At 42.9% G+C, this 53,169-nt stretch overlaps 13 protein-coding genes across 13 annotated transcripts; 6 read left to right on the forward strand and 7 right to left on the reverse strand.

Annotated features, from left to right (window-relative positions):
- Positions 1-7,692: 7,692 nt before the first annotated feature.
- Positions 7,693-9,847, forward strand: K444DRAFT_610369 (glycoside hydrolase family 125 protein). Its single transcript, XM_024879731.1, has 3 exons — positions 7,693-8,034; positions 8,083-9,290; positions 9,347-9,847. The coding sequence occupies exons 1-3, from the start codon at positions 7,892-7,894 to the stop codon at positions 9,625-9,627; spliced, it is 1,632 nt and encodes a 543-aa protein (XP_024739172.1). The 5' UTR covers positions 7,693-7,891; the 3' UTR covers positions 9,628-9,847.
- Positions 9,848-10,343: 496 nt separating this feature from the next.
- K444DRAFT_338492 (uncharacterized protein) lies at positions 10,344-12,097 on the reverse strand. The gene is made up of 5 exons (XM_024872002.1): positions 11,993-12,097; positions 11,886-11,941; positions 11,593-11,837; positions 11,478-11,545; positions 10,344-11,433 (listed from the first exon to the last, which is right to left on the reverse strand). The coding sequence occupies exons 1-5, from the start codon at positions 12,044-12,046 to the stop codon at positions 10,630-10,632; spliced, it is 1,227 nt and encodes a 408-aa protein (XP_024739173.1). The 5' UTR covers positions 12,047-12,097; the 3' UTR covers positions 10,344-10,629.
- A 123-nt stretch (positions 12,098-12,220) lies between these two features.
- Positions 12,221-13,571, forward strand: K444DRAFT_524512 (DNA repair protein rad18; the record flags this gene model as incomplete). The annotated part of the gene is made up of 2 exons (XM_024874357.1): positions 12,221-12,710; positions 12,757-13,571. The coding sequence occupies 2 exons, from the start codon at positions 12,221-12,223 to the stop codon at positions 13,569-13,571; spliced, it is 1,305 nt and encodes a 434-aa protein (XP_024739174.1).
- Positions 13,572-13,669: 98 nt separating this feature from the next.
- Positions 13,670-17,928, reverse strand: K444DRAFT_627230 (uncharacterized protein; the record flags this gene model as incomplete). Its single annotated transcript, XM_024882772.1, has 3 exons — positions 13,670-15,047; positions 15,168-15,344; positions 15,593-17,928. The coding sequence occupies 3 exons, from the start codon at positions 17,926-17,928 to the stop codon at positions 13,670-13,672; spliced, it is 3,891 nt and encodes a 1,296-aa protein (XP_024739175.1).
- Positions 17,929-18,571: 643 nt separating this feature from the next.
- On the forward strand, positions 18,572-20,189 carry K444DRAFT_524788 (uncharacterized protein; the record flags this gene model as incomplete). The annotated part of the gene is made up of 2 exons (XM_024874380.1): positions 18,572-19,319; positions 19,366-20,189. 2 exons carry the CDS (start codon positions 18,572-18,574, stop codon positions 20,187-20,189), a joined length of 1,572 nt encoding a protein of 523 aa, XP_024739176.1.
- A 935-nt stretch (positions 20,190-21,124) lies between these two features.
- K444DRAFT_524265 (uncharacterized protein) lies at positions 21,125-22,624 on the forward strand (the record flags this gene model as incomplete). The annotated part of the gene is made up of 4 exons (XM_024874347.1): positions 21,125-21,451; positions 21,524-21,847; positions 21,899-22,121; positions 22,242-22,624. Coding segments are annotated over 4 exons (1,257 nt in total), but the record flags the coding sequence as incomplete, so codon positions are not given.
- Positions 22,625-22,699: 75 nt separating this feature from the next.
- On the reverse strand, positions 22,700-25,660 carry K444DRAFT_523899 (uncharacterized protein; the record flags this gene model as incomplete). The annotated part of the gene is made up of 2 exons (XM_024874324.1): positions 22,700-22,857; positions 22,924-25,660. 2 exons carry the CDS (start codon positions 25,658-25,660, stop codon positions 22,700-22,702), a joined length of 2,895 nt encoding a protein of 964 aa, XP_024739178.1.
- Positions 25,661-26,079: 419 nt separating this feature from the next.
- On the forward strand, positions 26,080-27,542 carry K444DRAFT_610375 (putative DnaJ like protein subfamily B member 11). Its single transcript, XM_024879732.1, has 4 exons — positions 26,080-26,243; positions 26,301-26,320; positions 26,374-26,492; positions 26,546-27,542. Exons 1-4 carry the CDS (start codon positions 26,180-26,182, stop codon positions 27,210-27,212), a joined length of 870 nt encoding a protein of 289 aa, XP_024739179.1. The 5' UTR covers positions 26,080-26,179; the 3' UTR covers positions 27,213-27,542.
- On the reverse strand, positions 27,462-30,540 carry K444DRAFT_627235 (uncharacterized protein; the record flags this gene model as incomplete). The annotated part of the gene is made up of 9 exons (XM_024882773.1): positions 27,462-27,537; positions 27,669-27,683; positions 27,735-28,571; positions 28,638-29,038; positions 29,163-29,323; positions 29,381-29,711; positions 29,765-29,905; positions 29,961-30,392; positions 30,457-30,540. The coding sequence occupies 9 exons, from the start codon at positions 30,538-30,540 to the stop codon at positions 27,462-27,464; spliced, it is 2,478 nt and encodes an 825-aa protein (XP_024739180.1).
- Positions 30,541-31,025: 485 nt separating this feature from the next.
- Positions 31,026-33,578, forward strand: K444DRAFT_716792 (uncharacterized protein; the record flags this gene model as incomplete). The annotated part of the gene is made up of 4 exons (XM_024888392.1): positions 31,026-31,236; positions 31,295-32,118; positions 32,166-32,621; positions 32,680-33,578. 4 exons carry the CDS (start codon positions 31,026-31,028, stop codon positions 33,502-33,504), a joined length of 2,316 nt encoding a protein of 771 aa, XP_024739181.1. The 3' UTR covers positions 33,505-33,578.
- Positions 33,579-33,815: 237 nt separating this feature from the next.
- K444DRAFT_627237 (uncharacterized protein) lies at positions 33,816-35,465 on the reverse strand (the record flags this gene model as incomplete). Its single annotated transcript, XM_024882774.1, has 1 exon — positions 33,816-35,465. The coding sequence occupies one exon, from the start codon at positions 35,463-35,465 to the stop codon at positions 33,816-33,818; it is 1,650 nt and encodes a 549-aa protein (XP_024739182.1).
- A 2,350-nt stretch (positions 35,466-37,815) lies between these two features.
- K444DRAFT_478303 (uncharacterized protein) lies at positions 37,816-38,735 on the reverse strand (the record flags this gene model as incomplete). The annotated part of the gene is made up of 4 exons (XM_024872959.1): positions 37,816-37,906; positions 37,980-38,388; positions 38,457-38,479; positions 38,530-38,735. Coding segments are annotated over 4 exons (729 nt in total), but the record flags the coding sequence as incomplete, so codon positions are not given.
- A 9,513-nt stretch (positions 38,736-48,248) lies between these two features.
- On the reverse strand, positions 48,249-51,552 carry K444DRAFT_585382 (DUF221-domain-containing protein; the record flags this gene model as incomplete). Its single annotated transcript, XM_024877914.1, has 2 exons — positions 48,249-49,487; positions 49,539-51,552. The coding sequence occupies 2 exons, from the start codon at positions 51,550-51,552 to the stop codon at positions 48,436-48,438; spliced, it is 3,066 nt and encodes a 1,021-aa protein (XP_024739184.1). The 3' UTR covers positions 48,249-48,435.
- Positions 51,553-53,169: the final 1,617 nt, after the last annotated feature.

A 53,169-nucleotide genomic window follows, 5' to 3' on the forward strand; every position in this document is an offset into this window, starting at 1 on the left:
AGTATTATTTCTAGTATTTTATAAGATATTTAGAGGCTTTTATATTAATATTATAGCTTGTTTATTCTAATATATTCCGGAGTTTTTTAATAAATAAATAACTAAATTAATAATATAGATATTATAATTTGATTTTTATAAAAAAGCAGGAATTATAAATAAAGAATTTAGAAATAAAGTCTTATAATATAATATTTTAAAACAGAAAAGAATATTTGAAATATTATATTATAGATATATAATTTCTAATAAAAATAATAAAATAATTAATAAGATTATTAAAGTAAATTTCTAGCTTGTTTATATTAATTAAGCTAAATAAAAATAGAATTTTTAAAAATATAATATAGAATTATATTTATCTAATTAATATATTTACTATTATAAATTTAATAGAAAATATAAATCTAATACTAAATTAGATTTTAATTTAATTTTTAATAGTTTTATTAAGTTTAATACTATTATTAGTCTATTATAGAGCTTGAAATTAATTAGAACTAATAGTTAAATATCTAGAGATTTTAGTATTAATTATAATTTTATAAAAATAATAAATATTATTAATTATAAAAGTTTAGATATTTTCTATTAAAGATTTAATAGGCTTTAAAATATAGTTTTTACCTATTATTTAATATAAAAAAAAGAGAAATAAGATTATTTATAAAAATATTAGCTATAGTTATTAATAAAATAAAAGTAGTAAAAATAGCTAAAAAGTTTTTAATTAAAATAAAATAAAAATTTGAGTAATATTTTTTTCTTTATTTTTTTCTATTAATAAAGCCTTAAAAGTATTATTTATTATTTTATTTTTATTACTTTTATTATTTTCTTTATTTTTAGCTTTAATAATATATTATATATAAATATTACTAAAATATTTATTAAAGTTATAAGTATTTCGAAATCTAAATTAATAAATATTTCTATTTTTAAATTAAATCTTTTTAATCTTTATTTTTTAATATATGTTTTTATAAATAGTATTCGGGTTTCTTATATATAAAACACTACTTCGAAATATAATTATTATAATTACCGGATTTAGAATAATTATTACGGGTTCCGAAATTATAATTGAATTTATATTAATAATTTCTAAAAAAAACAAAAAATTTAGAAGATTCTAGAAATAGTATTATTAATTAATAAAAAATATTTTAGAATTAGCTTACTATTTATTCTTATATATAGTAATAAATAACTAAAGCTTATTAATAAACTAGTCGAGATTTATAAGAAAATCTGAAATTATATATTTATATATCTAGAAACTTTAATAAGAAATAATAATTTTATTATAAAGAAATTTAATATTTTATAAATTAGATATAAAACTATATTATAGTTAATATAGTTTATTAATTAGTAATTAAATAGTTTCAAATATTATTTTCCCCGGGAATTTAGCTTTTATAAAAACTAATATAATAGTATTTTATTTATCTAAATTTTAATATTTGAATTTAAAGCCTTTAAAAAAGCTATAAATATTAATATAAGCCCTTTTATATATATATATTAAAAGAACTAGTTATTATAAAAGTAGTTTTAAAATAGATTTTTTAGTATAATAGAAAAAGCTTATATTAGTATCTTTTATAAAAGCTTTATATATTAGTAAATATTAATAAAAAATAAGTTTATAATTAAAATTATTATTAGATTTATTAGATTTTTACTTTTTAATATAGATTTTAGTAATTTCTTTAATAAGTTTTATAATTAAAAATAAAGAAAATAATTGGAAAATATTCGAATATAGTTATAATAATAATAATAAAACTAATAAAAATATATTATTTATTTCTAGAGCTTTTATATTAATATATAAATCTAATAAAAATATAGAATATAATAATAAAAAAGGAAATAATAATAGTAATATAGGAATATTAAAGATAATAGATTCTAAATACTTGTTTTTTTATAAGAATAATAAAGCCTAATAAAATTAATCTTTTTATAAAATTTAATTTAATTTTTAATAAATTCTTATTTATTTAGATATATTATATATTTTTTTAATAATAGAAAATAGAATAGTTATAATAATAAAAATACTAGTATTTTATTATATATATTACTATATTAAAAGATATTATATAAATATAATATTTCCGAGAATTTAAGTTTATTAAAGTTCTTAAAATTATATCTAAATAATTTCTAAATATTATTATTAATTATTTTGTAAAAAATATATTAAAATAATTTAATATTTAAAATAATTTCATATTTAAAATAATTTCATATTTCTATTTTATTACTATTTTCTTGAAATCTTTTTTTATAAATATAAAATAATTAAATTAGATAAATTTAATAAAGAAATTATTTATTATAATAGGTTCTATTATTATATATTTTATAAGTTTATATTTAGTTCGAGATATAATAATTTATAAAAAAAAGTAAATTCATAAAAAGAAAAATAATTTATAAAATAAATAGTTTATAAAAGTTATTATATTTAAGATAAAAATCTCGTTTATAATAAGAAATTTAAGAAATAAAATATCGAGATTCCGGGAAAATTTAATAGTTCTAAAGCTTAAAAGTCTTAGATATTTAAATAATTTTTTATAAAAAAAGTAATTTTATAAAATAACTAAATAATTAAATAGCTAGCTATTTAATAGTTAGTAAAAAATATTATCTTTTTTTTTTATAGAACTAAATTATAAATAAAAGCAACTATTATTTCTCTCTTTTAATATAGTTTAATTAGGCCTTAATAAAATTAATTTTTTCTTTCTTTTTATAGAATTAAATTATAAATAAAAGTAATTAATAATTATTTTCTTTTTAATATAAAATAATAACTTTATTTTTAAAAAACCGAATCTTAAATAAATATAGCTTAATTTTTCTTTTTATCTAATTTATATATATATAATATTATTATAGAAATATAGAAATACTAATTATATTAAATTAGTAAAATAGTTAATATTTGAAAATAAGAATTATAATATTATAATATTAATATATAATTCCTAAATCTATTAAACCTAATAGAAACTAGCTACTAGTCGAGTTATTTATAAAATATAAGATTATATAATTATATCTCGTATTTTATATTTTATTATTTATATTCTATAACAGTTCTCGTCACGTGCTCTGCACCTAATTGGGACTAGCCCAGCTCGCTAAGCTATACGCATGCACTTTGTACTTAAGCTCGGTTCTCTCCTTGAGAAACCTTCTTCTTTCCTTATCTTAGAATTCTCAATAAACGATTTCCCTTACAAGTACTCTATTCGTAAGCTTCCTTTACAGGTTCGTAATATATTCCGTTTTTCGAATTTTATAATTATATATATAACTCTCAAAAAAATAATTATATTAATAAAAAAAAAGTATTTAAGAAATATAATATATTTAGAATTCTTTAAATATTTAAATCTTAAATTAAATATATTATAACCTTATTTAATAAGAATTTATTTTATATTTTTAAGTTTTTTTTATTTATTTAAATTAAATTATTAAAAAACTTAAATAATATTTTATAATTCCGGAATTATATATTTTAATAAAAAGTATATATTTCTTTTATAAGCCTTAATATTATTCTTTTCAATTTCCTTTAATATTTTATTATTAGTATAGCTATTTCTTTAGAAGTTATATATATAGTTACAGGATATGGGATATAGGATATAAGTAATAAAATATAGGTAATAAAATATAGAATACAGGATATAGTTATATAACCTCGTATCCTATTAGTAACTTAACTAGTAAACTAGATTCCTTTAGGCTTAATAGATTTAGGAATTATATATTAATACTATAATATTATAATTCTTATTTCTAAATAATAATGACTTTACTAACTTATATAAATAGTATTCTATAACTATATAATAATACTATATATTCCTAGTAAACTAATATTTATTTATATTAAAAACATTTAATATATTTTTATTATATAAAACATATATAGAAAACTAATTAAATATTAGAATAATTATATAATTTAAATACTTTTATATAAATATATTATATATTCTAGTAATTTATACTAATAATTGTTTTATATTTTATTAAGAGTTCTTATTTAAACCTAAATATATTATTTAATAAATATTTAAATTAAAATTATTCGAAATAAAAATACTTTTATTATTTAATATTTTAATATACTTTTTAGAGCCTATATATTCAGAATTATAAATTAGCTTCTTTTTATTTTTTCCAGGCATTTTTTACTAATTATCTACTAGTTAAAGACTCTTTTTATAATTAAATTTATAAAAATATATTATATATATTTGAATTTTAATTAGAAATAAAAATTAAATTATATATTATATATTAGTTTTATTTTTCTTATATTAAACTATATATAATAAAAGCTTTTTTATTAATAATAAAAATATTTATTAATAATATTAACTTATATTAGATTATTTATATTTATTTATATAAAGCCCTTTTTTAGTTTTATAATAATAAAAGTCGAATCTAAAAAGATATAAATAAATTATATTATAAGTAATTAGCTTTTTTATTATTATTAATAATAATTGAAATAAAATCTCTTAATTAATAATATTATTTTAAGCTTTTAATTAATTAATTGAGTTTAATAGACTAAAAAACATTTTTATTATTTAAATAAAAGATATTATTTCTTTTTATTACTTTTAGTCTTTTATGAAATATTATATTACTATTAATAATAATTAAATAATTCTCTAATTTATTAAGCTAGTATTTTTCTATTATAAAAATAATAATTATTAGAAATTATTAAAAGTAATATATTAATTCTTTTTAGCTAATATTATTTTAATTTTAAAAGTTATTAAATATATTACTAAAATAAATATAAATTAATAATTATATAAAAAGTATATAAATCTTTTATTTATTCTAGCTTCATATTTATATTATTAAGAATTTCCTAATAAGTTATTTATATATTTAAAGCTTTATTATTTTTATTTTTAAGCTTTTACTTTTTCTTAATTATAAATTTCTAGAAACATTAATTAGTTCTTTAATAAAATTGAATTTTAGTCTTTTTTATTTAAAAAATAATATAATTATAAATATTTAAAGTTATATAAATATTTAAAGTTATATAAATATTTAAAGTTATATAAATATTTAAAGTTATATAAATATTTAAAGTTATACAAATATTTAAAGTTATACAAATATTTAAAATTATATAAATATTTAAAGTTATATAAATATTTAAAGTTATATAAATATTTAAAGTTATATAAATATTTAAAGTTATATAAATATTTAAAGTTATATAAATATTTAAAAACTAGAAATAGTTTTAATATACTTATATTATAATATGAAAATAAGATAAGAAACTTACTAGTTTATTTTATAAGTTTTTAATCTCATTATATAATTATAGGCTTTTTTAAAATAATAATTTTATTATTACTAATAAAAAGCTTTTATTAAATTTAAAAGAATATTAAATCTTTAAGCTTTACTTTATTACTTGATTTAATACTTGAATTATTAGAATTATTCTTTATATTAAAGAATTCTTTATACCGTTTATTAATAATTACTTGAATTATAACTTCTTTAGTTATAGTAAAAATTATAATTAAATTAAGAATTAAATTAGCTTACTTATATTTCTAAAAGCTTATAAAAGTAATTATTAAAAGTTTTTAAAAAGGGCACTTAATTGGGTTTATAAGTATTGAGATATTAATATAATTATAGAAGAGTAATTAATTTAGAGAAGTAGTTATATAATAACTAAAATAAAAAAATAATTATATAAAATATAAATATATTTACTTACTTAATTACGTGTATTATAACTTCCTTAATAATAAAGGTATTATAATTTTGAGAACATAGAATTAATTTCTAGAGTATATAGTATAGTTTTAATTAATACAATTTATATTAATTAGTATTATAGTAGGGGTTTTTTTTGTTGCTTTTGAATCGGACCGACTCTACCGTTAATTGAGGCACTGCCATAAACCTGCTTGCCGCGGTATTGGTACAAAATTTAGCCGCTCGCCAACCCCGTCTGGCCTCCTTCTGATTGCCAGGGCCCAGATAACATCTTCTAATAAACTATGGGGTTCAGGCTCTTTATCCAAGATGGATCGAGAAATATATCTTAGAAGTATTCACGGGCTAACCGCTCATATCCCCCCAACCACCCACCCCAGAAAATTCGATTTTTAATTATACCTTTATTATGATTACAAATCCTATTACGTATTAATACTTTATAATATTCTCGATATCTTGACAACTATAGATTCATTTTAACCTTATAGTGCGGCTAGAATTGCCTGTAAGGTAAAAAAATTCTAACTGGTTACTCCTTTTTACTACAATAACGGCATAAATAAGAAATTTTGAGTAGATGTTTGTAACCAGCGACCTTGGTATAGTAATTCAGGAAGTTTTTAGTACTTTCCTAGTACTTTAAAAAAATCACAAAATTTTGGTGTTTTACCTCTAGCGACGCTCTAGCGAGGGATTTAATAACAGGGCAAAAATAATAAAATTACTACCTTATGAGTGATTCTAGCTGTATTACTAGTTTGAAATAAATATATAGCTGTCAGGATATCGAAAATACTATAAGGTATTAATATATAATAGGATTTGTAATTATAATAAAGGTATAATTAAAAAATCGAATTTTTTGGGGTGGGCGGTTGGCCCGTGGATACTTCTAAGCGGATTCTGGCGGGTTTGGAGATCAGTGTTGAAGTGAAATAAACTCAAGCTCTGCATCGTCCTTAATCAATCCAGCTGAGGAAGTAGAGTGCAAGTGAAGTGAAATATTTACCGCAATTATAATAATAATAATCATCATCATAAAAATGAGTTACTTTAGAAATTTCTTGGCCACTTTGATTAAGAAGCAGCCACCTGTGTCCTTTCAGGTTTCGGACCACGAGGTTGCATGATCCGAGAAATCCGGAATCTGGCTACTGTGGTGGTAAGTCCCAGAATTGCGTTGTTCGTACCAGGCGCTATACAATCGAAAACGACGAGCGCAGAAGACCAAAGCATCGCCGCGTCGTCAAGCACCTTGTCGTGGGAATTCCTGTTGATCAGAGAAAAATGCATTCTTGCTCTGCAAGTGGATGCCGAGGTTCTTGTAGCCAATCCCGATATTCTATGGGTCCTCCCCGTTGGCGCACCTCTATATCTCCCCAGTAGCTGCTGGCGTGATGAGACCACAGAAGCGCATTGCATATATTATGGACCGGCAATGTGGCGACAAAGCTCGTACTCAAATTCTGAGCCGCCCTTCGAATAACTCCTGATATTTCGGAGTACGCATCAGAAGGAAAAGTCAACGACCTGTGGGAATAAGATAATGCCATGCGCGTATAGTTCTCGAAACTCCAGTATTGCATATCTATATCAACCCCAGGTCCCCAACGCTAGATAGTGCATTTTGCCAGTATCAAAGCAGCTCTCCGTGCTGTTGTCGGATTCGTCAAGCTCAAGGATATCATGGAAGATCTCTTCCTTGCAAACGAGAAAGATCCCCTCCTCCGAGAAGCATAAGATGGAATTATTTGAGCGAAGTGTGGAGAAAGGAAGTAACGTTGTGAGTGGGTACTGAAGAAGTGGGGAGGATTCTTTGTCATCAGGAAGCCACCATTTAGTGGTTTGGCAGCCTCACCACAAGGCTTTGAAACAAAACAACAAACTTGGCCCGGCTATCGAACCTCACCATCCCCACTCTGGATCAGGGCTACTATATATCAAGCTTAGCTACGAATCTTGTGGACCTGTTGGAGCTCGAGATACAGCGTCAATTGATGACGGCAACCTCTCCATGACTTGAACAGCGCGACCCCATCTTTATCTGGCCCAGAGTGACCACTACGCGTCTCTTGAAGCCATGCATCACTCCAGTCTGCGATCATGGCCTCTCTGGCTGGGCACCATAGCTGGCATGTTCTCACCGGCGGAAGGGCAGCAAGCCCTTGAAGAGAAGTACAAGGCAGCGTGCCCAGACTACAAAAGATACTCCATGTTTATGCAGCACGTGTCCCATTCCCACTGCCAGCGCCATATCTAATCTTTTCCCAGTCGACCGTTCTCGGAAGGGGAAATGCAGCTGCCATTCCAGCGGCCCGAGATCCGCTGTCGAACGTTCACATCGCCGCTCGTGGAGGAGGTTATCGACGATATCACAAGCAAGATGGTAGACAAGGACCTGGCACGCCTCTTCGAGAACGCCTTCCCAAACACGCTCGATACAACCGTCCGATGGCACATCGACGGGAAGGAAAAGTCAAAGCACACAGAGCTGAAGCGTGGCACACGGGATGAAGGGAAATGGGAGGGTCCCCAATCGTTCGTGGTAACCGGGGACATCAACGCCGAATGGCTCCGCGACTCCACAAACCAGCTGCTTCAATACCAACCACTAGCAAAGAAGGACGAGGCGATCTTCAACCTGATTCTCGGGGCGATCAACACACAAGCAGAATACGTGATCGAGTCACCGTACTGCAATGCCTTCCAGCCCCCTCGAGCGTCAAAGCTGCCAGCTACCCAGAATGGACAAGAGGACTCTGTCCATCCAGCCTACGAACCATCCTTCGTCTTCGAATGTAAGTATGAGCTCGACTCCCTAGCACACTTCCTCGCACTGGCAAATACGTTTTACAACCACACCGGTTCGTTCGACTTCCTTACCCCGCGGTGGTACAAAGCGCTCGACACAGTCCTCGGAGTCTTGGATCAACAGTCACAATCCACATTTGATCCCGAGACCGGGAGATTTGAACGAAATGCATACACCTTTTCTCGACAGACGACACAGGGAACGGAAACGCTGCCTTTAGGCGGGGTAGGGAATCCATTGAATTGGGGCACAGGCTTGATAAGATCTGCGTTCCGTCCCAGCGACGACGCAACGATACTAGGATTTTACATCCCAGCAAACGCGCAAATGGCCGTCGAGCTGAAGAAAACGGCCGACATGTTAGCAGCAGCGAAAGAAGTGTCACGAGCGCAGCTTCTCGATAAACGGGCACAGACGATCACGGATGGGATCTGGGAGCATGGCGTGGTGTTGCATAAGAAATATGGGAGGGTATTTGCGTACGAGGTTGACGGGTATGGAGGGCAGATATTAATGGATGATGCGAATGTGCCTAGTTTACTAGCCCTCCCGATTATGGGCTTTGTGGAGAGGGATAATGTGGTGTATCAGAATACTAGGAAGATGTTGTTGAGTAAGGAGGGCAATCCGTATTTTCTTGAGGGGTCGGCGTTTACTGGGATTGGTGGTATGATTTCCCCTTCCATTTTACTTTGAGAGAGAGAGAGGAGTTAATGGAGATAGGTCCTCACATCGGCTTCGAATACGCCTGGCCAATGTCTCTCCTCCTACAAGCCATGACCTCAGACAATGATACGGAAATCAGCCACTGCATTAAATTGGTGCTCTCCGCTTCGCCGTTAGGACTTGTCCATGAATCGATCAATGTGAATCGAATTCATGATTATACTCGCAGCTGGTTTGCATGGGCAAACTCCGTCTTCGCGCAGACGATCCTTGATATAGCGAAGAGGAAACCCCATTTGATTTTTGGTGAGGGGGCGGATGCTTATGTTGTTGAATAGGTAGATAAGATGAGGAATGAATAGATGAATGAAGACAATGAACAAGGCCATTGTTCTAGACAATATTGGAACAAAAATGGGGTTTAGTGCCGAAATTCACCTGAAGACTAGACACTGACTGGAATCTCAATGTACCGGATCAACCTTGTACATAGAGTTGATGTGCAACAAAGTATCTCACGCTCCATATTCACTGTCACCCCATATTATCGGATAAAACCCCCTACTTACAATTTAATTTCCTCTCATATCTTCAGATGAAACCAACTTTCGTCTGAATTTCTAGGAAAAGCTCGCGATATGTAGCATAAACTAGTTTTCTTCTCAACTCAACGGATGAAAGGTCGCCTTTTTGTTTGTTTTGTGAGGTGAAATATGTGCAACGAGCTCGAGCAAGTTTAAAATTCACTTGAATGTTGGGACTCCACATTCCCACTGTATCAGGAACTTTCGAAACATTGACGATTTAAGTTGATTTCAACATTCATAAACAACCTCAATGTACCAGGAAGTCTTGGAAGATTGATGAGATCTGCAACAAAAGAACCAACACAAGCTGAGATTCACTCGAGGTTCCAGCCCTCGAACATTCCTCCTAATGTACTAGAACTCTTGGAACATTGACACGACGTGCAACGAAAGACATGGGATAGGATCCACTCTTTTCCTCTAGACTAAAAACCATTCTTCACTTCGCTATCCGTGCTAGTCTTGTGCTCATTATCGCTCATAATCATACATCACACCCATGCATCATTCCTCGTACACGGCCCCTCCCTTAAATTTCACGTTTCATCGCTCTCCGCTCCAGTTCAGCGCAAGTGGAGAAGAAAAGCATCACTTCTTCCCAAAGAAAGACATGATGTTCCCTTGTCCCGCTTTGGCAGTTGATTTCTTCGCTTTAGAAGTTGAAGAGGCTGAGACTTTGGGTTTGGGTGGTGGAGGAGCTTCGTCTTCGGAGAAGGATTCCCAGACTGGCTCTTCTTTCGTCACTGTTGGTTGTCAGTACCCCAAACTTTTGTAAAATGAAAACGGAAACCTACCCAAATATCCCTCTGCATCTTTAACAGTCTTCTTTTTCATGATTCTCCTGCGTCCCCTCCTCCGCCCACCAGTAACAACACTCTTCTCCTCCTTCTCTAGCTCGACAGACTTCTCCTTCTCAACGTCTATCTCTTTTACCTTCGGCTCCTCCCTAACCTCCACCTCGTCATCGTCATCCTCCTCCATCATCCGTCTCAACTTCTCCTCTCTCTCTTTCCTTGCCTTCCGATCACTATCCACAATTTCCTTACTCGGCTGCGGCGGCGGGACGTAAGTCTCCTCTTCGTCTTCATCATCTACATCTCTCATGGGACTATCTTCGACTACAGAGCTGTCCGTCCCTTCTCTCTTCAACTTCGGTTTCGCCTTAGCGAATGATTTGAAGATGCTAGAGGATTCTTTCTTAAGTGTAGCGGGGCCCGGAGCAGGTGTTGACTCTTTGCTTGAGGGATTACCAGTCGCTGTGGTAGTGGTAGTGGTAGTGGTCTTGGTCTTCTCTTTTCCTTTGCCGAAGAATTCTTTTGCGGTTGAGGGTTGTGCTTTAGACTCGGGTTTGGGCTTTGCTGCTGGTGTGGGTACAGGAACTTTGGATGCTGATGCTGCGGGGACGGGAGCTGCGGCTGCAGTTGGTAGTTGACGGACAGCGCGGCGCTTGACGTTTTTGTTGCTTATGATGCCGTATTTTGAGGCTATTTCGAGGGGGTCTTCGTTTGCGATTAGGAGTTGGAGCTCGCGGGTTGCGTCTGAGAGGACTTGGAGGTCCTGGGACCGTTAGCTTAGCTGATGCACTATAATGGGAGATTTACCTTCAACGGATGTGGCTCGAGACTGTAGATATGTATCGAAGAGATGTGCTCATATTGAGCACGTACATCTGTAGAGCCCTTTAGTATAACGCTTAGTTGAGGAGAATGTTCTCACCTTCCAAATCCTCTTCTCTAACCAATGTGATGCTCAGCACCGAATTTTCTCCTGTACCTTCTAGCTGTGGCATCGAACTATTCATAAATGGACTGCTCTGCATATAATCGTCCTCGCCATCCTTCTTTGCATCGCCATTCAGAGGTATTGTGTCTTCTGGTCGCTTGGTTCCACTGAGAAGGTATGTCGCATGAATTGTTCCCGGTTTCTTCGCATTCTGTTTCTGATGGAAGTCGTAGAGCATCCTTGCCTGAATTAGCAGGAATCTACACAAAGGCAGAGCTGGAACTTACTCCTTTGCAGCATTGACATGCACCTTCAATGCGCGACTGAGAAGGCGATAGGTGATCTAGCAGCTCTGTTAGAACTTCAAAGAGTCCATTTCTAGGTAGAAACACACCACTTTATCCTCCGTTAGGATACATGACGCTAAATACGTCTTGTAGTCTGCCATTGTGCTGGCTTCACAAAAGTTGTCTTTCGGACGAACATTCGGGTGACGCGAGGCCGACTTTCTCGAACGCGAAATCCACTTTACGCGACTTTCCGCCTTTCCACCTTTCAATCATAACATCATCAACTCTATGCGACCGTGGCTCGCACCACCACCACGACAACTACACTCACGATGAACAAACCTACTAAAGATGAGGCATTTGACATCTCAGACTCCACAGACTGGCTAAAAACCCCACTTCCTCTCCTCTCCTCCGTCGACTCAGCCTTGCGATGTCAAGTCTGCAAGGATTTCTATACCACACCTATGATCACCTCTTGCGCGCACACCTTCTGTTCACTTTGCATACGACGGTGTCTTAACAACGATGGGCGGTGCCCGGCATGCAGGGCACAGGATCAAGAGCTAAAGTTGAGATTTAATGGCGCGATGGAAAATTTGGTGGAGGCGTTCAAGAGGGCAAGACCTGAGGTTTGGGAGTTTGCGAATAAACCTGTGGAGGTAGTGAGAGCACCATCGCCGAAGAGAAGCCGAGAGATGGAGGAAGGCGAGGATGAGAGTCCACGGAAGTTAAGAAGGACGAGATCGAGTGGGAGGAATAAGCCTAAAGAGAGAACAATGGTTGTAGACTCGGCAGAGGATGATGATGACTATGTGCCTGGTAAGAAATTCCAGTTTATGGAGTTCTCCGTCTGACTTGCTCGCAGAAGATGGCTTCGTTCAATGCCCTGTCTGCCAGAAGTTTGTGAAAGAGGACAAGATCAACACTCATCTGGACCGCAACTGTGAAGACGAATCTCCAACCAAACCTCGGAGTAAAGCGACAAGTTTTGATGCTCCAGACAAGCCAATTCCAAGACCCGAAAGACTACCTCAGTTACATTATTCGATGGTGAAAGACAACATTCTCCGAAAGAAGCTAGCAGATCTCGGCCTATCGACTGGAGGACCGAGACAGCAACTAGAGAAGAGATACACGGAGTGGGTGACGCTATGGAACGCCAACTGTGACGCCACAAAACCGAAGGGTAAGGGTGAGCTAAAGAGAGAATTGGATATATGGGAGCGTACTCAAGGGAGTAGAGTAGGAATTTCAAAACAAGATTCCGGAGCTCAAATACGAGAGAAGGACTTTGACGGGCAGGCTTGGTCTGCTATGCATGGAGATACGTTTCGACAGCTTATTGCAAATGCTCGCAAAAAGGCCGCCGTCAAGCCGACTACGCCTACAGAATCCGGGTCAGATATGGTGGATCTGACTGGTAGCCCGTGTCCTATGAAGCCGGCACCTACCGAAGCACTGGTCGAAGGTCCTGAAGAGCCATTCGAAACCCCTGGAGACACAGACATGACAATTGACGCAGATCCACCACCACAGCAAAGTAGGGTTGAAGAATCTCCCACTAAACAGAGCTTGCAGCGGAAATTCTTTGAGGAAAGCGCCGAGGATTGCTCAGAACTACCACCATCCTCACAATATTCGGGAATTGCTTCAGATATGACGACAATTAGACCCATATAACCATAGCCTACTAGAGGCAATGCGATAATTACCTGAACTCCGGAGCCATGCGTATATCCGTAGTCTCGGTGACTTCCAAAATGAACAAAAAGGAGAACCTATGCCATCTCAGCATCGGGAGGGTCCAACGACATCCGCTTCATCCCCATTGTGCTGTCCTCAATCTCCTTGTCCGTGCTCACCTCCGCCTGTTTCCTAGCATTCTCCTTTTCCCTCGCCTCACTCTCCACTGCCTCTAAAGCATCCAACCTCCTCCTCGTCTCCTCCGCTACCCTCTTCTCCATTGCCTCTCTCTCCTTCCTCTCCAATTCCTCCCTTCGTTCCCTCTCCTCCCTCTCCATAACTTCCAACTCATTATCTACCTCACCCTCATCCACCCCCTCCTTCCCAAATTCTCCAATAACCTGCCCCACCTCATCCGTCCTCTCCATCTCCTCCCTCAGTCTATCTACAACACCCTCCACCCTCTCCACGCCCCCAACCTCTTTATTTAGGCTCCCTAGTGCCCTCGAACTCGCCTCCATAACCCTTACAAGCTCAACCTGATCAGCCGCTTGCTCAATATTCATAAACACCTCCTCAAGCTGCGCTAAGGTTGCCTGTCTCTTCCCAAGAGTACTCTCTGCAAGTTTCTTACTCCTCAACGCACTCAGTGCCCCCAATCTATTCTTTCTCCCAACCGCCTCTTTCGCAGTGTCCCCCAGCTGCTCGACCTTCGCCTCCAATCCTTTCACTTGAGCCTCAAGATCCTGGATCAGAGATTTTAAGGAGGCGATCGTTTCATCCTCCTGACTGATCCCCTGTGTCTCATTCTGTACCAAGAACTTCACCGTACTCGAGTTGTAAACCAAAACGCCTTTATCCCTACCCAGAAACCTCAACAGAATTTCCACATCGCTGTTCGCCATTTCTCCCCCCCCTAATACCGTCCCAAATGCCGCTTTCCATGCAGATCGTGAGTATATCCGCTCAACTCTCCCTTTGGATCGCGCTTCGTATCCCTTCATAACCTCCTTCGCCGCCGTCTCTAAATTCTCTAACACAACGACACGACCGGACATCATCCCCCCTGAACCGAAGTTAAGACCCAGCTGCCGTAACCCCCACTGCAAGACCTCCCCTACACCCGGGATCCTGACCCAGCGCTTGTAATATATGCTCTCATTACTCTCCAGAAAGTCTTTACAGGGTATCCACTCCCTCTTCCCCAACGCATCGTTGACCACAGACCCCAAGCCAAGCGGTCTCCCCCATTCCTTGCTCTCTAACTCCTTTGCTAAGTTGGTGTCTATTGAGAAGGAGAGTCGACTCGGTATATGGGAGGAGTTTTGGGTGGAGGTGGAAGAGGAGGGAATAACGCCCGCAAGCGCAGCGTGGGATAAGGCGGTGCGCCAGGCGTGCAGGTTCGCGGTGTAGCCGTCGGGATTCGTGGATGAGAGGGCGGAGAAGTCAGAGTAGAGGGATGCTAGGCGGTTTCTATTTCCTTTCTATCAGTACTCTACTCAAAAATGCAGAAGTAAAGTAAGTGCCAGGAAGCAGGAGCGGGGCAGGAAAGTTCAAGGGAAGAGGGGAAAGAATGGAAGGAGGGGAACGAACTTCCGGAATTGAGGCTCATTGCTTTGTAGGTAAGTGAGAAGCTCGCTCATTTTGAGGGGAATATTCACGGCATAAGTTGAGTGGGATGGGAGAGGGTGGTTGTGATGTTGTTGTTTTGTTTTAGATTCAGGTGACGATGATGTTTTCTTATCGCGGTTATCAGGACGCGTTCTAAATCTTCACAACACAAAGTTATGCAAAAGAAATCAGGTGGTGAATTCAGGGGGGGTTATGAATTCTGATTTGCATTTCGCATCTCTATTGCATTCAGATGAAAGACCCTGGTCACAGGATGCACGCCTATGTATACATGGGTCCCAGCCATCTAAACACCCAACGCCACCCAATGCTTCCCTCCTGTAGCTGTCCGCTCAAACCCAAATTCAAAAAATGGTATTATATTCATAGAAGTCCACCTCACTCACTCAAACTGATCCATCCTCGGCGCCTCATCTTCGCCTTCCAATAACGTCCCATGGAGTGGTGCTGACTCGAGATTTGCAAGCGGTGCAACCTGACCCATTAGACTCCTTCGATGGGGGCGGGACACAAAGGCCTCGCTCTCTTCTCCTATCGACGTATCGATTAAATCTTCAACTTGTCCTGGCCCTTCGATGCCTGATTCTGGATACAGGGCAAGCTGGACTTCCCTTTGCAGTGCTTCAAGAAAGTCGTTCGCATGCGCAAAATGCGAGAGGCTGTCCTGATGCGTCAGTATCGAGTATTTCCCATTCGCTTCCTCAACACGCTGTTTCGATTGCTGGATCTTCCCGAGAGTCAGCCACGCATCAGCAGCTAGGATACTCCATAATGCGGATTTCCTTGTTCTTGACCCCCAGAGCTCGGTCCCTGCGCCTTTCTTGGAGGCATAGCACGCGGAGACTCGTTCTTTGAAGAGAGGGTCGCCGACTACGCCGACGACTTTGTATTCTAACAGCCTTGTCCCCCATCTTGCGGCGTCTTCTGTTGCTGATCCGCCGCGGAGTCTGAGGAGCTCCATTCCTAGTGCCAGAGAACGCAACGCTCCGTAGGTGGCCCCGCAGCGAGTGATATATGAGTACGAGGCAGTCTCTAACATCTGATCAATCGTCTCCGACCGTACTCTTGAACTGATTGCTTGTGGCATCATCAGCTGGCTCACTGCGGCCATCTCATTTGCGGCAGCATGATATTTCCAGGCCTTGTCGTTGTTGAAATCCGTTCGAAGGAGATCGTAAGTCGAATATGCCAGTTTCCAATCCCGTAGCATGAAAGCGTAGTCTGCTAACTTTCGCATCACCGCCTCAGGGGCATCCGGTCGATAGAATGCTTGTAATGCATCATAATTGCTGTTCGAAGACGTCGGCCCATTGGATGATGACCGCGAACTGGATCCGAACGCCCATTTCTTTGACATACTTATGAGTCGTCCACTTATGCCTCGCCGCCGCGATGCTACCTGGTCGTTCCAAGTTGCAACACATCTTTCCATCGAAGGGACGATGGACTGGGTAACCATTTCGCGGATGAAGGTTTTGATGGCCGTAGTATCGGATTCGTAGATGCAGGGATATGAATCCTCTATATCTTCCAGCAGTTCTCGGGTCTGGATCTCGGCGAGCTCTTCTGGAGCAGCCAGCCATTCACAACGTGGTAATCGAATGCTATCATCATCTGTTGCAACACACTCGCTGCTTCGTAGCCTTAGCAGATGGCAGTGAAGTCCAAAATGTCGCTTCATTTGCTCAAACAGAGTCATGGATTTGGTGATATCGTCTCGCTCTTCGTCGTGAACAAGAACATAGTACCGGAGATACTCATTGTTCACCCATAAAGGTAGCCGTTTTGCCCCATGGCTGGATTCGTCGTACAGGTTCCGTAACGTTTCGATTGGGTTGGCATTCCGCGAGCTGATGGCAATCACACATGCCACAGGGTGAGAAAAGGTTTCATGCGGAGCCAAAGGTAATCCAGACAGTAGCCTTCGCATGTATAGAGTGTAGAACGGGGAAGGTATATCAGGGCTCCTGAGCTGTGTGTCTTTGAAGTTCAAGAACTCCTCCGAGCTCATGCTTGGAAATTGCTCTGCGTGGCTTAAATGTCGATCCACGAGGGTCTCAATGGGGCCAATGTCTCCGCCAGTCCTCATCCGCTGTGCCAGGACAGAATCTGCTGGTGGTTTGGTGCCATTTGCTGCCAATATTCGTCCTTCCGCACTCTTCCGCGAGCTAGACACGGCTTCTGGGATCTCGAGACCGTCCCCAAGCTCCACAAATCGCACAGCGAAATCCTCCCATGTCTTTCCGGCACCTATACTATCCCGCACGGTAACTTTTCCTTGTATTCGTTCCCCAAACGGCCGCAGTAGCTCCCACAGTCCCCCATTAAACCCCTTATTCTTCACAAGCTCTTTCGTATCGGCCGAGGTATGGACAGCGATGTGTGGAACGAACGCCTGCATTATCAAGCTTCGGGGATCGTCCGGCTTGTCAGCTGGAGAAAGCTGATGCCTATCTCCAGAGAATCCCCCAAATACCGAGCCCGAGATCATTTTTGAAGGGGTGCCGGTTCCGCTTGGTGAAACGGACCTAGAGCCCGTGGGCGTAGAGGTCGATGCGAACAGGGACGAGACAGAGGCATTGGAATTTCGATACGGAAGCGTAGATATTGAGGATGCCATCGATTGTGTGTCGAGGGAACCTCGGAGCTTTGGCAGCCTCAATGAAGAGGAGCCCGGGGGGTCGGCAGGCTCGAAGGCGGACGCATGGCTGAGAGGTGTCATGAAGATCAACGATTGATCTTCCGCGGGGATAGAGAGGTGTTGTGTAGCTCAGTGGCCGGAAACCTGCGCGGCAACATGCGAGTTGTTGCAATCAGGTCTGCTTGGGAGAATGCAGGTCGGTGGGTGGAGTCAAGATCTGGCCTGGTAGAGCCCACTGGATCTGGGACACTGGACGCTTTTCGGATCGGCGATTCTCAGCATGTGCTTTAAGCCAACATGTGTTATTAAGCAATGTTTCTAGAGCCGTTCCCTTTAGTGTTCATGGCCGGGGGTGCGTGGCGCAAAGAATATATTTCGAGACAACCTGGGCGGGAGCTTGCTCGCCGATTATCACCACGTGACCCGAAATTTAAATGCCATCTTTTTGTTTACTCTCCTTTGTTCTTGACCTTCCACAACATTCAAGGCTTCTGGATCCACTACAAATGAAACTGGAATTTAGCCAGCCGTTGAATCGCGTGCTCCCCAGGATCCTCCTGAGCTCATGACGCTACTCGCCAACACAGCCTTCGCCCTGTCCCTATTCAGAATCCGTCGAGTCATTGCGGGAGTCACCACCCTTCGAGCATTTACTTCATGTCACCCCATGAAACGAATGCGCTCTGTATCTGAGGAGCCAGTGCAGTTGAAGAGATCAAGAAAGATGGCTACCACTCCCATCTGGCTCACGCCACGTGAGAGCCAGCTGCGGCGGCTGTTGCTGGACGTTGCACGCTACATAGACGAGTCAAAGGAGATCAAAGAGAAGCTCGAGCTACGATTCGCCGGAGGGTGGGTTCGAGACAAGCTCCTGAATATCGAGAGCCATGATATTGACACCGCAATCAACGCCATGACTGGCTACGCTTTCAGCACCAAGATGCAAGAATATCTCAAGGATGACGATAATCTGAAGAAGCATTCTTTGCAAGCTACCGATATCCACAATCTTCACAAGATTCTTGCAAATCCGGAAAAATCAAAGCATCTGGAGACAGCCACTACCAGGATCTTCGGCTTCGACGTTGACTTTGTCAACCTGAGGAAGGAGACGTATTCAGAGGATAGCCGGAACCCGCAAATGGAGTTTGGCACTGCGGAGGAAGATGCATTGAGGCGGGATGCTACTATCAATGCTCTATTCTACAATCTTCACCGTGACCAGGTTGAAGATTTCACTGGCGGTTTAAAAGATCTGAAGGCCAAGCATATCAAAACTCCTCTCGACCCAAAGACGACCTTCATGGACGACCCTTTGCGCGTGCTGAGGTTGATCAGGTTTGCGAGCCGGCTTAGCTTCACGATTGATACCAAGTCTGAAACTTGTATGAGTGACCCGGCAGTTATGAAAGCTCTTAAGTTGAAGATCAGCAGAGAAAGAGTGGGAGTTGAATTGGAAAAGATGTTGAAAGGTTGGTGAACCCCGAATTTAATGTGACCATAGGCTGATTGATTTAGGCAAAAATCCTCGAAGGTCTCTCCAGTTCATTGATAGACTTGGCCTCTACTCAACCATCTTCACGGATCCTACCATTCAAGAATGTCCTTCGCCCGAAACCGCAAATTGGAACCTTGCTTATGACTGCCTCGAAAACCTGAGGTCCAACGCAACGCCTGGATGTATTTATCAATCTTTGGTACGATCAGAAGACGCAAAGTATTTGGCATGGATACTAGTCGCTCTGGTCCCCTTTTCGTCCGTTCCCCAAACGCTTCCCATCAAGCAGAAGGGCAAACCGCACTTACCTCTCGGCGCTATGGTGGCTAGGGAAGGAATCAAGGCGGATAACAAGATCTGCAACGTTGTCAGCGGCGCTTTCAAACATTTTCAAGAGATCACTGATTTAAAATATGCCATTAAAGCAAATAAACCACACATCAGCGAACGAGATACGGTGGGTATGACAATCCGGAGATGGGACTCTCAGGGTGGACATTGGAGACTTCAAGTGCTGTTTGCTCTTCTCGTCGAAGCCATGAATTCAAAATGTCCCTCCAAGTTTCTTCGAGAATATTACAAGGAGCTCTTCAGCGAGTGGCAAGGCTTCATAGATCATTTGGAGGCCATGGATTTGATGGATGCGCCAGCTCTGAAACTCATCCTTTCTGGGACTGAGTTGTCACAAGCTCTTGGTGGAGTGAAGCCTGGTCCGTGGATGAAGCCTGCGTTAGATGTTTGCATGGAGTGGCAGCTTCGGAATCCTGGTGTGGAGGATGCAGCGGGTGCTATCGAGCAAGTGAAGAAACGAAGTGAAGAGTTGAAGATACCTAATAAGAATTAGCCATAGGCTTCATGGCACGAATGGAACGAATAGATGACATCCACCCTCAGCCTTTTTAATTTGTGTATGGCAATAAATCATGAAACTTCCATTACTATCCTGCCATGACATCTCTTCCCCAATTGGTGATCTCAAGTCGAAGCCAGAAATGGTGACCATCGGGCTGCGCGTGTTTGTGAATAGGGGGGCTGGGGGGGTGCAGCCCACAAACAAGGCGAATGTCGATAAATTTGCCGAGCCTCAAAAAATCATCTCTTTTTCATCCATCCATCCATCCATCCATCCATCCATCGGTGCATCGCAAGAATGTTTGCAGCAGCGCGAAAAGCGGCCAAGGATCTCATATCGAGTCTTCCTATCAATGCTGAAGACAACTTGAACCTCCCATCGCAATGTAAACTCATTCTCCGTCTGACAGGGAACTGCTCACGTGCCTAGGCTTGCCTGAAAAATATTCCCTCTTGCAGTTGTACGAAAGGTTAGCCTTTGACAATGAAAAGTGGAGTAAAGAGGCGAGCTCTAATTTTTTTTGAGAATATACTGTCAAACAAACAAATGCTGACATTCCGGTCTAGGACAAGCTGGCAAACGTCCTCATCCTCACATCCAGCCTAAGCTCGTTGAGCCGACTCACCAGGTCATCGTCAGACGCAGCATCCATTAGCAACCTCTCCTTTTGGATCTCAAAAGCCATCCTCCCAGATGGAACGTTTGTCCTCAATAAAGATGGAGACCTGAGTTCGCCCTTTCTCATGCGCCTTCTCACTCAAGCCAAGCAAAGCTAAGACAGCCCAGCCCTCTCCTCGGAGCAAAGAATACACTCCGGCTTCCTCGCCAAACAAATCGGCACTCTGGGCCTGCGCTCTCTCAACCTCTTGTACACAGTCAACCCCTCGCCCGACTCCCAAACCCCGTCCTCAACAATAGACAATGGCATCCTCCTCTCAGTCCTCGCCTTCACAAGCAGCTCAGACCCTTGGACCACCACCCTCGCACGAACTCAAGCACACAGCTTCCTCTCCCAGCACACCTCACAAACGCGCTCCGCCTCCTTCCTCGTCACCTACCTCCTGCAATCCGTCATCCGTCCCTTATTCTCGAAATCCCGTCCCAGCACCGTGACTTCAAGTGGCAGGAAAGCGATGCCCAGCTCCCTACCACCGAAACACCACGATTTCACCACTGAACAGACAAGCAAGCCATGGAAATATGAGGCTCCGTATTCTCTTGCTCTTCTCGAATTTTGCGTCGAGAATGCTTCCGTATGTCCCCCACCCTTCCCATCCTTCCTAGTGCCCTACCAAACGTCTTACTGAAGCTGCAATGAATGACAGGAGGAGATCATAAAACAACACTGGTCCCTCCTGGTACCACCCTTACTCACCCTCCTTGACGACAATTCGACCCACATCCGCTCTCGGGGCCTCGCCATTACCTCCTTATTCCTCCCCAAACTTCCTCACAAAATCCTCATCCAGTCTGGCCTGGACTCTGTATTTGAAGAAGCGATCATGCCGTCTTTAAGTTGGCTCCCAAGTCTCACGCCTCTGGGCGAGAGTCTCGAAATATTGCCTGCTGCTTATGGAGCTTTGTATGCTTTGTGTGATGCGCGGTATCCAGCCCCACAGACTCCCCCACACTCTCCTTCTCCGCTTCATGTCTCTTCGGCCTTCATTCCTATCTCAAACTCGAACGAGAAAGAGAAAGAGCAAGATGAGAAAGAGAGGACGAAGAAAGAGCGCCTGAAATTCTTTGACAAACTTATGAGACAGGGCATCTTCGCTGGCTGTTCCTATGCCTCATCATACCCTGATATCGTCTCCTACCTCATCGAAGAAATGGGTAATATAGTTGCCAGAATGGGTATTCGCTCCGTCAAGCATCTCAAAGACATCCTCCCCATCCTTTGCACCGCTCTCTGCGATCCATTCGGTGTGTCTCTTCCTCTTCACCCATGCCATCCTTTCCCCGAGAAGGATAAAATCCACCCTGAAGCCACTCTTCAGTTCCAACTTTACCCATCAAACATGGAACGCTGATTGAGATTTCTAGCCACCTCACACGAGCATCTCCTTTCACAAACTGTCAACACGCTCCAAGTTGTTATCTTGAACTGCTGGCCGAGGATGCAAGAAGAGGGCCATAGGAATGAGATCGTTCGATCTCTCGTCGTGTGCTGGAAGGGTGTTTCTCAGGCAATACAGGAAGAGGGCGATAAGGCGGAGGAAGGAAAGCAGTGTGAAGACTGTGGAGAGGTAGACGGGAATACTCTGGGCAATGTGAGGAAACAGATTGCGGTGGCAGGACGATTACTGGTAAAGGCTGTTGAAGGGGAGGTCGATATGCAGACCACACTTGCTCCTCTGCTTGCCGTTGATCAAGAGTTAGTGGAAGACGTTTTCGGCATCACTGGTGCCACGCGCAGTAAACAATAGATCTCATGTCGTAAACCTCTTTCATAATTCGTGGTATCATGCCATCTAAACTCCATCCAATGGAGAGAGAAGAGTTCAGTCAATAGGCTGCTGCTTAAACAGACTCTTGCCCAACAACCACTTCCTATACGCTTTATACCGCTTCTTCACACCATCCTCTTCCATAACCGTCAATGGATTCTCGGCCACGGTGAGGAAATCCCTGTACTCGGCTAGATCCTCTTCCTTGATTCCTATCCCCCCTCCTACCCCCACCCCACCCTTCGCATCCCCTCCCAAGCCTGCATCTAAATCCATACCAGTGACGATCCCAATATCTTTCCAACTCCCATTAACATACTCCAGATATTCGTTATTGATTTCCGTTGGTAGTTCAGTTGATACAACCAAAGGCAAAGTGAGTGGGTGGCTCACATAACGCGAATAATCATCCTGCTCCTGAACACTCACAGACGGATTCAAGCTTTCATTAACAACCTGCGTAAACGTCCACTGCGCAGCCTTACTCTTATCCAATGGCGTCAACTTCTCCTTCTGCTTCTTCTCCTCGCCTCCCACTCCACTTCCTTTCATAATGCCATGCACCTGCCCCTGCTCTGCTTTCTCCTTCTCCTGAATAGGCTGCAACCATCTTTGAATACTTATACGTTTCGTGGTGACCGCGGTACCAGACTTGATGGAAAGCGAGTCGTCTTCGCCTGCTTCGGCAAGTTGCTGTTCTTCAGAGGGATCCACAATCGTTACGCCTTTCTTGGCTTTCTTCTTATCGGGCACGTCCTGGTCGGCTTCGGTGCGGACTTTGAAGGGGGAGAGGTCGTAGCGGCCTTCTTGCGTGGAGCGGAAGGGGATGTATCTCAGCGTTGAGTTCATTTTGCCCATGTATGAGAAGATCTTGAGAAGGGAGGAGACAGCGAGAGGTTTGTAGTATTCAAGCCAGTAATCGTCGAAGTACCCGAGTGGTTTGTTGGCTGTTACGCCGAGGGGGTCGACGTATTTGGGCAGCACACGTTTCTCGAGGAAGGAAGGAGTGTACCAATTTATATAGCTGCGTCGGACTTTGTTGGACCAGGCGCGCGGGTCGGCGTGGTGGAGGTAGTAGTCTGTTGCCAGGTCCCAGAGCATGGGCTGGCCTTGCGTGAAGATGTAGTTTCCGAGGAAGAGATTGTAGGCTTCTTGGCGTTGGCCGTCGAGGAAGGAGTTGTTGTAGTAGCGCTTGAAGGACTCGACCATGTCGCGGGAGTGGGAGGTCCATTGGTTGATCTTGCGGTATGTTTCCATTGTGTTGACGAGTTGAGAACCGCCGTATTGGACGGCAATCGTGTCGCCGTGATCATGGTACATGTGTGTGAAGAGATTGACGGCGTCGGTATCGTAGGCGATTGAAGTGTCGCCAATTATTCCCAGTGCATGAAGTTGGTGGCCAAGTGCTCGTTTGCCGATAACAAATTGAGCGGCATTTGTTCTGTCGAGGCAATCGATACAATTTGTTCTTGCAATTCCATTTTGGACTCTCGGCATGGTCGTTCTTCCATCTCCGTTTTGAAAAAAGCCAGTGGTGGTGACAACCTCCTCAGCGATGTTTTCAAGAGTGCCAATGACATCCTGATCTCGACTTTTCGAAGCACGACTCATATCCCATGCTTTGTGGATGATTTTTTTCTCTTTTGGAAGAAATTGATTGAGATAGTTGATCGCATTTGTAAACTCATGTAACAGTTTTGATTCTCTTGGTGTTCGTTCTCGTGATTTCACCAAGTTGAGGACATACACTGGAGCTCCATACCTCTCAAATAAGTTATCGAAGTGCAGAGCAGCAGCTCCATAAAATGGGTCGACCAGATTCAACTCGATCGGTGGCTTAGGGGTAACGCCAGTGTTATCCTGGGTCCAATACAGAGGAATACTGCCTCGGTGCTGGACGTATGATGTATAATTCGGGTTTGCGAACAGTTTCGGGCCTGGGGCATGGAAAGAGGTTGTGAGTACTTCTGAGACAATCTGCTCAGTTTCGACATCATTTGCAACGTAACCTAGATCATTCGCACCACGCTTCAAGAAACGAGCACCTGCGAAGTATCTGGACCGTCTGGCAATGATCGTCAGGTATACGGTGCGTCCATAAATTGAGAGAGCCGCTTGATCAATATATCCGTGGATGACCGGCAAGCACCAGTCAAATGTATTCTTCAGGGCAGACTTAGCAGGTTGCAAAAGGTAGCTGTTCCATACGAACATCGAATTGTAATTCTGGTCATGTGGATATGGGCAACCTTGGGCGAGAGCAGCCCTCTCGGTCATGATATTATGTTGCAAAGTCCGTGTAATATCGTAAGAGTAGCTGAAGTAGAAAGACCGGGTCAAGTCCAGATTGTTGAGGATCCCTAGGAACCTAGCTTCCTCTGCATTTTTTGCATCTGATGTCTTGAACCGCGAGCTGGGTCCTGTGGTCAACGGAACGAGCTCTGTGCCATCCACCGAGTAAATAAAGTGTCCTCCAATCATAGCGACCTGACTCCTCTTCGTGATGACTAGCATATAATACGATCCAGTGAATCGAATAAAACCAAGCAGACCCCAAGTACTGCATCTCAACTTCATGCCACCCGTACTCTTGTTGCCATCGTCAATAGCATTCAGCAACTGGCTCATCTCCTTCTTGGTATAAACGATTTCGTCCTCCGAAATGGTCAAGTTCCCAGCATCTGCCTCTCGATCAATCTTCAGGATCCGAAATTTCTTGTCCATGACATCTGCTCCAACGATATAATATCTGACTGCCGTCTCGTACAATGAAAACTTGTGCATCTTGCACACGCCCTGATCACCAACTTTCTCATATTCCGCACCCTTGTTCCTCTTCATATCCGAATTAGGACTCCTCGTCCTTTGGAACGGCCGCGCCGTACACTCATCGTCGTCCATATCGTTTCCAGTGGAAGGAGGACGTCTCGATCCCTCTGAACTCGGAGGATTGTGGTGGAGAGGTGGGAATTTCGGCAGGCTTTGGTCTTCTGTTTCCACATTCTTGCAGTCCATACTCAAAGGCGAGGTCATGGCAGATGTCGTCGTCGAGTCGTTCCCAATGGATGACCTGCCAGTTATGCTTGGGCTCTCGAAATGGATGTGCTGGCCGCCGGACGTGTCAATCGGGGCCGGTGACCGCCCACGGCGCGGGCTGCCATCTTGTTGTTCTGCCATGATGGCAAAGCACTGGAGGTTATCGCACTTTCATGCTCGGTGTCGTGAGATAGCTCCGAAGTGGTGAGCTTGGTCTTCGATGTGTTGACTTTCTCGATATCAACAAGGATCTCTAAATGTGATGTCAGTTCGGATCAAGGTCTCCTAGGCTGACTAATAGCGTGGGGGACCCCTGTTTTCACGTGTCAAGGCCGCATTTCCTGGGAATTGGTCGCATGTGAAAACACCAGCGGCGCATTTTCGCCCCTTCACCTCCCACCGAGGGTCCTCCCACGCTCCTTATATTTGTATTATACCCTCACTATGTTCCTTTCTTCTCCTAGCACTTGCCCTTTCTAATGCCTCTATCGTATCGCCATGTCCGATGACGTGAATCAGACAGAGGGCTCCTTCATCGAACAGAAAGATGACATAATCCAAGGTGCGTGGGTTTCGTCTGACATGTGACATCAGATGAGAAGTACTGACAACACCACAGACGTTCTGGAAGAAGAAGATGTACGAACAATCCCAATCCTCCGTATGCGCAATCACAAGCTAATTTCGAATAGCTGTATAAAATTTTAGGCGCTGCGAGGAATGCTTCCGCAGCGGAATTGCGACGATGTTATCTCGAAAGATCAAAAATATGCCACCCAGATAAACCTCCTTTTCATCCATTGTCCACCAGGTCAGCCTCTATCGCCCACGCCTCCTCGATTCTCGCGACTAATTACCTCCCAGTGCCTTCCAGAGACTCGGCTTCGCGTTCGATATCCTCAAATCCCCCAGCACCCGACGAACCTATGACCGAGCTTCTAAACCCACCTCTTCCCAATTACCAGACAAAACCACCTTCCTCGGCGGCGAACATACCTTCCGCAGCGCCGTCGAAGCCATCCTCCACGAGTTCATGACCGGAGATTTCGTGATCGTGCGACGATGGCTAGAATCACTACACGCACAGTACCCCCACCTTGTCAGCGAAGAAGTAGTCATCAATGTCGAACGCTCGTTCATCCGAATACGCGAATTGGTACTAACGACGAGGACATATGCGCTTTTGGTATACATTGAATTGGGGCGGATACATCGGGTGCAGAAACGGTTGATGGGCTTAGGATATTTTGATGTTGTGGGGAGGGCGAGACTTACAATTCATCTTGTGAGGGTTACCTTGGCGGTGCCGATGAGGGTTGATCGTGCCCTCAAGCAGAGAGAGGAGAAAGCCTGGAGAGCAAAATGCGCCGGTTTACAAGCTAGAGGCATCACGCCAACTGAAACCATGGGAAGAGCAGGGATTCTTAATGAGCGGATGAGCAAGGTTTTGGAGTTTATTGTTGGGGCTGCTGGGAAGGATGAAGGCGCCGATGAGGCGTGGAGTACAAAAATGGGTTCTGGAGTTTCGTGATTTAATGTCTTGGATTTCTTGCGTCGATTTAGCGGCATTGCCCCCTGGCGTTTTGGTTCAATGACGATCTTTGGTCATGATATACCACGTCCTTTTTCCCCCGTTTATTGGAAAGTTTTGAAGAGATAAGTCAGAGCCAAGATCTTTTGCTGGCTTCTGTCAACAACTATTAGAGAACCCATCTGAATTTGAACTCGCACTAAAGTGCCAAGGAGTATATCTTCAGCGTTACAATTTTACTCCCTGCTTTCACAGCGAGCGGTATACTACGCGCCAAGCCCAAAGACCGTCCACCATGTCGTTAGACGACTTGCGCTTGCGCATTCTCACATCATGTCAGAGCAGCTATGCAGACCTGATACAATATCATGAGGCAGTAAGTAGGCTCGAGAACTTTCTACATTTGAACCTTGTTCAATCTTCATCATCTATCATGATTCGGCTTGCTTAACATACTTAGATGAGACCAAGCTGAAAGTCGAATAGTATTCATACATACAACTCGCTGTCCATCAACCGTACCTCGCAAGCCATTCCTTCGAGTTCTCTGTCCCTTCAGATCCATCATCAACACTCCTCTCCGATTTTGCCTCTCCCTCGTTTCTTTCCTTACCTGGCCCTGCAGCAGGAGGCGGTTCCAACCCAGTCTCATTAAACGCAAAATTAATCTGATCCCACCTCCAATGATTCGGCGGCGGCCTAACCACCATCTCCGCCAACCTCCTCCTCTCCCCCTCTGTCAAACTCTTCCCAAAAGCCGAGAAGTTCCCCCATCTTACCGTCTCCCTCTCCTCCACTTCCGTTCCCAACCTCTCAGCCTCTTTATCCAGCCGTTCATAGTGCGCATTTATGACATCCCAATTACCCAAATAATCAAGTTTATGACCGCATCGATGGCTCATCAGTTGATTCATATCAGCACCCGGCGCGCAGCACCCGCCAAAACAGTGGCCCAAATAGTTAATAATGCTGCTGAAGTCTTTTCTTCTTCTCGTCTGATCAATAATCCGCATAATCGACGGAATGACCAGTTCATGAAACGCATTTTGTGCGCCATAAAACGCAGCCAGATACACATAATCCGCAAAGTACTCTCTCGGGATATAATAAATATCGGACCAGCCAATACACCACTCATCTTTATTGAAGATGTAGCTCGTGTTTGCGGACGCGAGATCTACTTGTGCGGAAAGGAGGGGGTAGTGCCAGTTCCGGTCGGCATTGAGTCCGACCCAGCCGCCGAATTGGGCGCGTGAGGTGCCGCAGATGTATTGTGGTCCCCCGTAAGCTTGCGTGTATGCTATCCAGATTTTGGAGAAATCTTCGGTGGCGAAGGAGAGGGGATCGATCCAAGCATCGCTATTATTATCATTTGTCAGCATCCTCCTCCCATATCAAATCATTTTCAATATCGGCGGAACTTACAAATGGAGAAACAACAACCCGGTAATCTCATTAGCAGAAGAGTTTGCCGGCTGATCCAATATAAACTGCATGGTTCTGGCTATCTGCACATAGTTCACCAGCGGATTCTGCCACGCGTCATGGGTCAGATTGTGCAGTTCCGAGTCTTTCTCATCGGGGAGAGGCATGCTGTAGTGTATGGTGTGGAAGAAAGGTTCGTATTTCTGTATCAACGGGATGCGGTCGGGCAGGTGGTGGTTCCATTTCATGAAGCCCAGTGTAGTGTTGAAGGGGGAATGGATGATGGATGTGTTTGGCGAGGTAGGTTTGGAAATGTGGTCTGAAAAAGATACGGTCTCAAGGAGGGTGATGATTAGGATTGTGGTTATTGTTGCGAAGGGGAGGATAATGAATTTTATTAACTGGTACTGCGGTTAGCAAGTGCTGTGGTAGAAGAAGTTTGAGGCGACTTGCTGGTATGCACGGGAAGTATTTTGAGATTCCTGCTCCAAAAGTCGACTTTGGAACCTCCTCATCTGGGCTCACCACCGCAGGAGAAGTGACGTATAGCCACGATGAGATGAAAACTATCAACCCTCCTGGAACCGCGAGCGGAGTCATTGAAGTCCCAGAGATTGCGGGGGAAAGGAAGAGAAGTATTCCTGTTGCAACCGCTGTAGCCAGACATTTGATCACGGCATCCGCATCTAGTGCGGTCAGAAATCGAAACGGTGTACCAATAATGGCACAAAGAGAAAACTTACATTTATAAACAGCAGTAATTGCGAGTCCAATAAAGACGTTACTGAGTATGACAAGGTATGAAGGAAGGTTAGTATATCCAGCAAACAGACTTGGTTCTTCAGGCTTGACGATTCGGATGGTAGTATGGATCATGGCGTTGATGACAACGCCGAAAGCATACAGCATCGTATTTTGCGCATGCAATGATGCAGAGTCACCCTTTAACAGAGACTGGTTGTATACTCCAGCAACTGAGCTGACGAAAACTTGGGCCAGTAACACAATGTATGTGGAGTATGGGTATGAGCTACCCACTTCTGGACGGTATTGCGTGGTAATGAGGCCACACAGCTAAAACAGATTTATTAGCAAAGGTGTATCGAAAGATTTTTATCAACACCTACCTGTATCACGATTGCTACCCACTGGACTGTGGTGATTTTGCTTCGGAGTGCCGTAACCATGACGAATGCTGTGATGAAGATGACGCCAGATCTCGTCAGAGCAATGGTCCCAGGATCCGCAAGTTTGTACGAAACGAAGATCTATATAACCACATTAATTAGCTCGGCCTGTTGAAATGGAGGTTGGCATTCATACAGTGTTGTTGATCAGGCAATACAGCAACGCCAAGTTGGCAAATCCGTATCTCGTCTCTACAGACACTTCACCGAGAGCCGCCACCCACGATACGAAAAGGTTCGTTTTAAGAACTGGAATATCGTGGCCGAGTTCGACATCCTCTCGCAATGTTTCTTGCGAAGCTTTCTCCTCCTCTTCTTCGATGCTTTTCAATCCAATCAACTCATCGGGCGAACTTGACCTCGGTGACGGGGCGACAGGAATCAAAAGCGCGTATCCAGGACCTGACTCTTCTGCACGATTTCGAGACTGTTTCATACAATGTCGGAGTAGGAGTGATGCAGAGAGAATCATTTTCAGGAATTCGGATATGATGACCAAACCGGATGATGAGAATGTGTATTTCCCCCCTGTTTGAGAGGATTTCATGATAATCCCGATACCGACTTGCTACAATTCCTCTCAGTCAGCTCTGGTATTCAAAGTTCATTATAGCAAACCGTGATCAACTTACAATGGCGACTAAACATAGTGCCGACAAGTACGCTGCACTCTGCAAGCCAATCTGCCATGATTCTGGGAATTGTGGAACCTGCATCTTTGTTGGGGAACCACACGCTGGACTATGAACAATTGAAGGTGGGAATACGTTCTCAAGAATAGAATGAAGAAAAACTGAGTCTTCCAACATGAGTGGGCTCGGTGGCGCATTAATAGGAATGTGTTTGTCTCGAGAGGATCAGCATCTAGAATTTGATTGGAGCCCTGGCAACGGCATACTTGCCGAATGGCTTGCAAGTATCACGCCTCGTTAGTGTCGATACTGTAATTGGTTCAATGTTGTGATACTGAAGTAACCCCTTCTTCTACTTCCCCCTTTCGCCAGAGCTTAAGCGCCGCCAGGGACTGATTCCGCATACCCCTTACTTCTGCCATTTCCAGCACAAGAAAGGGCACTTGTAGACGATATCCCTCCCTTCCAGACAATTCTCTGTGCTTCAGCTCTACTAAGAAATACTTTATGATATCGCCTTCCAATCCAAATCTCTACTGTAATTACTCACGCATTTTCCACAATCTAACATGGAACCGCATACATCACCTCGTCGACGAAGGACAGTCTCGATCACCCGTCGAGCGCATCACCGAAGGGGTAGCGTAGCAAATGAGCAGACAAATGCTCATGTTCCTACTTTAAAAGGTCTTGGGAAATCAGACTGTGAAGTCAAGATAGTTAGTGTTTTGGAATGCGAAACTCTAGTCCCAGTCGATGCTTTGTTCGACCGTTCTTCCTGTATGCCAACTCTCCTGAACCCACTTGCAAAACTGGCTTTCCTACTCATACTTTGTAGCACTGGATGTCAATGATATGCAACAAGTACTCGATGATGCACGATCATCTTCACCGAATCCCATGAGTGATAGTTTGCACTCTTTGTCTGGATCGCGGACCGCTCAAGTCCAAAAAGCTCTCCGAAGACCTGTACTTGCATATAAGCCGATTACAGACCTTCGCCGCCCTTCACAACAATTCTTGCAGTCTAACTCACCTCGGGAATATGTCAATGATGCAACTCTCAGAAGATTGACCTCGAACAAATGGGCAGTCCGCAAGCAAGCATTCGCCGGCGGGAAGCAGGACGGATCGCGCCTTCTGAAGCAGATCAGAAAACAAATCATCTTTTCAGCGACATGTCGAAAGAATCTCATGAATACTACAATCAGTACACCAGAAATCTACGGCATCAAGACACCCAAAGCAGGAGGGGTCGTGGGCAATATTGTGGTGGATATGGAATATATACCTTTTCACGACGTCTGCCATATCGTGTTAGAGCACGACAAGTCAATTCATGAATGGTTGATAGAGAGTGCGATCTCGATTGTGGATTACGAGTTAACGCAGTGCACGACAACACCCTTGAAGGACGTCCTACCAGGCTTTTACTCCAAGGTAAAGAGCATCCAGGAGGCTCTTCCAAAGTCAGCACTTTTGAGTGAGGAAGAGATCAAGCTCATAATGGAGCAATTTAATCAGATTCTTGAGCATTTTGCTGCTCAGCCTGAAATTCCAGTGCCTGTTGGAACTTGTCACGGTGATCTGACTTTCCAAAACATGCTCGTGGATCCCGTCAATCGCGAACTATGTGTGTTTGATTTCTTGGATTTGTTCTTGGTAAGAACCAGCCGTTGTCTTGAAATCAATAGCTAACAAACTACCAGGAATCGCCCCTACAAGACATAGCGAAACTGCTCCAGGATTGCCGTCACCACTGGTTTTTGACTCAAATTCACGTCCCAGACAAGGGACTTGCTCGCTCTGTCACAACTCTCGGTGTCTTCTATGATCGAATATACAGCGCGTATTACAGATACGCATTCTGGGATGTTGTGCCTCTGTTTGAGTTCTTCTGTCTTGCCAGAATTCTGCCGTATATGACTACTTTGGTTGAGAAACAGTGTATCATGGCGGGGTTGCAGAGGATATCTGAGGATATAGCCTTGCTTTCTGAGAAGATCGAGGAAGACGAGCTGACCTTAATTGGAAGTTTATCCTCAAATGAAGGAGCAAACATCTTTGAGGAGAAAGACAGGAAGACCACGGTTATTATACCAGCTTTAGGCCCTGATATGGGAGAGCTCTATGCAGATGGACAAATTAAACTGCTCGCTCTCAATGTATGAGCATCATATTCCCCGCCAGTTTTCTCTCGACTTACCTGCTAACAACCCTCAGCCATCTGGTCGTCCCCTCATAGTTGACAGCATCTCCTCCCTCGACTTCCGAAACGTGAGTACAATCGTAATCGCAGTCCTCGAATCGCTAATACTTCAACACTGCGGCACCAAATCATATTTTGAATCCCTCTTCTCTTCCCTTCCCGTCTCAACACTCTCACTCATCCACTTCCACTACGCTAAGACTCCCACGGTCGACGCAGTCGACACTGTAACATCAACCATCATCAGCCTCTCCACCACGGGACCGATCTTCATCAAAGACGCCGACAACGATTTCACACACTGCATTGACATCGGTAACTACCTCACCTACCGCTCAATCGTCAAAGTCCCCTCTCATACTCTGTCACCGCTTGCTCAATGCGAAACGCCGAAATGGGACGGAAGACCCGACCTCATCGACGCAACGCGCAAATCCTACGTAAGTTTCAGTTACGACAACATAATCAGCAATATTGCCTACGGCTCCTTCGTGTCATCTCAATTCTGCTGCGGAGGATGGTCCTTCACTTCAGCGCAAGACTTCCTCGCTGCGGCGACGAAGTTGAAAGCTAGTGTTCAAGGCACTGATATTGGGGCAGACGGAAAAGAAGGCGGAATAAGGGGAAGTTTGAAGGTGTTGGATGTCCTGTGGCAGTTGGTTTGTGATGGGCAGTTGTTTTTCGGGGTTAGTGTTGGGGAGTATGAGGATTGGGGGTCAAAGATGGCCTGGGAGGCTCATGCGAAGAGGGGGAGGGAGAAGCGGGAGAGGGATGAAAGGGGAGTATCTGGTTGGGGAGGATGGTTTGCCGGGTTGGTGGGTCTGTCTATTGCATCTTGAAGTGAGAATGTTCGGTTGGTTTGAAGGAATTGTGCGAGAAAATGGTTCGAAGAGTTGAGGGTTTTTAAGCAATCACATTCCAGATGTAGTTTTGACACTGTGAAGCTCTTTGGTGTAAGCAAAATGCAGTTTAACATTGCACTTGATGAATATTCAGAGAGAACTCTTCATCCCAGACGCTGTCAGTTGCATCAAATATGACATTAGAAATCATGAATCGGTCATTGAGTTGAGTCTTTATCAGTTTCCAACAGAGAAGTAAAATACAAACATTGAGTGGTGAAAAGCGCGCGAAGCACAATAGCCCCTATTTAGTATTCCAAATGTTCCCTCAAATCATCAGCGTTCCTCTTTAAGTTCACCGCCACCGCGCTTGGAAATGGATTTGTCTTCGCATAATCATTAATCACAACCCTCTGCCCATGCCAAAGTCCCAACACCAACTTATCATACGGTATTCCAGCCTCCTTCAATTGCTTCTCCGTCAACTCTCTAAAAGTTTCGGGTCTCGTAGTGGTCAAGATGATCTGGATCCTCCCTCCCTTATGTAACTTCTTCAAATGAGCGACGTTGTCCTCCAAGGGCGGCTGCGTACCCCATCTCGGCACAAAGTACTGCCCCGAGTTCTTGATCAACGTCCCATCAACATCACAGAACAGCGTTTTGAAAGTTCGTGTGTAGTCAAGCCAGGCGGAGAGCGTACCCCAATCTTTATATCCGCTGACCGGCATCGAAACGAAGGGTTCGGACGTCGTGAGCATTTGAAGCCAGATAATGTCTGAGACTGCTAATTCGGTATTCGTTGAACAGGTGAGTTCTCGGTACTCGCGGCACTTCTGAGTGTGTGTTTTGAAGGTCTCGACTGAGGCGAAGGAGTATCCACCGACACAGAACGTGTTGCCGACGATGACTTTCTCAACGATGTTGGTGATGACTCCCGAGGGCGTGAGCGAGACGTAGGATTTCCCTGCTGGAATAGAGATGGAGAGAACGTCTTTCGTGATCTCGAGAGTAGCAACGCCGTTCGTTGCTTGGACGGGACAGGCAAACTGGTTATCGCAATCCTTGAGAAAGATTGGTCCAGTGACAGACGCCGCCTCCAGGATTCTTTCAATGGTTTGGACTTGGTCAATTGTCTCTTTCTCGATGACTACGAGGACGATTTCGATATTTCGCAGGTGTGGCGGTCCGTCTGCGAAGGCGGCGAGAATAGCTTCTGGTTCTCCTCCGCAGTGTAGGCTGACATGCTCTTGAAGAACTCCAACGATAACACGTGTGACGTTTTCGAGATCCAGGCCTCCAACAGCGTCGACAAGCATGAGCCGTCCGTTCGGCTGGGTGAGGAGCCATTTGGGCTTGTGGCCTGGAAATCGCGATGACCGACCCGCGCATGGCATGACAAGAGTAACTGGCTCCTTCGGTTTTGTTATATCGCTTGTGGTCAATAGCGGCCTGGTATGAACCGTCGAGCTGATGTTAGAAGCAATATCAATCTTACTGGTCCCATGCGATATGAGGTCTGACACCACCTGTGTCCGGCTGCGGCTGGTGAGAATATCGGACTGGTGCTTCTGTGCGATCGGAACCCATTTTGCCGTCAACTTGTCTTCTGCAAGTTTATTGTAGATCAGGTCAAGGGCAATTAGTGTTGTATTTCGGCAGCGAATCCGACTTTGTTTTGCGACTTCAACATCGTTATCCCATGAAGCGGAGCCGAGAAGGCAGGTAATAAATGCACCGAAAGCATCTAAGACGAAGTGGCTACCTGAACCTACCTCCGGGAAAGGAATCGTACGTTCATCCCGATTGATGATGAACTTCTTGGGCGTGAATGCTGATGCATCGACATTGCTTTCTCTAAGACTGATAAAATATTCCGTACTGGCATTTGCAAACCATTGAAGGTCCCGAATGCTGCAAGTTCGAAAAAACTCTGAGACGTCGCTGTGGGCCGTCGACATCTTGAAATTGCTGGTTGAGGAGGATTGGTGGCGGAGTTTGGTACAGAGTATTCCGTGGACCTTTGATCTTTCCCTTTCGACGGGGAATAATGGAGTCTTGGGGACAGTCCGAGGGCGATGTAAGAGACGCTGCCAATTTCAAATATTCCTGATGACGCAAGGGGCTCCCCCTTTTTCGACAAGTGACAGAAATTGAGAGTTCGCTTAAGCGAGACGACTTCGTTGCCTGATTAGAAACATATTTGGTTGCACCTCCCTATTTCTGTACATTACTATGCGCGGAACAAAAAGGAGGGCCTTTCTTTGGGACTAATGAGGAGGGAGGGGCTTCATGAGAAAAAGTGTGCGCCTCTGGAGATTGGTACGCCTTTTGCCTCACGGGGAATTGCAGACAGCAGCGACTCCTCAGAATCAACATGCTACCTTCTGAGAGAGGATATTGACAAGTTATGTTTTTGTATCTCTCTAAACATTCAATACTTGGTATACCGCCAACTGAATCCAAATGCAATAACATGTTCTACCACCAGATCGGACCTTGGAAAATGGACAAGCGCGGATCAAACTCTTCCTTGGCCATATTAGGATTTGGAAATACCTTCTCAGACCGAGATGCAACAATTTCCAAGATACATCTCCCATGCACGAGTTCTCTTCTAGTCCATTGTGTAACAATCAGCGATTTGGCACTAGGACATGCCCAATCTGTTCGAGGTGTTTCCTCTAGCTGCGGACCGCCTACGGTTCCAGTCTCGACACCTTGTTACTAGAGGCAAATTCTGCATGGCCGAGCCCGAGATTCTCTAAGGCCGGAAGTTCATTGGCGGTTGGCTTGTAAGGATCGAGATCCAGCAGATCAGGGGAGTTAGGTGCTACACTCAGTCAAAGTATCTTCAGGTGGGTCATTGGATAAAAAATATTGAAAGCTTCTCGTGACTCTTTCGGCTGTATATTTGGACTTTCGTAATTCTCATACCAGCCCCGGATTATATCACCACCAGTCAATGCCAACTCAGTCAAGTTCCTCCGTCGGCAGCTGCGGTTTGCTATTGATACAGTGTCTAAAAGCATGAAGCCGGTGACTTCGAGGGGAGATTTGATATTCGGAAGGCTCAGTTCTGATTTATCTAGACCTCCCAGAAAGATAATTGGAGATCATGTAATGCTTGCACAGCGGCCGATGCTGGAAGAGGTACCTTCTGCACCAAATACTGCGCAGCCTGAATCGGAGACCGTGGTTGAGACCTTGGAGATTAAGCGAGGAGATGTGTTTGAACAGCGAGCCTTAATATTTTTCTTCTACCAAATGCATCCCAAACGGTGTGGACTAAGGAAGGGTTTTGAAGTTAAATAGCGGAACTCATTACCCAAGTAGCACTCCGCTCTTCCGTCAGCCCTCCCCTTAATGCACTTTTAAGCGAGACAAATTAGCACTCCCCAACATCTTTACAAGGCAAACACGATTTGTTTCAAACGGTCATCCGTTGTAAAATTATTGAGTATTTGATCAATTAATAGGATTGTATTTTGACTGTATTAGGTGAGCTTGGTGTTTCAGCTGTGTAACGTATTGAATGGGAGAAACCCCCCTCATAGTGAAAACAATGGAATTTTTGCCCTATTTGAACACTGCAGATTTTGGAAATGTTTTTTTACCTCACCCGCGAGGATATCGTCTGCCAAAAATGGACAACCATGCAATAGCCAATCCTTCGCACGATAACATTCACCGATCAAACGAAGCAACTATGCCTGCTGATCTGGCAAGTCCTTCGGGGTGAGGTCTTGGGCTGCACGTTTTCGTGTGTACTGGTTCTATTGAACGGAACTTGGATTCTTTCCGTTTGAACTGAATGTAAATAGCCTTGACCCTAACAACTGCTCCGCGGGTAACACCATTTCTGCTGCGGCCCAAATCATTCATGTTTGGCAATACAAAAATTGAGAATTCCCATCCAAATAACCGATGCGGCGAGTATCATCTGCGATACTCGTTCATTTCCATATGCAAGTTTCCAACATAAACTATTAATAACCTCGCCTGCATGCTCTGGCCGGGTATGCAGACTTACGGTGGGGACGAGACAGAGGAATTATAAGACGGGAAGTCCTCTGTGAGGCTTTTCGTGCTCATTTGGTATCCCTCGCAAATCTCCTCATCACTGTCCCTTTTCACCACTGTCGTCACTGTCTTCACGATGCCTGCCCCTTTATTCTCATCTCCAGGGGCACCACCCCTTCCTCCAGATATATTCGTCTCCAATTTGTAGGGGTTGGTGCTTTGATTGACATTCGTGCGATGGGACGTGTGGTGGCCACTAGAATATCCGTTGTCAACCCTCTCAGAACTACTGCCGCGCACGACTTTGGAGATGAGGACCGCCATAGTGAGCTCGATATGTAACTTGACAATGTAGGCAACGGGAGCAAATTGGACGTAGCTGAAGTTATCAAGTCAGTCGTCCGGCCACAAATTCGGGAGGAATATTGGAGGAAGTCTAGGTGAATACTTACTCATATGGGTTCGGTAGGCTCAGCATCCCAAGAAGCAGAGTATCCATGGATAGGGAAACGAGAAGAATTGCCGCATTGAAATAGAAGAGACGCCAGTACTTCACGAGCCCATCTGCAATAAGCCGGTACCGCACCAGGTACAGAAAGTACAAGTTAAGTCCACTATCAATGACAAGAAAAAAGCTCTTCTCAAGCCGTTCCCAGATGTTGTTGAAGGCGATCATCCTTGGGCTAGCTGATGGCATGTGGGCCATAATCCAAATGCAAAAGACGGAGATGTTGACCATACCAATGAGGATAAAGAGGCCCCATTTGAGTAACCGGGATTTGCGCTTGTTGACCATGATCAATGAAACACGATTGGCGATAATTTGCGAAAGAAGTTGGGTCTGAATGGACCATAACAGCACTGGGGGTTGTCAGTTCCGAATAGCAGTTCAGTGTGCCTCTTCCAAAGGCGTGAGTATTATGACTCACCAGTAGCAATCAAATACACAAGACTAAAAGATCTGATCAACGCCCAATTCAATGAGACATAGATCAAACTCACCTCAAGTGGATGACTCCACATAGGTATAAATATGTCGTAATAGAGAATATCAGATTCACTATCGTTTCTGTCCAGATCATATAAAGGTAAATGTTTGTCAAACTTTGTGTTCGTTTCCATATGCTCCGAGTCTGCCCCACAACCTTTGTCAATGTGAGCACAAATAGTCCCCCAAAGAAACCAAAGAAGATAGAAAAAAGTTCCATGTCTGAGGATAGGCGACAAAGAGGAAAGTAATGGAGAAATCGGACTGGGGGAAAACAATCCAAGCCAGCAAGGCATGATAGATATATATATATATTTAACAATCAACAAGAATGTTGCTCTCGTGGCAGCTTCCACTAGACAATGAGACAATTTCATAGGGGCTACAACTAGTATGATCCTCTCTTTGATCCCCGCTGTTTCAGATGGCTTTTTGCTTTTTTTCTTGCCTGCATCTAGAGATGATCTAGTGGTTGGACTTGAGTGAGAGACAATGAAATTTTGATGTGCAGAGGCGGGAGCACGTGCTTCCTAGGAGGAATTGATAGTTTAGGGGGGCATTTAGGGGGCATCACACTTGCAGAGCAATCGCCAAGAAGCTAAGTTCCGCCTATCAAGTACTAATTCTCCCGCGATCGCCGCCCAGATAAGCTCCCCAGAAAATCATGATGACGAGGTATCGGCGCTTCTCTGTGGAAATTGAGTCAGTTTCGCCGTTGCGTGGCGGGGAACATGTCTCAATTACCCTGCTTGCAGGGTTAGTGATGTCTTAATTAAATACGAGGTGTGGGCCTCCCCGCTATTAAGATACATTGATTTTGCTGCGAGTCCCTATCAAATTCATGTACTTTGTTCGGCCTGGTAGTAATTCTGGACTCACTGGCAGTGGCGTGTTCTAGCAGTGGGTATGCTCTAGCAGCAAAGTTGCTCGGGCTGGAAGTAAATTTTCTTCAGAAGTAACTGCTTAACTATCTAGGAAGTCAGCAATTGCTCTAATCGAGAGGCCTAGGAGATGAGTTGCTTGCAAATAGTAGAGCCTCGAGTATTGAGTACTGGACGGATCAAGTACGCTTTAGCACGGGCTTGAAGTGCTGTGAGATAGGCTATCGAACGCTGTAATGATAGGCTTCCTTTACTTTACGTGCGTACCGCAGTAAACTATCCCCTTGAAGTAGAGACGTAAGAAGCGCAGGCTTTTCATTGGGTGTGTAAGGCTTGGTGGGGTAAAAATAAGCCACTAGAGGGTTCCGGAAATTGGATTCGGGTGATCACCAGAGTAGTTGCACACGACAACGATCGCTTCGCGAGAAATCGCAGCGATTAATAGGACAGATCCCCTCTTCGCGAGAATAAGCGAGACCTGTTGGTTTCGACTTGAAGGGTGAGCTGCTACGGTATACACAGTAATTCAGACATTAGAATCCCTGTGAACAGGGTAATCGAGACTTTGTACTCGGCGGGGCGTGGCGCTTGGGTTCCCCAAGCCGCGAGCCTGCCGTCAGAGCGAGCGGCTCAGAGGCCGGGATCATCAGTCTTTGCATCTCACTAATGATCCATAGCCTACGGATCCTGACAGCTTCTAGGCAAGTTATGGTCTCCCGGCATCTGCATAGTTGGGACCGTGCCACACACATACTTTGGATAATCTTGACATCCGCTGCCTCTAGGGTGGGCTAATTGCCACATACGCGTACTATTGAAAGCCACTCTGATTGTCAATTTGTAGTGCCATTCAAGGAAGCTCTGGCGATACAGCACGTCCCCTCTTTTGGGGGGGGAGAACTTAAGTTTCAGCGGTCAACCGAACCTCTAACTCCCTAATTTCAAGTGCACCTGTGCCTTGAAGGCTTTGTGACTTCGAGCATTATAAGTTGTCGTTAACTTAAATCGCTAGTATATACGATATTTGCAATCGATTCCGATTTCACCTTAAAGTCCCTTGGAAACACTTTCTTTCGGTTAGCACCTCCAAGCAATGCGACACGGCACGGCTCGCTTCATGAGTCAAATATAGACGATCTTCGCTTCTCTTAACTTCTTGGCCCTCCCAAAACCAGTCAAGCAACAATTCAGCTGCCAAGCTGAGCTTGGGGTTAATTGAAGCTGGAAACATGGTCCGTAATTTGGTCTGAATAATATCCAAACTTTCATGTTTTCTCCTTTCAGAAGAAAATTGCAGTAAATCTATTACTGAATCGAGACTCAAGAGTCTCAGTACAGGATGAAGTAATTTGAAAGAGCTATGCAAGTGGCTCTGTTGTGTTTCCTGACCTGCTAACATCTTCCATGAGCTCGTATTTGGAGAATGAAACCTCGTTGGGACCACTGGACCAGCTTCATAGGACCAGATGGCACGAGCTCGCTGCGGGTCCTGCTGCTCAATGATTGTATGGTCAATTCCATCATCGGCTCCCGACTCCGCAATGACTAGATGGTTACTTATCATTGGCACCTTGTTTCTTTCATAGCATCACCGCAAGGTTCTTGATATCTTTAGTGAGTCTGTTTAATACCAGCAAAGGCTTTATTCTAGCCCTGAATTCCGCTCTCCATCGTCGTACATGATCCAAAGGCTAAAGTTTTGTCAAGGCTCGTCGATTGCTTATGTCCTGATAGCGACAAGCAAAAGGTTGTCCACTGGGTCCTCCGTAAGGAGACGAAAGCATTTGTATATCGGGGGTGGATATTGAACTTTCCAAAAAGCGTTTGTTTATGGGTGGATGGAGTACACCTGACCTGCGACTCCCTGACACGATTTTACTGCAGAGAGGTCGGCGAGCAACCCGTTCGAGGTGGACGATATCTTGAAGGTCTGCATCTTCCATATTTCCTTTGTCTAGAAACTTTGAATTCGGAGTTTTAAGGAGAGCTCGAAATGAGAGTGGTTGTATAGCAAGAGGGCTTCTCCAGGAATCGCTCACTTCCCCGCCAGCTACCACAGACTCCTCTGACAGTACTCTGGCTTACTTTGCCTCAGACAACCGCATCGAGTAACGTGCAGCACATTTTACAACAGAATCAAAGATGGCGCTCAATGTCAAACCCACATTTCTCCCTCCAATCCTCCAAGATCTTCCTCTCCACGCATGCTCCTTCCACGCTGCAGCCCTGCTCTGTCTCCACTGACTAATCCATCCACCAGGGAGCTCCGGTGCGGCAGGAGATCTGGCCATCAGGCCGGCTCACGATGTTCTCATGCCCGTTAGTGGTAACGCAGAACTGAAAACATCACCTTGCCCGGTATTTATCGCTGCGACCGAGTTACTTGACGACGAGGATCGAAGCATAGCGATCCAGCTTTGGCATGCTATGTATGCAGTGAGGGACAGTGACTAGTCTCCGAACGAAGGAGTTTACCTTTCAAAGAGTTTGGAAAGCCAGTGATGCCGGGAGGGGACTGGACTGGATGGTGTTGGTGCAGCAGTGTCCAAGGGAAGGCATGCCGATCTGCGCTCCTGTACTTGTCGTGAGATCGAGCAGGCTTGGCAACGATACCTGAGGTATCGATCCAAGGCTCGATCCTAGGCTCGATCCTGGATCGTATTAATTCGTATTAGTTAGTATCAACAGGTATCGATCGTATCAATCCATTATCGATCCCGAGCGAGGTCTGGGCTAAGTATCTTATATAGTTAATTTATATGAGAGGTAAGAGCTAGCGCCATTACTCATAGCATCCCTTATATATACTTCTTAATTTCTCAATAACTACGTATTTAATTGATTTGCAGCTACTTATATAATTAATTAAGTATATACAGAGTCTCTTTAGTGTATAGTTGCCATTCCTTTGCTCTTAATTACGTCTTTAAGCTTGCACGTGAGCCGCTCTGTCAAATATCGCTAATCTTCAGGGTTTACCTCTAACTATTGCTCTCTCAAGACCACCTTTATATCTTCCTTGTTCTTGGGACAAAGTCGAGCTTTGTAATCTCGTTCTTTATCCATCGCCAGATCTTCTTAATAAGGTTTAGATCAGGGGAAGAAGGAAGCCAGTCAAACCCCTTGATCCCGTGATTTAGTCGCTACAGCCTCGCAGCCCCCTAGTGAACCTTTACTCCGTTCTCCATAAAGATAAACTTCTCTTGCTTCTCAGGGCTTAAAGAGGCATATTGAGGCCCAATAACTGCTTCCAGAACCTAATTAGTATAGGTAGTACTACAGATTTCCTTCTTGCCCTCTAGCCTCTCAAGGAGGACTAATTCTGACTTCCAATCCCACCCCATCGCGGCCCAAACCATTCCGCTCACCCTCCCACTCCTATATACAGATTATATATAATCTGGACAGTTCTTTTCGTTAGGCCTACCCGTAACCCAGACTCGTCCTCTCTTGCCAGTCTCAAATGCAGCCTCGTCACTCCAAGCCACGTGCTTCTAGTCACGCGTTCCCCACTAACGATACTTTATTACAAAGGCCAGTCTCCTCTTAGCTTGCTTCTCTGAAATAAAGGGTCGACAACACGCAACTCAGCGGCGGTATTCGTGTCTTTTATACTCTTGCGAATAGTAGTAATGGAGGCTTTGAGACTGAGTTTTGCCTTAACGCGTCCCCATGGCTTGCATCGATTTGTCCACGATTCGGATACGAAGCGGTAGATGCGCTGGATATCGGCTGGCTTGAGGAGTTTAGGCTTAATGACATTGCCCTTGCGCGTGGTTCTGGAGGACTCTGACTTGCTGATACGTCTTACTATTGACTTGGGGACGCCGGTTTTCTTGAAGATTGCTTTATAGCCTTTGCCGTCTCGTTTCATCGATCTCACAGTTGATCCGACAGGGGCTGGCCACATCTCTCCGGGCCTATGCTCCCGCAGAACAGGGGAGGAGAGTATCGAGTCCTCTATCTTAATTCTAGAGGGTTTTTGACGTGATGTGGTAAGAATCGCGTTGGTGGTAAGAATCGCGTTGGTGGTAAGAATCGCGTTGGTGGTAGGGGACGCGAAAAGGGGTCCTCGCTTAAGGGTGCCACGAGTGCTGCCGCTAGCTCTTGTAAGGAATTAAGCGAGCCTCACAAAAAACTCTCTTGCCCTTCTTACTTTAAAACGCTACATTGAGACAAATATAAGTCTAAATCTCTCGCGGGCTATATTATTAGAAAGGCAAAATTAAGTAGAGTAATTACGCAGTAGAATTTTTTTTTTAATATTTAAGAGATAATCATAAACTTATTCGCGATTAAAGTTTAAGATAAACTAGAAGCTGTGACGGCAGGAACAGAGCAATGGAACAAGGCTCAAAGATCAATGATTTCCTATGTCTTGAGAATTTAAAGCTAAGGAGGAATAGGAGTGAGGTGTGGCAGTGGATAAGTAGGTATGGCCAAGACCACTGAAACGCCGAGCTTTGGAAGCGAGCTTGGTTTGAACCATAGCTTGGAACCTTAGCTGAAACCAACCCCTTTGGCTGAAACCACGTCCGTATTAACCATGTGACACCAGCCGTCACAGAAGCCCTAGAATTCCTTATCCCTTTGTCCGGTAAGACATTGCTATATTAGTGGCCGCACATGAATATCCCTAATTCGGACTATATTCTGGCCGAATTAGAGATATTCATGTGCGGCCGCTAATATGGCGATATCTCACCGGACGAAGGGATACTTGTAGGCGATATAAGGGGAAAGCTCGCTTCGGATTGAGACCTGTTAATACTAGGACTGATCCAAATCGATATGCGATATTATAGATTTTGCCAGGCCTGAACTCAAGACAGGCTTATGTGCCTTGCTACCGAGTGTTTTGTCAGCACTTGAAATGCTCAATTAGCAGGAGTTCAACTAATGAGGTGCTTGTCAGTTCGAGCAAAAGCGGGGTAATAAGGTTCCGCTACTTTTGCAATATAGTTTGTACTGCAATACTTACTATGCAAAGCAAGCCACCACATAACTTGACAAAGTCCTTAGGGCACCAAGTCAAAGCTTGCATATTGCATTAAAAGAGGATTTGCCGTCCAAGATTTAATAGGCGGACTTGAGCTACTTTTCATTCTCACTCCCGAAGCCAGCTATAAAACCAGTGTATTAAACAAGTAGAGTAGGATAGAGTAGTGGGTTCTACTCATACTCTACTCAGCCAAAATATGTCCTACTTATACTCTACTCAATACTCATCGAGTATATACTTAAGTAACTTAAGTAGTGAGTCAAGTGTAAACACGTATTATAGTAGGGGAGTTTCCTGATTTAATTATTAGCTTTAAACTTACTTTAAAAGGCTATATTATATCTAAGAATAAATAAAAGTCAAAATAAGCCCTATATATTTCTTTTCTCTTTGAATTATTATTTAGAAGTTATATATATATAATAATATATAATTATTATATTAATTTTACTAGTATTGTAACGGCGGGATCGAGGCAATGGCCAGGGCTCAAAGATCCAAGAATCTCATGTATTGAAAATCCTAAGCTAAAGAGAAGAAGGAGAGAGAGAGAAGGAAAGGGGATAAAAGAAGGGAAATACTAGCTAAAATTACTGAAACGCCGGCTAGCTAGGTGAAACCAGTCATGTGACGGCCACCCCCATATGGCCCCCAGCCGGCGCCGTCACAAGTATAATAAGTAGTATTAGGGGTTTTTTAAGTAATAAAAAAGGTAATAAAGGTAAAGAAAGATAATAAAGAGAAGAATTAAATAGTATTTATAATATTAAGAGAGATATTTAATAGAATAAATCATGTAATAAGTAGTCAAACTACTTAAGTAGTTTCTTCTATTCTACTCAAGCTTAGTTATAAAGGGGCTACTTATACTCTATTCAATATTCAATGGGTATATACTTAAGTAACTTAAGTAGTTTGAGTATTCCTTTGACACGCTGTATGAGACGCGCCTGTATATTGAGTGGCTGAAATATGCTCGTCTTTATATGTAGATGTTGGGGGGTAATACACAGTAGGGGAAGAGCCAGAACCAATGGTGTTTCATTCTCAAACCGGCCGGCACTTCCGCAGACATTTGGTAGCTTTCTAGCAAGCCACAGTCATGCAAGTTTTACCGCGGTTTGCTTCAACACTCGAACTCACGTTTATGGGAACGACGCAGCCAAGAATTTTCCGCCCATCCACAGCCAAATTCCGATTAACCCCAACGTGATCGCAGGCTCGGCAAAAATTCCTTAATTTCCGGTATTAATAGATATCAATGCCAGAATCGTAAGGTAGTAATAGTATTAATACTAGTATTAATTCCCCGAACCCAATTCCCTCCTTTAATCATAATTAACTTTAGAACCACTTCCCTTATAAGAAAACTTTTGGTAGCGCAAATATTTTACTTGATTTGAGCTTTCTATTTAGCTACTTATCTTATATTTTAGACTAAAACATATCTCAATACGGCTATTTTAAGTAAAAATAAGCTTTTGAGATTTTCGTAAGGCTTGCTTATATATTTAGTATTTTAATAAGAAATATAAATAGACTATAATAACTCAATACCTCCTCGTAGTACGGTCTGGTAACCTGTAATAGTCAGTCTACCGATTATCTATCTCTTTAGAGAAGTATAGGACTAGAATTAAGTTCCCTAATCTAATAATAGCAAATCTTCTTTTTATTATTACTATTACTCTGACTCGAATTAACTTCTCTCCTTAACTCGAGACTCGTATCTCCTCTATTATTTAATATTAATATACAAGATTTGCCCGCCCGTCTCTAATTAACTAGTATTTTATTCCGCTTACTAATAAAGGGAATCCGATCCTTTATATACTAATAATACATATCTCTAATCGGGATTAAGAAGATATTAGAAATATATTTAATAGGCATTTTTATACTTGGGTTTATTTATATTATTAAGAAATTTAGGCTATTAAGGTATATTAAGGCTTAGAGATTATATAAGAATTATTTATAAATAATAAGAAAACTTTAGTAGAATAGTTTTTGTTTCTCTTTCTTTAAGTATTAGTATCTATAGCCGGAATCTGTCTCTAAATATTAAACTAACTTATCCTCAGTATATCAAAGGATTATTCAAGTTATTCGAGTTATTCATGAATAATTCATGAATAACTTGAATAAAATAAGAGTAACGGATATCTTAAATAATTTGAGTAAAATAGAATAATTATTCATGAATAACATGAATAACCATGAATAACCACGAATAACCACGTGAAAGTCACGTGAAAGTCAATTAATTATAGTAAATTGACATATATTTAAATTTAAAAAAAGAAACTAAGGTATTTATTAACTAGCCTTATATAAGCTAAGCTAATACTTATATAAGGCTACTTAAATATAGATTTTCTATAATATATAAACTGATTATCGCTAAGGTTCGATCCGCTTACCAAGCGCCACTACTACCTGATTGGGTAGCGAGGTGGCGCTAGGTGGCGCTAGGTAGCGCTAGGTGCGGGCCCCCGGGAAGCCCTACCCGATTAGGCTAGCTCAATCACGTGCATAGATCACGTGCGTCATTCAAATTATTCATGATTATTCATGAATAACTTGAATAATATATGAATAAAATAAGAGTAACGGGTTTTCGCTTGAATAAAATAAGAGTAACGGCCGTTATTCTATTCTACTCTATTCATTTGATATACTGCTTATCCTAGAGAAGTAATAACCGGATCGAGATTTAGAAAGAGAGTTTTCGGGCTTTCTCCCGAGGCAAATGGCCTAAAGGTCTAAAAGGTAGTTATACTAGGCTAGTCTGGGGCTATTAATAAGACTTTCTTGATTTAGATTATCTCTTTCATATATATCTCCCCAGGCTAAATAATAAGAAATACAAATATAGGGCTTAATTCTTCAAATATAAGAGTTATTTTAAATTTAAGATATTATTAACTTTTATTAATAATAGTAAGTATTTCTTTTAATAGAAAGACTAGAAATTAATGAAATTATATAATAATATATTATTACATAATTTAAATAATAAAAGAAAGAGTTAATTTTTGGGGTAAGAATCGATTCTGGTATTAATACTATTGATTCCTTGCGATACCTGAAAAATACCTCTACTATTAATACCGGTATCGATGCCTCAGGTATTTTTTGCCGAGCCTGGGTGATCGCTGATAGACAGAGTCTCCCCACCTATAAACTATATAACCAACGTATCCGAACCTGCCGGACGGCTGGGAGAGAGTCTGTATCGCAGTTTTAACTCAAGAGGAATAAATAGCGCCGGTCCTCAGGAACGGTGTATTCGGTTAGTCCGACAGGAGTGGATTGAGCGAATAATACGGTTTCTCCTCTGAGCCTCTATCAAAACCACAAGGGTGAGGAAATCAAGGTTGATATTCTGAGCTCTTTTGTGTTCCTGTTTCACACATCCACGACCTCCAAAACTCACTACACCCCTCAACCACCACCTCTGGCTTCACAAACTGCACATTATGCGGTTTGGTGTAGATTGCTCACCAATATCGAGATTGGCCAATGAGATGTCAGAATTAATCAATAAATCGACCTTTTAGTCAATAATTCGTCCTTAATTTATTAATTGACTCAATACTAATTAAGTCAGGATATATATGTCTCTAGCGCCGTACTATTCTATGTTAAATAGCAGGGTACTAGAGGGATTGAGGCTCTTTAATTCATATCCACTTTACCCCACGGTAAGGAGAATTATTCTTTGTGGTTTGTTATAGAAGTAAGCGTTCTTCTTCGGCTACTGTCTACCTTTAGCCACTCATAAACGTACGCACGCGCATAGTTCACACAGTTATAGGAGAAACTTCACTTGGTAGCGAGACTTTTCCGGGCATCTTCATGGGCCTGGGCTTTTTATTTTACTCAAAGCGAAGGAGGGAAGAGTTTTTAAAGGTCCAAATACCGGCCCCAACGGAAATGCTTCTGGGTGACCCTCTGCGGAGTTTATTATTCATCCACTCGAGTCACACGTGACGGGGACCCAAAAAAAAACTAGTGAAACCCCATACCCGCAACTAAAACTCTGACATATCTGGTGGCGGCTTGTCAACCTGCACCTTCAATCTCCGATCGAAGTACGCCCCTCTGTTATCAATCACCACATCCTCACTCAGCTCTCTTGTCCTCCTAACCTCATCGTCACTGACCCCTAATTCATCTGTAGGGATCCAAACGCTCGGCCTTGTCTCTCGTAATACAGGATGCATAAATGCCACCGAAATCAACATGTCGCGCTCCTCCGGATCTAGGTTCTCCAGCTCATCGTTGTGCTGCATGATGATTTTGGAAATCGGATCGTCGAGCATCTGCGCTTCTATGTCTTTGCGTCGTGGCAGTAGAGCACTGCCGCGAACTGCTTCGGTCTTGGCCAATTTCTTTTCGAGATGTGCCAGTCGGGCCTCGTCGAGTGGCCGATTGAGACGGGCAAGTATGCCCTCGGCGGATTTAGCATCTTCACGCTGTTGAGCTTGTAAATCTTGGGATCGATGTGATGACTGTCTCTCCCAAAAGGGCGGTCTATATTGAGTGCTCAATTTTGGCGCATGAGCCTTCTCGATATTCTGGGCGTGAGACGCAATGTTACCAGATAGATCCAAACGATCTTTCGCCTCATCTCGGGGTTCAGAATTGACAGTTTCCGAGGTTTCATGGTTGGTCAAATTGCTCCCCGTTTCGCGTTCCCCTTGGTAGTCTGCTAATAAAGCCTTGGACTCGACCTCCAATCGAACAGGGGCATACTTGAACAAAGGATCGAGATGATGCATTAGCCATATTTGATACAAGATCGTGAGGACAAGAACCACGGCCATGATGATGCCTTGCGCAGCACATGCGACGTGACCCTGAGTGTCACGAACCAAGAAAAAGAGACCAATGAGACAGACTTCCATGAAGTAGACGCCGGTGAATAGCTGATTGATGGCGCTCGGAAAAAATAATCCACCTCCGTCAACAGTGCCTGTTCGTACGCAATAAAGTAAATTATTCTTGATCACAACCCAAAAGAGGCTAAATGTGATAAGCATAAATAGTAATATAAGTGGAGCGATGGTAGAATAGACAAGTCCTAATCTGAGGTTAGGGCAACAGTGGCAATCGTAGCTGATGCACTACATACCGATGACCGCAAAGGTAGTATACCATGGAATGTTACTACCAGTGCGCGTTAAATTTGTCCAGCTCAGTTTTTCGAACACTGAGTCAGGCGTATTGACATGGCCAATGACATAGAATTTGAATAATCGAATGGTTTGCAAAATGGAGGTTGCACTTAAGGACAGGGCCTGCAAGATTAAGAATGAGAAGTAGTAGTTGGCGGCCGTGGGTAGATTCGTTGCAAGGATATTTGGTACCGATGTTGGAGTGCGAATAAGTTCTTCAACAATACTGGTAAGACCGGAGGAGATGGTGGGTATGATAAAAAGTTCGACAATGAGAAAAATGAAGTACAACAACTGAAGTGAGCGCTCTCCTTCCTGGCCAGTCGTTGCACCTCTGGCCCTGTTCGTCAGGAGGCGAAGGAGGATCGGAAGTGGTCCGCTAAGAAGAATCACTTGGATGACAGGTGGGAGGGTACCTTGGATGAAGGAAATCAACCACGGAGGGAGACTGTCGATCCATTTGAGCCAAGATGTTGACCCAGATAGGGTGGAGATTCTAGACAGTATGCCGGTGAAGAATGAGATAAGACCAAACACAAATAGCAGAATGGTAAAAAGGACAAGGAAGACGACGAGACGGACGTAGCGAGCGCGCCAGGACAGATTTAGGCTGGGCCAGTTGATGTCCCCAGGTGAGATCTCTACCATTCTCCTCCTCATGTGCCTAGGTGAGGTGTCGGCAACGGACTGACAAGTGAGGTGTGCTGCCTTTTGAGAATTGAATTGGACAAATGCCGATAGGTTTTTTGGATATGCGTCTGGAGTTTTGGTATCCATTTCGATTTCCTTATTCAGTCGAGCAAGTTCTCTACGGCAGTAGTAGATTGTGTCAACTTTAGTAGAAAATAAACGGCCAATGAGGGGAATTCTGGCTGCGGCTGCATGTCGGTCCTTTGGTATCCTCATAGTTTGCCGTTGCTTTGGCGTTAGGAAGTTTGCCCACGCAGCTTTGGTTTCGAGATCATATTCCAGATCGCGTACACAAGCTGCTGGAGTTGCGGGGCCCATTTCTGGACGTGCGGGAAATAAAGTTTGGCCTACTTTAGATCGGACCTCCGGGGTTATTTGTTCTGGAGCTTCTTGCGTCGATTCTCCTCTCTGGCGCAATCTTGCCTTGTGGCTTTGTCTGGCCACTTTCCGGAGTAGATTGGTTTCGGTATTTTCCAGCAGGTTTTCGTAGAACTTCCGAAGCTTGTCCTTGTTCACAAGGGTGGTGAAATCTCGATTGATCCAAATTCGGCGGATGCCACCCGGAAAGTCGCCATATAGCTCCTCCAGCGCTTCCTCATTGCAGAGCTTTTCTGGAATGTCCTGGATGAGAACAGTTGTGCTTGATGCTTTCAATCTGTGACCCAGGCTGTTTAGAAAATCTTCTCGCTTGGCGATGTAGTGGCTCAATTCTTGGTGGAACATCAGGCAAACCCAGACCACGACCCCGACTGCCATGACTAGATGCGCCCAATACCTGCTGGTCTTTGCTGGTGAAGCATTCGACCAAGCCAAAGTATCCAATCCCGTTATATTGTATGTCACGCCGCTGATAGTGTTGGTCCCCTTTCCCTGCTTGACGTTCAGGGGTATCAAGATGGGCATGATAATGATGGCCATCGGAGTGAAGATTTTTAGGCACATACTGAGAAACCTGAGAAAGAAGTATGCATCCATGCCGGCCTTTCCTAGAACTACGGGATCTTCTTTGATCTTGAAAACGGTGAACAGCCATTTGAACGGATTGTTGTAGGGTGATTCGATCCTTTGCTTGACAGGTACCAAGAAAGATCTTGGTTGATAAATTCGTTTGGCCCATAAGTAATTCCTAATGACAACGAAGGTACCAAACTGAACGGCGAAGAGGATAAAACCAGCTGCCAAGGAGATGACGAAGGTTGTAATTGTCGTGCCTTCTCTACCCTGCGCTAATCCTGCAGCACCGTTGATTGTTCCATCTATGAAGCTTGAGATGCCAGACATTGTGGTTTTCAAGGTTATGTTATTGCATGTTGTTTCGTGTCGGGAATGATGACAAGGGGGGCATATTTGCGCCAGAAAGTTTGTTGCTAGAAATATCGTCTTGTACGGATTCGTAGATTTGCTTCATAAACACGGTTTTTAGATGGCGTACTATGACGTCAGACAAGCGTTACTTGGGGTCACTAGCAACAGCCACGCACGAAACGGGTCAAGGCTGCAGCGCCACCAAGCTAAGGTCCTGCTGAGTCATGGGGTAATTATAAATATTAGTTTGTCTCGCGAGTACGGAGGTCGCGGCCATAAGTCTTGCAACTAATAGTCGGACTTGACGTCGTGCTAAAGAGGCCCTTCCCTTTAGTCGGGGAAAGCGAGTTGTCCCGGGAAAGCGAGATGTCCCGTTTTGGCCCTTTTTGCCTTCTAAAATAATAATATTAGGAACTAGCTATAGAAAATCTAATTAATATGTTTTATTCGCGATCTTATAATTACTTATTATATATTTAAGGATTAAAATTTTAAGTAAAAGAATAAAAATTTTTATAATTAAGCAAAAGTCATAAGTCTAATACTCGTGAAATAGTCGCGAATAAATAATTCTTATGATTTTTATATTCCTCGCAATTTTATTATTAAGACCTTAATAGCTCTCTACCCACATCTTTTTTTTTTAAGATTTAGAGAATTATATCTAGTTTATAAGGCTTATATTTTTAATTCTATTACTTAGAATTATTTAAAAAGGCTAAGATTTTAAGTTAGTGAGGATTTTATTCGATGCGGGACATCTCGCTTTCCCGGGACAACTCGCTTTCCCCGACTAAAGGGAAAGGCCCCTTTAGCGCGATATCAAGTCCGACTATTACCAGGGTCGGTGCCACTTCTCGCTTATGTGGCAGGGCCGTTGCACGGCAACCAGGAAGCGCTGTAAATACAGGGCCTTGCAGGCGTTCCGTGGCCAAAATATAGCGCACAGGCCCTATAAGCATCGCTAAACCTAGTATTCTTACAAGCTATCGAGCCCTTAATCTTCGTTGCTAGGTCAGCTGCATGTGGCGTCCTGAGGCTTGGCACTCATCCCTGCCAGTTGCAAGACTTCTGGCCGCGACCTCCGTAAATTGATTTCTTTTATAATATAAGTTAATATTGCAATAGAGATGTCAGACGAGGTGCAATATGAGGGCCTTACAGAGATCGCGGCATAAAGTGACGGGATTAAGAGTTGTCGCTTTAGTGTCGAAGCGAGAGTTGCTCTTCCAGCAGCGCTAAATACCCTTGAAGATCTTCGTAACCTTGCAAATGTCTCACAGTGTGTTTCTAGGGCACATAGCCTGGAGATATAGGGCCTTACAGCGTGCGCAACACCTGAAATGAACTCTACAGTGGGCTCGGCATCGAAATGCCCTATAATCCCGTCACTTTATGCCGCGATCTCTGTACAGCGTGAGATTACAGACATATAGTATATGCGAAGCATAAAGAGAGTAAAGGTTAGTTGATTTCCAAAGAAGAGAAAAGAAAAGAGCGGGATATAATTAGTTCGAATCAAATATAGCAAAAACGGTTACTCTTTTATATATATTATAATTTTTCAGCTATAATTATAAATAAGTAATAATT

Source organism: Hyaloscypha bicolor (assembly GCF_002865645.1).
Source record: "Hyaloscypha bicolor E unplaced genomic scaffold K444scaffold_53, whole genome shotgun sequence".
In the NCBI taxonomy this organism is placed as follows: domain Eukaryota; kingdom Fungi; phylum Ascomycota; class Leotiomycetes; order Helotiales; family Hyaloscyphaceae; genus Hyaloscypha; species Hyaloscypha bicolor.

What these genes read in the sequence shown, in the direction of transcription:
- K444DRAFT_610369 (XM_024879731.1), top strand. Translation starts at nt 7,892, where the DNA reads ATGCATCACTCCAGTCTGCGATCATGGCCTCTCTGGCTGGGCACCATA. An exon ending in AGATACTCCATGTTTATGCA is followed by an intron (nt 8,035 to 8,082) that starts GCACGTGTCCCA and finishes ATCTTTTCCCAG; the next exon opens with TCGACCGTTCTCGGAAGGGG. An exon ending in GGCGTTTACTGGGATTGGTG is followed by an intron (nt 9,291 to 9,346) that starts GTATGATTTCCC and finishes TAATGGAGATAG; the next exon opens with GTCCTCACATCGGCTTCGAA.
- K444DRAFT_338492 (XM_024872002.1), bottom strand. Translation starts at nt 12,046, where the DNA reads ATGGCAGACTACAAGACGTATTTAGCGTCATGTATCCTAACGGAGGAT. An exon ending in TCCTAACGGAGGATAAAGTG is followed by an intron (nt 11,942 to 11,992) that starts GTGTGTTTCTAC and finishes CAGAGCTGCTAG; the next exon opens with ATCACCTATCGCCTTCTCAG. An exon ending in TCGAGCCACATCCGTTGAAG is followed by an intron (nt 11,434 to 11,477) that starts GTAAATCTCCCA and finishes TAACGGTCCCAG; the next exon opens with GACCTCCAAGTCCTCTCAGA.
- K444DRAFT_610375 (XM_024879732.1), top strand. Translation starts at nt 26,180, where the DNA reads ATGTCCGATGACGTGAATCAGACAGAGGGCTCCTTCATCGAACAGAAA. An exon ending in GAAAGATGACATAATCCAAG is followed by an intron (nt 26,244 to 26,300) that starts GTGCGTGGGTTT and finishes ACAACACCACAG; the next exon opens with ACGTTCTGGAAGAAGAAGAT. An exon ending in TTTCATCCATTGTCCACCAG is followed by an intron (nt 26,493 to 26,545) that starts GTCAGCCTCTAT and finishes ATTACCTCCCAG; the next exon opens with TGCCTTCCAGAGACTCGGCT.